Here is a 71,069-nt window from a genome sequence, read left to right as displayed (position 1 = left end):
TCCTAAACCTTCCCAGTTTAATAGCTTGAATACTTCTTCCAAGCACGCAGTGAATAGCACTGCAGAGATTGTGTCTACTTGTCTGACTCCTTTCTTCATAGGTATCTTCCTACTGTTGTAATAAAGTTTATTTACAAAAGCAAAACAAAGCACTTTCAAGACTGTGGATACTAACTGTAGCTCTAACATGTCTGGCTGAGTTTGTGAATGCCATAAATTAGACACTACCAACGTGATTTCAATAAAGCTACTTTCTGGGTTAGTTTGTGCATACTTGATTTGAAAATTATAACAACAATAATGCATCCATCCACAAAGGAACAAGGACAAGACACAAGCAACATGACTACAAACATGACTAGGGTTTATTTTACACTCCACTATCTAAAGAATAAGCAAGCAACTTTAGCCACATTTAAACAAACACATAAGAGCAAAAACACAGACTGAAGTACCAACTTCACTATGCCCAATTGTGCTCACAGATGCTGCATAGAACACCAGGTCTAATTGGCATATGCTTTTATAATATTACAACTTCATATGAAACTATTTTCTCTAGACTATGCATTTTTGCATTCATCCCAAAAGTGTCGTGATATGTGACAGAACACAAGTGAGCTTGTGCAAAAAGAACAAACTGGCATGGCACACTGACAGGAAGCAAGGAAACAGGACGAGCATCGCTATTGGTACAAGATATACAGCAATATATCAGAACATGACAATACAGCAATATTATTTAAGCAAAAGTGAGTACAGATCTGAGAACTTATTCAAGTAAGAACATGGATTTACCATTTTTAAAACCACATAATCATGAACAAAAACAGCTAAACATCAATGCACATATTGCAAAATCAGAAGACACAATTCTTCACTGGGTGCTAGTTCAACCACCGCACGTCGAAATGTGTAAAAGTGGTTTAACCTGTGTAGCCTTCAGCATGCGAAAGCAAAGAAGACTATCAGAACAGGCTTCATATATAGTGTTTGGAGTCTTTGATTCACCGTAATACACTGTTCAAATGAAATTTCAGAGTTTGCTTGTTTCATTCAGAAAAAAGATAGTGTCTTAGTAATGCTGCCGCAGTTAATGGATAAACTTGCACCAGCTACATTGAGTCAAATGAGTAAATAAAGTGAGGCAGACAGATGCATGGTGTGAAAATGATGCTGTTGTATCAAGTAGCATAACTGCTCACTTAACATTCAGCTGCTTTCCATGCCTCTGCATACAGACTGAGAAGCTTTACCTCTTCACCGTCTGCTAGTGAAGCACTGTTTGTTCACTGTGATCATCCACTCAAGGCAGTCACGTGGTTTAGTAGGGCCCTTCGCTACATGTAAGGACACCGACCCGTAACTGTGCATAAGTCCTGTAAAATATTGTCATTTTTTGGCTACTGCAGCTGTTCATCAGCAGCTGCATCACCACTGCCAACATGCAGACCATGCAATTCCCCAAGCATTTAATCAACAAGAGAACAATAATGAAGAGTGGCAAATTGGGCTAGCTGGTTCATTAGGAAAACAAGAAGCTAACGCAAGAAAAAATAAACACTCTAGAATTTTGATGGCTCTGGCTAGGTTAATATATTCAAACATCAAAAAGCTGATTATTACAGAATTCCATAAAGTGTGGTGCACTGTTACCAACTGTTTTCTTTAAAGCTATAACCTGTTATTACCAGACATTCATGTACCATGGCTGAAGACATACTGTTCATCATTGCCATGTCTTGAGCATGGGAATTAGTCTCTTTCATAAAGGTTTCGTATTGTCCATTCAAAAATATTGTTGTCTATTTCTATAAACACATAAAGGCGCATAACTTCGCTGGGTGTTACGTAAACTAGTGGCTCCTCTCTTCTGACGCAGACTGAAAGGTGCTTTGCATGGAGAATTTCAACAGGAAATAGTTTCTTGCATTTCAGAATTATACAAGAATTCGCTCCAGTAAGAATTCTACAAATGAGAGAAAATGCACCTGAGAAGCTGACAAATGCACTGTATTTAGTCTTAATAGTTCAAGTGTACTGGAGAGAGTGGAATGTTTGTTGGTTGATGATCATTCACTAATATTCAGTGACACTTAATTGTTGAGTCACAGCCACGGTTGTGGACTACAGCCTGTTTTTCACTTTCATCCAAGTTCAGGCACAGCTTTCCAGTGCCTAACAAAGCTGTCTTCTGACCAGCTCTCCTCTCCTGTACACCAAAAAAACTCACTGCTTCTGGTGAAAGATTTAAACTAGCTTTAGCTGCCTGTAACTTTCGAGCAAGTACATAACATTCCAATATTTGTAAAGGAACATCATTAGCTCTGCTGACCAATTTCACAAGAAGTTCATTTCCGCCTTCAAATACAAATGAAGAATGCGACCAATGAGGTCCTAGTTTAGCCGCACTTTTAGTAAGATGCAGGATTTGGTGTACATTGTATATGATCATTGCACCCAATCCAAACAAAGACTGTGCTCTCACAACAAACTCCGAGAGAAGATCAGATGATCTCATTATGGTCATCTGAAGTGACGGTGTCTAGTAGAAGTATATAGACACCCTCCACAAGCAAACTGGAATGCCTGACTTACTTATCTGGCAAAAAGCCATGAAGGCATGGTAATGAATAATGAAGAACCCACCACTTCCATTCACTAGCTTTCCAGATTGTGAAGTCTAATAATCTTTGTGGTGTACGTGTGAACCAATTCGGTGGCTTGATTGCCAATAACCTCCTGTTTAAAGAGGCTAAACTTTGTTGTGAACCAATCTAAACATCTTTTCTCTTTTAAATGTGATCACATTTTTATTCTTTTTAAGCTGTTGTATGGTGTATATTTGTTCCAACAATCTTTCCTTTCTGAATCCTGGGCTTCATATTTGATTTATATGTATTGTCTTTTCTGATAATATAAATGCATTATTTCTGACTCATGTTTTGGGCAAATGAGGAAGCTTGCTTCTCCTTGAGGCACATTACACCTATACAACACACATAGATACTGATAGACTATAGATCTGGCAAAGTAATATGAATACACTATTACACTAATAAAAAGAATACACTAGTAGACTTTTACAAGCAGAATAGCACAGATACGTCCAGGATAGAACTAAAAGTAATTTTATCAGTGCATCAGTTGTATCGTTTCATGATGCAATAGAAACAAACTGATATAATTTTTATTAGGTTGCCCTATCAGATTTTTCGCTAGTGATCTTTCAGTCTAAATGCATATCAACTTTTTGACTAATGCTAATAATTGAACACATGGCTTTTTTGCTGCAAGTTTTCTTGGACTCCTGCTTCCCTTAAACTTATGCCGTATAATATGCTTGCAAGATCAAAACTGGAGTATGCTTCATCAATCCGGGATACACCAACAAAACACACAACTCTCATATTTAGTTGAAGCCATACAAAACCAACCTGTACATTTTATTGTAGCTGCTTATTCCCATACCGCAAGCATATCAACAATTACAACTTGCCTTGATTGGCCAGGCTTGTCAACAAAAAAAACCTACCCATTTATTTTACAAATTCTCTATTGAAACATATGTTATTACCTCCTTGTATCTCATTGAGACTGAACTACAACCTCAAGGTACAGGTGCCAACTTGCCAAACCAATCTTTACTATTCCTGTAAAAGGCAGCCTCAGAACACATACACGCGCACACATATATATCAATGAGCTACAAGGAGGTAATAAAAACATGTTTCAATTGAGAATTTGTGAAATAAACAGGCAAGTTTGCTTTGTTGCCTAGCCAATCAAGGCAACTTTTAATTGTTGATATGCTTGCGGCATGGGAATAAGCAGCTACAATAAAATGTACAGGTTGGTTTTGTATGGCTTCAACTAAATATGAGAGTTGTGTTTTTTGTAGGTATATCCCGGATTGATGAAGCATACTCCAGTTTTGATCTTACAAGCATATTATACAGTATAAGTTTAAGGGAAGCAGGAGTCCCAAGAAAACTTGCAGCACAAAAAGGAATGTGTTCAGTTATTAGCATTACTTAGAAAGTTGATATGCATTTGCATTGAAAGATTATTAGTAATATGATTACCTATGTACAAGTTGCTTAATAAGAACAGAGTGTTTAATTTTGTAGGTAAATGTGGTAAAAGGACCAGTCATGATGTGAAAATCTTTTCATTTTACTTTTACCACCCCACCTTACCACCATTTTACCTTTACACACACACACACACACACACACACACACACACACACACACACACACACACACACACACACACACACACACATATATATATATACCATGGCACCCATTCCGTAACTCTAATGCTCGATACAATAGAAAATACGATAAAAAATTGGGCAAGTTGTTGAAGCTTCATGGCAGCTACTGCATGACAGATGCCGACAAAAGTAATAAAATGGGACAGGATACAGCACTATCAAATGAAGTTTACTGAAAGAAAACAACCAATATATAACACACATCACGTGACCAACACCCGGCCCCCTAGCATATGCAGATACATACCAAAACAACCTTCACATCACCGAATGCACATGTTTTGACGGCAACACACATGTCACAGCTGATTAATCAATGTAAAAAAACAATTACTAAGGCACAATGCAACTCAGTGGCTTTACTTAAGATCTAACACGGCAACCTCGCTATCTTACAGCGAGATGGATGGCTGGCTAACACATAGTGAGCCTTTCTTTCTAATGTGATAAGCCTCCATTAATTCACGTGAGAGCTTTTCACAGTGTGTGAACAGCAGAATAGTACTTTCAAAAACTGGATGACGCCCAATGCTGCAACAATGCACAGAAAGGTGTGGATGCGCAAAAACCCTTCAAAAAACTATGGTACTTCCTTAGTCGAATGTTTAAGCACCTTCCAGTCTGACTGATATATATTTTGTAGGCTTCAAGAAAAAGGAATCGAATAAACATTATTTCGTGTGCAAGAGACAAACTGTATGTTATATTTCACTTTGCAGTCCTCCCTGCTCAGACACCCGTTGTGAAGAATGTGCTTGTTTATTGCTTCACATATTCCCTTCAGCTTATCTTTAATTGAAAACCCAATCCTCTCCTGGAACTTAGAAGCCACCTTTTTCTGCCTGTGCGACAATTAATAGAGGGGATAATGGCAACTTTGTTCCGCTCTTGCTCCTTAAGCTTCTACCATCCTGGTCGCACCTTAAGTTCCTTAATTAACGTGCTTCAAGATAAAAAACCACTGAAACTGAATAACCTGCCTCATTAAGCCTTGTCACCAGATTTCTTACACTTTCAAGGATAAGGTGAGGATAGCTCTTGGTTAAGGCATCTCCAATTGCGTGAGTGGCAATACCGTACTTAATAAGTTTTGAATGGCTAGACCTATAATCAAGAAGGAGCTTAGAAGTTCTCAACTGATATCTCCAGCATACGTGATCTCACATAAAAGTAAGCCTGACATAAGAAGTTGCAGCACATTTTTTTTTCTGGAACTTCTAAAGTGAAGTTGAAACCTTGCTATTGTTCTCTAAATAGCTTCAGTACTTCGATGACAGCTCTGTGAAAGTTATCATTTGCTCATGAAAAACAAATAATCATCCACGTATCTGAAAATTTTAAGAGCAAGCCCACTCAGGTTTTGATTATCTTCTGGTCAACATAACTTCAAATATTACTGAGCACTGGTGCAACACCGGAACCTATGCAGATGCCAGCATTCTGGACACATATTTTACTTTCCCACCAGACCAAAATTGACCTTAAATAGAAATCAAGAAGCTCCAGAAAGTTTGCAACAAGAATTTTACACCTTTCAGCAAATTCCAGCTAACCTGTTTGCTTGTGTATGCAGTCCTTAACAAACTGCAAGAGACGCGCCTGCGGTAAAGAATTGTATAAATCTTCTGCATCTATACTAAAGCCTGTCCATTTTCCCAGATTATGCTCCTGCAGGAAGTGTAGAACAGTCTGAGAGCTGGCAGCAAGGAATTGGTCGTTGATTCCCAGCCTGTCAAGGTGTGTCTGCAGAAATTCTGAAACATGAAGCCATGATATATATTCCGACACAATGGTTCTGAAATGGATTCCCTAAGCTTGTGTGTTTTGCACTGAAGAAGGCGCATAAAAGAAAACCTTTTTCCACCTTAACATCATTTGAGACTGTTGTCAAACCAAACTGATTCAACTTCGTGACAGCTCAACATTTTATGTCAGCTATATTGGTATAAATTTCATTAAAATTGATGTCAGTGGCTGACACACCCTCCTCCGGAAAAGTGCTTTCCAACATGACAACACAATGCCCTTTTTTGTCTCCAAGAAACCTCCAAGTTTCTGCCCCATACGTTAGCTCAGATAGAAGGCAATGATTCTATGCTTGATTGTACAAAATTATATATATATATATATATATATATATATATATATACATTTGTATTCACCATCCAGGGCCAGGGAACAAGAGAAGCCAGACACCACTGACCAATTTCTGACTAAAAGAATTAATTTTTGACCTTATACATCTTGTTTTTACTGTACATGTCCCTCACCTCCATCCAGGTTCCCAACATTTATATCTAAAAAGCTTGTCTATCACCACATACAGGGTCTGTCCTGGAAGTAATGTCAGTAAATTTATTGTGATGTGACTGTTTGTCAGAACGGTCTAACTGGTTGAAACTAGTAGTGACGGAATCTAGCTAAGCAGCGGTCCGTCAGTCAGTGTGCTCCGAACATCGGAGAGTGTCGGACGGGCCCGTCCGTGAGCTGTTTTTTATTCTTGCGCAAGTGAAAATGCAGCGCTCATTAGAACAAAGATTTGCGATCAAGTTTTCTGTGAAACTTGGCAATACCGCTGCGGAAACTGTTACTATGCTCAAGACTGCTTATAAAGAACATGCCTGGTCAGATCGGCAAGTGTTTCGGTGGCACAAGGCCTTTCGGAAGGCCGGAAAGAGGGCGACGACAAGGACTGCGCTGGATGGCCATCCACGACCACTACGACTGACAATGTAACACGAGCGAGAGAACTGTTGAACTCAGACCAACAATTAAGTGTTCGTTTAATGGCCGACATGTTAAACGTTTCGAAAACTCAAGTTCACGAAATTCTTACAAACAATATCGGCATGCGGAAGGCGTGCACAAAAATGGTTCAAAAAATGCTCACTGACAACGAAAAGTCATGCCGCGTTGAAACATGCCAAGAAAATCTCAACATGTGCAAACATGAGCGAAAATTTTTTGACAACGTCATTACAGAAGATGAGACTTGGGTATCTGAATATGACCTGGAGACCAAAAGGCAATCATCTGAGTGGCACACACACTCGTCCCCTCCCCAGAAGAAAGCCAGGATGAGCAAATCAAAGATCAAGATTATGCTCATTGTTTTTTTTTTACATCCACGGACTGGTTCATCATGAGTTTGAAGAACCTAAAACCACTGTGAACTCCAAATTTTATGTAATAATAATATTTGGGGTTTTACGTGCCAAAACCACTTTCTGATTATGAGGCACGCCGTAGTGGAGGACTCCGGAAATTTTGACCACCTGGGGTTCTTTAACGTGCACCTAAATCTAAGCACACGGGTGTTTTCGCATTTCGCCCCCATCGAAATGCGGCCGCCGTGGCCAGGATTCGATCCCGCGACCTCGTGCTCAGCAGCCCAACACCATAGCCACTGAGCAACCACGACGGGTCCCAAATTTTATGTGGATGTCCTTGAAAGACTGAAACGCAGGGTTCAACATATCCAGCCGGACATTGCACACAACTGGAAGTTGCACCACAATAATGTGCTGGCCCACAGTGCCTTCATCGTCACCGACTACCTGGTTAATGCAGTGGGGCCAACGATTCCCCAGCTCCCGTACAGCTCGGGCTTGGCTCCCCCCTGACATTCTTTTGTTTCCGTGCCTCAAAACACCCCTGAAAGGCAATCATTTTGGGACAGCGGACGTGATTAAAGCAGCTAGCACCACAGCATTAAAGGCCATTCCGGAGGAGGACTACCGCAACGCATTCGAGAGCTGGAAGTCTCGCTGGAGCCGATGTATTGACGCAAAAGGAGAGTATTTTGAAGAGTTTTAAATTTTTTGTAACAACAAATTTAATAAATGATTTTTAATCGCCTTACTGACATTACTCTCAGGACAGACCCTGTACATGCACTTTGAAGGTATGTATGTGGAAAGCATTTCAACCTCTGCTTGCTTTTCTGGCATGGAATAAAACGACCTTTTGTCCCTAAACCACTTACTTTTAAACTATTCCGTTTGGTTCATTTTTCCAACTTCTGCAGAGTTGCATTCACAACTTTCATAGTTAACCGGCTCCGTTTTCATTCTTGCTTCCTAAAATATGCCCTCCTATCATGCATAATTTGGAAGGCCTTCTGTATTGTATTTCAAGACTATCAGTGCAATGTTGCATGAAGAAACCTATTCTTGGAGTGAATTATTGTTCAACTTGATATCATGATACTGCTGCATGGTTGTTATTTAACTCTGCAAGAGAATGGTCCTGCCATCCTACCAAGAGTGCATTTCATGGGTATTACTCTCTTTCTTTTGACATTAGTTTATGAGGCTCACAGATACGTATCTGTGTCAACAATAACAATTGACAACTAATTTTGTGCAACATGCACTACATTTAATCAGATAAAAGTTGCATGTTTTGTCTCTTGGACCAGTCTGCTCAGTGGTAGGAGGTCGAGACCACAAATGAGAGTGGCTGGCCAAGATCTGTGGTGTATGTCCCGTGTTATGCATCTGACAAGATTTCATGGTGGCAAGAAGACATGTCGGACCTGATGTGATCTTTCTAATTATTGTGCACAGAGTTATCAGCATGATAATATCCTTAATGCTATAAAGAGTACCTCCAGCAAGCAGTCTATATGCTTATGCATTTTAGTCGCTTAGGGCAACAAAATCCAACATCCTTTGAAACATGCTCACTTGCTGTCTGATGCACAAAATGAAGATCGCTGCCTTCTCTAAATTTATTAGCAACAAGAAAGCCACTCTGGAAGCAATTATATACATACACAGCAACACACACTAAAACCTACAAAAGGGAGAAAAAACACAAACTAGGCTAACAATAAAAGAAACCTGACACCCAACAAGTGTTACATGCATGTTACTCAAGTATGCACATTCAACCTGAGTTAGAGAGATACATGGTCGACTCCCGCACTCCTGTGCATGCATGTGGATATGTTAAGCCTCAGCTACTCTTTCTATATCATAACTGTCCCCATGTTTGTGAAATCTGGTGTACAACTGCAAGAACAATGATGGCTTGACAGGTGGTTTACCTTTCAGTGAGTTCTATAAGGAGGATGCATCAACTCTTCCAGCCAATGTACACATTACCACATGAAAGCAGCAGCTTATAAACAGCACAACACCATACAGCACAAATTATATATTCGCCACGTATTAAACTTACATCATTAAAGTACATTAGAATTGGTGCGCTAAGGCTGGTGCACAATATATGCATATACTTTAAACAATCATAAATAATGCAGGAGCTTGGAATATGATTGGCTATTCTCGGAACTGCTTTGATAATACAAAAGTCAAGGCTTTGTTTTTGGCATCACCCACTCCAATTCGTTTTCTTTCTTTTTCCAATTGAAGCATTGGCAAGGTTTGTGCCATGCGCTTCGACCGTGATTTTTTCTTGTTCGCGCACGGCCATGACCATAATACAAGAAAATCGGCCCAGTAACGCAGTGGTCCCTGCCTACTTTTTCATATACTTTACCGCAATACATTACGTATGCTTCACCGCATAACATGACTGTATTGCGGCAAAGCTGATTTTATGGAACTGACATTATGTAACGGACTTTTTGTTCTGCTGCTCGCATAAGCATAAGCTCGAAAAACCACAAAATAAAGACTTGGCTTGCTGCTGGTTGATTTCTAGCTAACATTTCGAGACGTCCACGTTGTTAACAAAAGCATCGGTGAAGTTTCTCGCGCTCGGACGCGCTTCAAAAGGCAGCGTGTGACCACCTATAATTAAGGCAGTCATAAGCGGCAACGAAATCCACACAAGGTACATCAACTTCCGCAAAGCTACTGGGCAACGCCATCAATAACTGGCACACGGGCCACCCAGGAGCTGGCAAACGCTGCGATGACATCCACACAAACCACGTCGGTTTTTCACAAAGCTATTGGGCAACACGATCAGTCACAGGCACAGGTGAAGTCCGCAAAAGACTACATGAGCAGTACTACGGCCATACTCAATCACTTCGCCACAAGCTCTCACATATAACGACATCAAACAGCTACAATCACTTCTCCACAGCCACTGACCCAGGCGAAGACCGCACGGACAGAACGGAAGCACCGATTCTGGGCTCGATCGTCGCGTTCCACAAAGCTAGTAAAGCACACGAGCAGCCAGGAGCACGGCCGAAGTCCGCACGGGCAGAATGGAGCTCACGTCGCGTCCATCACTTTAGCGACACCCATTTAAAAATAATATACGGAGCCAAGCCAAATCATTATTTAGCGGCTATTTGGGTGAACCTAACGCTTTCGGGCCCCTAACCGTTCGTACGACCAGGGCACTATAACGGTTACCCCCCCTTTCCACTCCTACGACCGGGTCGCAGGAGTGGCGGCCATGATTTTATCGGTTTGCACAGTTGCCTAACCAAGATGGAGTGAAGGTCGGCAGATTGAGCATGGTACTAACGTAATATTTTGAATGTGGAATTTTCTTTATTTTCGTTTATTGAAGTTCCTAGAGCTCTAAACCCTGGAAAAAATAGACACGCCTTAGAGCGCCGTAAATAATTTAATACTTTTTCCACAAAGATACTTTGTTGTGACGTCACGACACCATTTGTGGCGTGATTTGTGGTCACTTAGGAACAGGACGTTGCGACGTTTTGACAGTCGCTCCGAATCCGTTAGCATACGAGGCGACAGAGTGAGCAGGAGCGAGTGTCGAAACGCAGGAATGTCCTGCCCCCACATACTGTATCGTTACGTCGCGGCTCAGAATCCACCTAAAAACGAAACCAAAACCAGGTGCAAAAATTTATTATGATAAATTATTCACGGCGCTCGGAGGCTTTTCACTAGTTTTTCTAGGATACAGAGCTTCAAAAACGTCATTCAATATGAACGAAAAAATGCACTGCACTTCTTGAGAAAAAGTGCTGGAGTCGCATTATTCGAATTGTCCCGCGCATACAACGTTCGCGCATACCAGTGTAGCCATGCCCAAACAGTTGCATATGAACGGCAAGCGTCAAGAGAACGTACAGTACGAGCTGTATCAAATACATAAGTACGGAAAGGATAGCTGCTAAATGTTTAACGTTTACTGTAAAGCACGAGTTATGTAACATTGGCTGCGCGAGTCAACGGTGCGCGAATGACTCAAGTTGACAAGTACTATCATCATCAACGCCCGTCAAATGCAAAACCATAACAAAGACAGTTCGACAAAGCGAATGCGTGTGTCTACTGGGTGGCCCACAGCGAAGGGCTGCCCAATGGTGTGGGTGCGCAAGACAAAGCGAAGAAGCGTCGTTGTTTGGCCCGTGTGGTTGTCGCGCGGGCTGATGCCGCCGCACCGATGCCATGCAGTGTAGCGCCGCTGCCGAGGCGCCGGATGAGGAGAAGTTGCTTCGCACCCACGGATTATTAGGATTCCGAGATTTCTGCGCCAAGAAGGGCTCGGCCAGCCTGCGACAGCTCGACAAGCTCGCACTGGCCGGCTTGGCCCGGGAGTACGTCGATTCATCTCGTGCCAGGCAGGGCCCGCTGCATAGCGCACGCTCACTGCGACGATTTCAGGTTGGCCTCAACAATTACTTACGGTCACTGTACGGTGGTGATTTCGATCTGGGCCGCGACCCAGCGTTCGCGCCACTGGCGGCTCCTTCTGCATCGGGGGCAGCGAACGCGGGAGGAGCGAGCAGAATGGGCCAGGCAGCGGACGCCGTGGTTATCACAGCCGAAGACTTGACGAAGATTGGACAGTATTTTTGGCGCGTGATAAACACCCCGCGCGGACTACAACAGAAGGTCTGGTTCGATCTCATGATCCACCTTGGCTCGGATGGCATCGAGAACCAGCACGCTATGCGCAAGGACTCTTTCGCGCTACTCAAGTCGCCGGCCGACGGGCGCCGACGGCTGCAGTGGAAAATAGCAGGTGGAGCTTCGGTGCCTGACGACCCAGAGAATCCGCTGTGCCCAGTGCGGACGTTTCAACTTTACCTGAGCAAGTTGAACGTGGCCTGTCCCGCGCTTTTCCAGCGGCCGCACGACGGCATCACCAAAACGTCGCGCTTCTGGTTCCACATGTTTCCCCTCAACAATACCATGCTGGCGCTCATGATGTATGACATCTCCAAGGACGCCGGCCTCAGTCGCGTCTACCCCAACTTCTGCACACAGGTAAGACTTCACGGACGTAGCATTCGAATCGGCCGCGAACTTCTCTACTGCCTTCCAGGTGCTACCGGAGAAGGGGCGCTTCTACGAACTGGCGCGGCGCAGCCGCCCGTCCCTGGAGAGCGCCCGCAAGGAGCCCGGCTGCGCATACAAGCTATGTGCACAGTGCCTCACGGTATGTTTCTGCGCAGCAGATACATCTCACTAACGCTATCCCGAATCGGAGCGTACCCTACTAAAAGGTGACTGACTGTCACATAAGTGTGCATTGTAGTGTGGATGGAGTAGGGTTGGACCGACGTGTAAATATTTATCGCTGCTATTGAACATTAAAATAGTCTATTGTGATGTACATCTTATGGTCAGTGCATCTTTAGTCAGTCAGTAAGAAGTTTGTAAACACAAGGAGTTCAGTGGCAACTCATTCTCGATTTTTATTTTTGCACTTACACTGCTCTTTTGTGAAGAGCTTATGACAGGGGTCACTGAACCTATAGGCATTGGACACATGCAGTTTTCAGCTTCCAAAACTTTAAAACTGCATTGGTCGTGTGAGATTCGGCACAAAGGGAGGGGAAAATGACCAAGAAAAGGCCATAAGACGGGTGATTGCTTTTTTTGTTTGTTTGTTCTAGTCTCCCTTTGCTCAGTGTTTCACAAGATCAATTTACACCAGCTCGCTTCAACTTTCCCTACTGATGTTGGTTTGCAGCCCGTGCAGGTGGCAAGTGCTGGTCCCAAGGGAATCCTTTGTTCAGTGCCCTGCTTGGAAGCCTTCATGCGAGCAAAGGAGGCACGTCAGAATGTGCGTGTCTCCTTCCGGGATGGCACTCGTGTGCCTGCCTACACTCTGCCTAGTGGCCAGCCCCTCCAGGCACAGCCGCAGCCACAGCCCCGAGACGAGCTGGGCAAAAACCTCCCAGAAGATGTCTACAGCTTCATACAGGAAGTTGCGCGCATCCAGGCCTTGGGTCACACAGTACGGACAGGTGTGAAGTTGTGTTTACATATCGTCCCACAATAATTTCCACCAAAATCATGCTAGTGTTTATTGTGCAGTTGTTCAATAATTATGTAGAGCCCCGAGTCATCATCATCATCAGCCTGGTTACGCCCACTGCAGGGCAAAGGCTTCTCCCATACTTCTCCAACAACCCCGGTCATGTACTAATTGTGGCCATGCCGTCCCTGCAAACTTCTTAATCTCATCCGCCCACCTAACTTTCTGCCGCCCCCTGCTACGCTTCCCTTCCCTTGGGATCCAGTCCGTAACCTTTAATGACCATCGGTTATCTTCCCTCCTCATTACATGTCCTGCCCATGCCCATTTCTTTTTCTTGATTTCAACTAAGATGTCATTAACTCGCGTTTGTTCCCTCACCCAATCTGCTCTTTTCTTATCCCTTAATGTTACACCTATCATTCTTCTTTCCATAGCTCGTTGTGTCGCCCTTAATTTGAGTAGTACCCTTTTCGTAAGCCTCCAGGTTTCTCCCAGGTTTCCAGGCCCCGAGTACTTCTGTCTAAAACTAGGGAGTGGTGTACACAAGAGCAAATGCGGCCCATTTGTGGCAGGCTCTTGTGCTGGTACAAAATGGCTTGCTTTTGAAAATGTGTTTCCAGGTAGGCTAGTCTCTGCTACTTGTACCTCTTGCTGTGATGTAAGCTTTCCCTGCATCTATTAGCCATACCACTCCCTTCCAGACTTGGCTTAGCAACGTTAGATGCAAAACCGAGGTGTGCGATTGCCCACTGTATTGTTTACTACAGCAGCTGTTTTTACTGCATAACGTGCAACGATACTAGCAGCGGCCTCTGACTGTTGGATCTTCCTTGGACGAAGGTTCATCCCTAGCGCTGCCACCAGTTGTTGGATCTGGAGGAATATCCCAATTGCTGTCCCCCAGATTTTTGGACCTTGCCATTGGGTGCGGGAGTTGGCTGAGTTTGAGGAGGACTTTGAGATGAAAACTAGAGGTTTATTTACAGTGAGAGGACCAAGAAATTAAGTCAGAGTCATTACGGGCCGGCAGCAACTCGGACGCTGCAGCCCGTGGCAAGAAGCTCGAAAGAGATGAAATGAAGGAATGCGCTCTTGCTGCTCCCAGTCTGTGGCTTTTAAGCCCTTCGGTGTCTCGAAGTCATGTCAAGTTCGGCCAATTGGCGAGCCCGTTCAGGTGACACGATTTTTGGCCAATCGGCGAGCCCGCTCAGGTGTCGTCATTTTTGGCCAATGGTAGGCGCCCGTGCGATTGTGTCACACCCGGCGCTGAGGGTCGTTCCTTGGGCCCCAATTGTCCGAGGGCTTACTTCTCTCTGCGGTATTGCCTTCCCGGCTTGCAAGCGCCATCACAATAGGTGAATGGGGGCGACGTTTCAGTGCTGCAAAGCAGCTTTGTTCGGGACCTGCCTTACCTGGAACCGTGTCAGGCTCCCGCTACACTTTCGGGAAGAATCAAGCAGTGAATAGCTCCACCTGCGGCGCACGAAGTGGGGAACGCCAACTCGTTTGCATGTGCTGCGCCTTGGGAACGGTGTAGGTGTGCTTCTGCGCTCCTCAATTAGCTGTGGCACGATTTGATGTGGTCTGGTGAACTCGAAGGAAGCGCAGGAAAAGGTCCCGTATCTAACAGGGCCAATAAGATGCTGGTTGTTCAGAAAGAAAGTGTATTGATCTTGCGTATTCCACCAGACAGCATTAATGCACATTGTTGCATACCACTCTTAAAAGTTTTGGCAACTGTTCTGGGGGCTGTACAGCTCTAAGCACTAGCACAATCTTGTTCAACCATGCCAATTCTGACACTCCACTTAGAAAAACAAGCATCCCCAGCTAGCTATGTATGGGAGGATTTGCTAATATACCACCAGTCAAGGACAACATTAAACTTCACTTTGCTGCATTATTGCCTTCTATCTTGTCACAAAGATGAGTGAAAATTTGTGAGTGAAACTTAAAGGCTGCCGTACGAATGGCATGAAGACTCAGATTGTAGCTGGCTTTCTCTGTATGGAAACATTTTTGCAAATGTAGCCTGCTGCTATAGTAAGCATTCTGTAGTACTTTCGTCTATGACAGCTTCACAACTGAACGTCCTGCTTACTGCCTTGCAAATGGTTCAGGCGGCGACAAAAAAATGTCACCACGGTTTCAAGTTTCCCTTAAACCACAGGTGTTAGTGGCATTCCTTGTTCGACTAAGCGTTTTCAGGCAAAGAAGCACGAGCCTCTGTAAACATTTTATTATGCAAGAGAGAGATGGCCAGTCCTACTCAAAATTAATGTTGCAACCTAGCTTATCGTCTATATTGAGATGTGAAAGAGAATGTGCAGTTACATTTGACAGTACTTGCTATGGTGACTGGCACATGCACTCTTCAGTGTGCATTACAGTGTAATTTTCATGTTGAAAAGTGGATCTTCCTGCATGTCAGTGAGTGCAACGACAGAACAGCAGTGGCAAGTGTAAATGATTTTGTATGCATGCAAATTTGCACTGGCCTCCCTGTATGCTTTTGACCGCATCAATTCGCCATGCTGCGAAGGATCATTGGTACTGCCAGAAGAGGAACCTGTGCAGAAGCACATGTCGAAGTGCAAGTTAGTTTTTGAAGACTTGTATAGTAAAAGGATGAGAGTTTATCTTTGAGAGGATGAGAGAAAAGTGTGTATATGTTGCAGAAATAATTCAGTTGTTCTGAAGGCATGGGCCACATGATTATTACGCTAAAGGGATACTAAAGAGAAACATCAAATCATTTTAGCGTGATGAAGTATTCCTTGAAAACTATTTTTGCGATAACAGGTTGATTATTACAAGAGAAAGTGAAGGCCAGTTTCCCTTTATTGAATTTCATGCCGAAACCTCAGCACAATTAAGTCAGTGTGATGTCATGCATTTCGAAGTACAATTATTGTATTTGGGCATCGCTGGCTCTGTTAAAGCTTCCTGAACTTGCCTTGTTCAAGCATTGGCTCTTTTAGAACATAATGGAGTCTGGTTTTCCCAAAAAACTTTAAACTAGGCCCTATCAGTCGCCATCAAAATTCATGATGTCATGGCGAGGTGGTGCGGGAACTTCAACAAGGCACTGCCACTCTTCCCTTTTTGCTCATTTTCTCGCTTAAAAAACCACTTCTTGCGGTTAGAGTGGCATTCTTGGTGTTGTGGAAAGGTAACTTACCTACAGGTGAAATTATTTTTCTATTCAGTGTCCCTTTAATGAAGAATATATTAAAAGACTAGAGCTGCACTTCATTGTCCCATCTTTCTTATGCTAGCATACTATCGCTATAGCACTGTGTTATCACTGTTTCCAGCCTATGACAACATCAACGTGATCGCCGACTGAAATTTCTTCCCAAAATTTTATCTGGTGTGTTCCATATAACTACTAGGTCTATTCGATTCAGCCAAGTTTCTCTGCATCTTCTGCACCTATTCACGGTGCGCTGCACCTAGGCCTTCGATTCCCCGAGGTGCATCGGTGCACCCTGCACCCCCGTGCACGATTGAACGTGGTGCAAGGCAAGGTGCCGCCGCGGTGCAGTGCACCCTTGAACCTTGCATCGAGTGGGTGCAGCCCGGCACACCATAACTGGCACCCCCTGCACCTTTTCATTTGTGGTGCCATGCACCTTCTCTGAATCAAACAAACCTACTGTGTTTGTGAGCACTGTGGCTGATGAGCTTCCTGTCAACAGAAAAGGGGAGGGGAGGTTGTACCTTAAAAGTTGGTTGTTGGTTTCCTTATAAGAAATTTACTGTGCAGAAAAGGAAATGTTCGCATATCAAGCTGTGAATGTAATGTAATGAATTTTAAAAGGAGATTCAGAATTTTTTTAGTTTAGAAACACGCCGGCACTGTAGCACTACATATTTTCCTTTGTTTACACCAGTTCCCTTCCACTGTAGATGTTAGTCTCCAGTGATTCAAATTTGCAGGGGACCTTATGAGCCGTAAACGCAGGATTATTACCTAGTTTGCAGCAAGCTTATCTTAAATTGGTAGATTTTATTGCAGGTTTATTTAAAAAAAAATTTTTTTCTAGCACATCTATATCAACTCTGCACTTGCCATTCAGCACTTTTCGCATTGCCTTTTCTCTTGTGCTGTTGCAGATGGGCTGCCCATGGTATTCAAACAGGACGGCTCCAACACACAGGCTCGGTCGCTGCCCATAGAGGTAAGCAGCGTTACTGTGTTTACTAGAGCGGACGATTTGCAGTCTTCGTCAAAAGCTTCAAAGCCACTCAGTAACTTTGAGACTTCAGTTGTGTGACTGACCCAAACAGTCGCTTTTTGACCAAAGCGACCACTTGTGACTGGTTTGCTGCCAACTTTGTCGCCTGATCTATGCAAGTCACTGGTGTGAATGAGCCTTAAGCATTGTGTTAGTAGAAGAAAAGAAAAAGACATGGCCAAGTGAAAAGAAACAGATCTAGCATGTGTCCTGTTGTCCTCCATTTATTTGTCTGGGTCTTTATCATCTAACATTACATTTATTGAGCTGGGCCGACTAGCTAATCGTTTCACTATTGCAGTTTAACCTACAGTTTCTTTAAAACTAAGCAACAGTCTTCTACGTAAATGCAGAAGTTTCCGAAGAGTAAAATGTGCCTGTCCACTCTGATTTAGTACTATTTCTTGGTATGTGTACTGCTATATGGTGTATACAGTGTGTAGTATGGTGCTGACAGGAGAGCTTCCATATGATAGGAAGTGAGAGAAGCTTGAGAAAGCACTGCACTGAGAAAGCACTCTTGCAGCAGGCTTGTATTGATGTACAGTATGTTACACTTTTGAAGGGAACACCCAGTTTGTATTTGGCTACTAACAACAGCTGAAAATATGGCATGGAGCCATGCCGATGGCATATTTTAATGCATAGATGTCAACTAAATGCGTGTTTTAGCTATGTTGGCTTTATTAACATCTAGACGTTTCTTTTAACTGTGGACCATGCTGTTATTAAAATGCAAGTTAATGGTATTTGCATTGCATAGGAGGCAGAGAGGTTGTTGTCCTGTTGTAGCAGTTTTGTGTAAGTTCTTCCTACAGTTTGTAGGCTTGTATCATTTTCATGAGACGATGAAAAATTGTAGCATGTGTGCAGATTTCACGCAAAGTTAAAATGAAGTTGATGCACGTAACAAAATAAAGGTATGCTAATGCAACAGACACTTGTTAAAATTGTTTCCTTCTCCATTTGTCATGCAGATTCGAGTGAAACAGTAATCTTATCTATACTGTACCACTAACTTTTATCTAATACAGTAAAACCTCATTAAATTGTACCCGCTTAAACAAAAGTTTCGTTTTAAAAGTAAGAAAGTCAAATCCCCTACTCAGTGGCCATTGAACATAATGTTGTTAACAGCGCAAAATGTAGACGAGAGACGAGACAAAGCGACGACACCACAAACATCTCTTGTCTACATTTTGCGCTGTTAACACCAGGATGGAAAACCAACAAGCCCAAGCTGCTATTCTAGCGAAAGAACATAATGTGTTTTGTATCAGCATAAACCGTACCAGCTTATTGCGTAAGTATCGGTTAGCACATAGTGTTTCTACTTTTCGTCGTGCAAACACTGCGGTGCGTCATCTCCATCTGGCAGCCCAGCAGAACAACAAGCCTCAGAGATCAGAACAACGGCCTCCAAGCGCCCTCTGCAATTGCACGTGAAGCCAAATCAACATCATTTCGGCGCCGTGCCAGAGAGCATTGGGTTGTCGTGCAAGCAAGGACTCGCGTCATGCCGAAGCTCGGATAAAAAAGACGCTGGGTGCTCAGCGTAGAAGAAAAATTAGACATCGTTCGTGCTATTGAATGTGACACGAAGGCGACGGGGATCTACTGTTGACTACAGTGTGTGGCATTTAAAATGTGAAGAAGTTGCTCGGCAGCGCTGCAGCGACCGCGAAGAGATGCCAGCTAAGAGGTTCGACTTTTTGCCATTGTTGCCTCTGTTGTTGCTGAAGTGTCGCCTAGCGACAGTGATGAGGATGACACAGAAAGCGACAGCAGGGGCGACTCAGGCCCAACAGTGGCAGAAGCTGTGCATTACGTCAACCTCGTGAATGCAATCCTCGTGACGAGAACAGCACCCCGTAATGAAAAAGGCACCTCGCGACTTATGCAGCGCTACCGCGCGCATGCACGGAGGATATGCAATGCCAACGAGGAATCTGCCATAGTGTTTGCCGAAAAAGAGGGCTGGCTGAAAAGCTGGCTCGCGGCTTCAGTAAGTTTGAAGCCGCTGTCGTTGCTGCTAGGCTACCGCGGCATCAAACAAAAATAACACTTTTGTCGCGCGAAGTGAATAAATACTGCATGTTTTTTCCCCTTTCATCGCACTCTCTCTGAGTTATGTTTTCGACAGGCAGGTGGGCGATCTCATGCTATTTCGGTTAAGCAGTACTACTGTTTAATACATCCTTTTTCCGTGCTCCGGCCAACTATGGTTTAACGAGGCTTCACTATACCAAGTATTGCTCCATTAGGCTTGTTACCACCTATCAGCAAGTCTTATGCGCGGAAACTATTGCTTGTGAATTACGTGCAGTAGAATCAACATTTTAACCTGAGTACAGAGACCAGAAGCTGCCTGAAATTTTTCTGTGACAGCAGATGAAAGCTCGAAACTGGGTTTGCTCTGTTCATCTGTCGGGCCGATGATGAAGAGCTGTCAGGTCATCATTACCATGTCATCATGAGGCCACCTTCTCATTCTCAGCTTCACCTTAACCATAGGGAAAAGAACTGAACTTCGTCACCGTCACTGGCATTTGAACTTGCATCCCTGTGCCACTGTGCACTTGGGAGCTGGGTGTATTTACCACTCTGCTATTGCATAGGTCTGGTGCTCGGTAATTTGTGCGGTGTTCTGCTTACCACACAGATTCTGAGAGTGGTGTTGCCTGTGCATGTATTTTCGAGGTCACAGTAGGTGATGCTGCAGCAGTTGAGGACAACAGCAATGTGTGCATAACAGAGAAGTTGTTCTTGAAGAGATGGTAGCGTCTGTTGCGAGAGTCTGTTGCCATTGCAGTAAATGTGTAAAACTGCTGATTTTGACTGTGTGGTCATGCTAGATGTAAACGTGTGTATACTAGATTTAGCGGCTCCTTATTGTTTGAAGAAATTGCTGAAGTTAAGCTTGGAGAGATTGTCCAAGTGTTCACATAATGATTGCAGGGCTCTCACTGCCATTTGTGGCTTGTTTGTTTCAGCTGCTACGGATTGCCATGGACGTGGGAAAGCCAACTAAACCTGGTGAGTCGGCAGCTGTAATTCCATGTGGCTTCCTTTGTTAATTTATGAGAGGCTGTACTGGGCTTCAACAAAATGTGAATGACCGTCCTAATGTTGGTTACTCTGGCTGAGTGCCTTCCATTCAGAGACACTACCTCGTAGTAGTAGATGAAACTGAAATGGAAAGCACAGTTTTCAGTTTTACACTTTACACAGTAAGACCTTGTTAATTTGACCCTCGTTAATTTAGAAAATTGAATAATTCGGACTCAACCTTTGCTCACGGCAGGCATATGCATTATTTAATTGCATCAAACCCTCATTAATTTGGGTGTATTTGGCCACACGCCGGTTAATTCGAACAACCCTCTATTCGAGGCGAGCGTACTGCGCTGCAAATGGGCAACGCAAAACGCGTATTTCCGTTTTATTAAGGGCTGGCAAATGAGAGAGCTACACCGTGTTTTCCTGACCCTTGCGCGCCGCGTGTATGAGCTGTGAGACGAAAATCTGGGGACTACGCCTAGGTACTATGGAAGACGACACACATTGCTCTGTTGGTCTCTAGCCGAGCTACAGTATGCGACTGCGGATGAGGGCTCTGGAATAAGCTTTCTCCCTACTTGCATATTTTTATGTAGGGGCCACAGCACTGTGTTTGTGATTGGAAGACCCACATTTCAAATTGAGAGTCCAACTTTTTTTTTTTAATCTGCATTATTATATTGCTTTCCCCTCTGACTTAGGTAGATGCCACTTTAGTGACTGCAGACCATTGAATAATGACATGTGGTTACTGTGAATTTGTTATATATTATGCTTCCCTATTATGGACTCCATACAGGCCACTCTGATGGCATTTGATTGGAAGCTGAGTATTGGTTACTGTGTAATGCGCACTTCCGTTGGCTAGGTTTGAACGGAGCAATGCGTGGCCTCCTCTAGGCACATTCTCCAGATTTTTCTCTCGCAACTCACACATGCGCACAAGTGTTGGGCAAAAGGGCACAGCTCTCATGTGTCTGCACCCTTGACAACATGAAAATGCATACGCAAAAGAGAGAAATCATTGCTAAAGGCCAATTGAAATGAAGCGGCCGAGTTCGCATTGCCATAGTCATCAGCGGAAACCTTATGGAAACGACAGAAACGCCAAACACTTTGTGCCTTTTTTCTGCGTTCACGCATTTACCACGGCAGATGACACCGCATTGCCACACATGCCATCAGAACCGTGTAGTTGCCATCCCTGATCGTGTCGAAAACAGCCGTGGTTTCGTCCTCAGCGGTTGTGGTATACAATAGTTAATGTTCAACTGAGTGTGTGTGTTGGCCACATGCCCCAAGAACTGCATGGTTGCCATTATTGATTGTATTGATAATGACTGCGGTTTTGTCCACCACAGTCGCTGCGAGCATTACTTTCGTTTTGACTCAAAGCGCGTTGGCTGCGTGCTTTCAGAACTGCGCAACAGTTTTTTCCACAGGAGTTACCACGGGCAGCAGTTTCGTTTCGACTCAGTGCATTTAATGCTTGTGCAATGTCAAGAACGTAGCGGAAGCTTTCGAGGATGAAGACAGATTCTGTCGTGGGCTGCATTCTGCTATCAAGCCCACGGCTACATCAGGACTGACGAACAATCTATTGCCAACCAGCTTACTGGCGAAAAAATAATCGGGATGTCTACTCGAATGAAGATGTGGGTCTTGGGCCACAGCCAAACGGGCCACGCTGTGATGGAAGTAACAAAGCCCTCATAGCTGCGAGCTCTAACGCATCGAGAAGTGCCATTTATGCACTGATTTTGTGCAATATAGAAGCATGGGTTGTGAATTTATTAAGTACAGTAAAACCTCGTAAAACCATACCCGCTTAAACAGTAGTTTCGTTTTGAGGTAGTAAAGTCACATCCACGACTTAGCGGCCACTGAACATAATGTTTTGTACCTGCATAAACCGTACCAGGTTATTGCATACATATCGGTTAATGCAGTGTGTTTCCACTTTTTGTCGCACCATCACGGTGGTACGTCGGCCCAGCAGAACAATGAGCCTTGGAGATCGGTACAGCCTCCAAGTGCAAATGCAGAGGACGCTTGGAAGGGTGAACTGAGGGAAGCTCAGAGTAAAATTGATTATGAAGAATGTCTGAGGAATATGGAAGAAAGTAAATGGGCTGGGAGAGTGTTCACATATTTGTAGATGAAAAACATTGATTCACAGTGGAGAAAAGGAACTAAGAAGCTTACCAGCAAGTATGCGACCAATGTGGTGAGCAGCATGACAGCAAAGAATGTCAAGCAGATAGACAGAGAGGCTGAGGTAATCTCATGGGTGGTGGCAATGGAAAACAAACCTGCTGTGAGCAGGTTTCTCTTCAGGAGCAGGAAAAAATGAAATCGGGAATGAAACAATTTATGATAACTCAAAGGGAAGCGCATTACTTTCCGAAGCGAGATCAGGATAGAACACGCACTTATAAAGCGAGATACAACAAGGAAGAAGAAGCACGTGCTTTCTGAGGTAAAGCTAGCGAAACGACGGAGCATGTTCCATTATAATCTGAAGATATCTGCCCAGCAGTTGGTTTAGGCACCTCTGGCCTCCTTGAAGCCCTTGGATTCAGCGAGAGCAGAAGGAAAGTAAACATGTCAGTAACAGAGATTAGTAAGAGGTGATTGGAAGTTTGGCAGAAGTAGGGAAACAACAAACAACGAAGGCATCCAAAAACCAAGTTCCCAATAGAGGTTAAGAAAGTTTGGTGGTGGGAATTCTTTTTTTATTTTTTGCCCTTTTTCATTTTAACATTGGTAAGACATTAGGCTATATAATAACAAGAGCTTAATGGTGCAACCCACTGCCCTGCTCCAAAGGGGATGCTCATAGCATCAATCCATCCAGCCACATCAACATTATTTATTTCAGTGCTGTGCCAGAGAGCTTTGTGGTACTATGGTTGTGGCCTGTGTTGTGGCATCGTGCAAGCTAGGGCTCGCGTCATGCTGAAGCTAAATTGGGCATCATTAGCGCTATTGAACGTTACATAAAGAAGTCCACACTGGCACACGAGAGGAATCTACCATTGACTACGGTGTGTGGCATTTAGAATGCAAAGAAGTTGCTCGGCAAAGCTGCTGCAACCGTGAAAAGATGTCGGCTAAGAGGTCAGACTTTTTGCCATCGTTGCCTCTGTTATTGCCAAAGTGTCGGCTGACGACAGTGATGAGGACAACATGGAAAGCAACAGCATGGGTGATTCAGGCCCAACAGTGGCAGAAGCTACGCATTACGTCAGTGATGACGACGACACAGAAAGTGACAGCATAGCCATTTCAGGCCCGACAGTGGCAGAAGCTGTACGCAACGTGAGCTTCACACGGGCGTTTGCCAAGAAAAGGGGGCTGGCGAAAAAACTGGCTCGCAGCTTAAAGGGCCTCTCACTAGGCCACATAGCATATTTCGGTTATACGCTGGAAGTTGTTACGTGCCCGCTAGGGAGCGTTCTGCAGCAATAATTTTTCAAATTGGTTCATTAATAGCCGAGATATAAATATTTCAGTGCAGCGAACCCACGATATCGGGAGGCGATGGCCACTGCCAAGAGAGACAAATATAAAATTACAATTTTTACTTAAATTTCGAACAGCATGCTTGATTCTATCACTATAAATGATGGTCTTTTCATTTCCACCATCATCTCACAGTGCGTTCTGGCCAGATGTCTGTCACTTTAATGAGGTCCTGAACCATGCCTTGGGCTTGTTAAACAAATAATGTCTGTGGATAATGCGAGCTGCTGTGAACATCTCAACCAAATTTTGCAGTCGTGCGCACCATGTGGAGCTCATAAGCAGAGTGCGTAGTCATTTTTTCTTACACTCTCTTTTCAGCAGAAGCCTTCTCCTCAATCTTTTCTGGGTGCTATATTTCGTAATATAACTGATTCCCATACGCACCTGCTCTTAGTGAATAGCTGAAATAAGGAATGGTGTTTGTATCACTACGCTTCTTCCTACTGTTGCTGTGCATATTTATTGATGCAGTTCAATAAAAAAAAGTTGAAGTAAGCTAAAATTTACATGTAGAATTTCAAAAGGAATTACCGTATTTACTAAGCATCTCCTCTTCTTTTATGATCGCGATGCCCAAACTGAGGGTGGGGTGGGGGTGTGCTTAGATTCGAACTATACTTACCTCCCCCTCCCTCCCACTCTTTTCACAGTGATATCTCGATGAGACGGGTGTGAGAAATAATAGTTTATTTGGCAAATATTCAAAAGAACGATACCTAGGTGCAGACAGTGACCCACCGTTGTGCGAGTTCACAAAGCAGCACATGCCCACGAAACTTGCCGAGCGCCACTGATACCAGGCCCACGTGATAACACACTGATAGAGTTATCAGGGTTGCTTTCAGCCAGTTTTGGGGAGGGGCTTAGTTTTTGGCATTCTGTGCCACCATCTGTCGGGTAGTGTTGGAACGCAGCAACACAAGACACAGCCGTCTGGCTCAGCTTGCGGTGGCAGGGAAACCGTGCTGCTGCTTTGGCTGCCCTGCTTATTGGTATTGTGTCGTCGGGTGTTGCTCATTTCAACTAGCTTTGAACACCAAACTAGCCTTGAAACGAGGAAACTTAAGGTTGGACAACATGCACGCTTCTCAGAACCGTGAGATAGCCTCTGAGTTTGGTGCATCGTAGGCGCCAAAATTGGAGCCAGTGGCGTCGATGTAAACATATGAAACCAAATTATTACTGCTCACAATGATGACATCCAGTAGGTGGAGCATTACGGCATCACTCTTATCCGCCATAGCCTTCGCAGTGCAAGGAATTGGTGAAGGACTGGGAGCACTGCGAAGGGGATGGCATGCACGCTTTGATTGCCAATAACTATGCTTCTGCTGAACATATTGAAGTACTTTTTGCTGCAAAGTATTCTGAAATAGTCTGCTTTGATGTCAAATACATTTCTCGACTTCGATAAAAAGTGGTTCAGGACCCCTTTAAGAATTTCCTGCGTGCAAGCCAGCATGTTGAGACGTTCGGCGTGTTTTTCGTATGCTGACAGTTTCCCGTCAGTCCCACCTCGTGCGCCATTGAGGTGCGATGCAAGAGCATTGGTGGTGCTCTTCATCATGGCAGCATTGTGCAATGTTTCATAGCTGCCAGGGCGCTGTTCCTTCTACCCAGCAGGAGCTGCCTTGCATGCTGCATCGTGCCAAGATGTCACACCCGTGTTTACCTTTAGCATTGCTCAAGGACTCCAAGCGCAATGCTGATCCTTGTTGTCGCTGTCAATACTTTGCACATCTAATGAAACTGCCCGTTTTCTGCTGCTGCTTCTTTATTTAGGACCTAAGATGAATGCAGATACCATATTGTATGCACTTCTGCTTTCCCAATTTCCCTTTCAACTTCTTGATTCCTCTTAACTGGGGTAGTGCCGATACCTGTGGCCTGCCTATCACACCTTTCTTTACTTCTTTTTTCGGAGCTCTTTCGGCAACCATTCAAGGCTGGTGCTTGACAGAGGTGCCCGGATAAAGGAGGGGTGACAAGATAGACAAGGCGCTTTAACAACTGCCGCTTCCCTGTTTCCTTTAAGATATGGAATGCTGTGTGTGTGTGTGTGTGTGCGTGCGCGTGCGTGCGTGCATAATGACCAGCATCAATAGGTGGTTGTGCCCCATGTAATGTCATTGATGAAGTATAGGCCAGGAAAGAAAAGAACAGGGTTCACGGGAGGGAGAGAGCAATTTATTACATGAGATTGTAGGTTCCTGCTGCTTGTAATGGAATATAGTATGTTGCTCACATGTTCACAGCAACATTGTCTTACGTTCAAAAAGTGTTTCAGTGCCCCTTCTGGTGGGAAAAATTTACATGTCAAAACCACTTGATCATTTAGATGATGCCTCAATAACATCGCTGTTCCTGTTGCTAAAATTTGTTCATGAAAAGTTGCTGTGGTGGTTGTTGGAACAATTAGTTTCTTCACTTCGAAGAAGTTGAGGTCCTTGTCTTGATAGGCTGGGTGCTTTGTCCTGAGGTAGTGAGCTTGCTCACGAGGAAGCTTTGTGAACGCACTTCACCGTACACAATGCATTGTGGTTTGCCATAATTGTGGGTTGTTGCTGATTTCCACAAACTGAGAACTTCAGGAAACTATCTTTGTATGCTCATAACTTCGACATTTCGATAGCAAGCAGCATGTGTCATACCAGATGCTAGCTTAAAGAGATTGTCAACACGGACCTTGTCAACACTACCAAGAAGAAGGGTTCTTGGTATGCGCCGTATGGCTGGTTGGTTTGACGCTGTAGTAGCAGCAGCAGCGATAGTGGATGATAGTGGCTTTCTCCTTTGGTTAGCGTCGTGGCAAGTGCCACCTTGCATAGCACTGTGAAGGGTGCGATGCGCCGCACGCACTACTCTTGAATTAAACGTAGGTGCAATTTGCAGTAAGTGCGTCAGGGCCTTGTGGACCCCAGGCATGCTATCGCAGCCCTTTATTTGAGAACCACTGCCCCTAGAAATTCGAGCTATAATGGTAGGATCGCAACCATCGACACATACAACAGGACAAGGGCTGGAAAGTCTTCTGGTGTTTGGGAACACCACCACCCTTGCCAGACTATTGCAGGACCCTGTTCTCCATGAATGTTGTAATGAATCAAATCACAACAGCTACACACATTATATTAAAGCGCAAAGAAAAGAAATGCACATATTAAAAATTCTGCAATGTTAAGACACAACAAAGGGTGGAAAAAAAGCTTTAGGACAGGGAAGAGTGCTCTTTAATTATTAGTTACTAATTAATAAGTTAGTTCATTAATAGCAGAGATAGAAATATGACGTCCTCTCCTATCCTAAAGCTTGTTTTCCGCTCTGGTTGCATCTTAACTTTGCGAAATAAGATTAACCAAATAGCCCAGCAACAAGTATTGATAAATTAGAAATTATGGGGTTTAACGTCCTGAAACTGCACCCTGAGTTATGAGGGATGCCGTAGTTGAGGGCACTAGATTAATTTTTACCATCAGAGCCCCTTACGACGTATGGTCATTTCAAACAAACAATCGCAGTGTGTCGATCATGTGGTGCCCGCTAAGTATCGAATTGCTGTGCAATTCTAAAACAGCTGAAATTCCAAATGAAAGCCTATGCACACTTCCTTTCGAGGGAGCCGCACTTCCTGGCAGAGAATAAAGATCATTTTTATAACGGCTCTACGCAAGACGCTTCGTGTGCAACATCACTAATAATGGCATGTGACTTCAGTCACATGTCGTAATCAGTGATGTTCCATGCAGCTATAAAAAAAAGCACGTAGAAAAAAAATAAGAAGGGGGGTCGACCTTCTTGCAGCATGGCTATGTAATCTTTCAATTTCTCTCCCATTCCCTTCTAATAATGAGCCCAATTTGAAAAATAATTTCGATAAACAACTTCATAGACGGCACTTTACAACTTTCTTTGTGTAACCGAGATCTCTGGTTGGGCCTAGTGAGTGGCCTTTTAACGTGCACCCGAAGCATGGTGTGCATGAGTGTTTTTTGTAGTCTGCTCTTATTGGAATGTGGCTGCAACTGCTGGGAATCGCACCCGTGACTTTGTGCTCAGCAGCACAATGCCAATGCCATTGAGCAACCACAGCAGTAGTGCACAAATTAATAAATCAACTGGCGGCTAGCAGATGGCAAGGTGCCAGATGGCAAGGTGCCAGGACAGTGCCACATTTCAACACTCGCTGCAGCTCGCTCAGTCATCTGCTATGTTGCTATATAGGATCTAACAACGACTAGCAGCATATGAGTTGACCGAGTGAATTGGAGCAAGTGCAAAACACTGCAATGTCCTGTTCTCACATTACCACCTTCTGCATCATGACGTAACAACACAGTAGAAACGAAACCAAACTGGCTCTACAAAATTTATTATTCTTATTCCCCGGTCTTAGTTAACTTGTGTGTCTGTGGCTCCCTAACGCCTCACAGGCCAATACCCAGCATATCTCAGACCCAAAGATAGCTCTAGGACATAATCATTTTTAAAGTAATTTTTTATCACTGACTGGTATGTTATGAATAGAGACCGAAACTCTAGGTACAATGGTCGTTTTTTTGCTTATGTCCTTATCATGCTTATTTCACATAATAGAACAAACCACAGGTCTAGAAACATTTTAGTGGCACCTTTATTGGGCCTGTAGACGCCCATTTCAATGTTAATGCCTATATAGCATTTTATGAGCCTAAAAATGCCTTTTTTCATATTTTGTCTTAGCCTCCTTTTGTTTATACACAATGTGATAACCAGCTAGGGAAATTGGCTGAAAACAGCCAGTTATTACCACAACACTTTGGCATAAAGGCTGTTATTAACAGCTTTGCAGAAGAGTAGAGCATGATTGTGAGAAGGGCTAAAGCCGTTCCACACCACAATACATTTCAATGTGACTTAGCATAAATAATTCATTGCTCTTTTCTCATTTTTAGCCAACATCATCAAGAAACTTTAATGTTCGGGCGCAACTCTGACCTGAAATGCTGGACAAATTTTGGACATTCAGGAAAGGTTCACCACTATTTTAAGTAGATCTCGTGCTGATAGGGTTAGTTCTATACAATAATCTCTGTCGGACAAAATCCCATGTTTTTCATACTAAAAGAACTGTCAACAATTCTGACCGGCGAACATTCTGCAATTCCAGAGGGCTCATCGAGATCATCGAACATTTTGAAGTTCAAGTATGCCGCACTAACTTTGGTGGATGTCGAGTTACTACTACTCAGTGAAAAAAGGCACAACTTGAAACCCGAAAATCGTGAGGTGGTGCTTCTCAACTGCTGTCATAATTTTTCCCATATTGTCTAGACACACTAGAATTCATATAAGTCTTACCTTCACATCTTGCCTCATTCTGTTTTATCAAGAAAATTAAGTTAATTTAATTAATTTAATTAAGTTAAGTGGTCTATGTTCCTTAAAAAATCTTAATTTATCCTCAGATGGACAGCGAATGTTCTTAATTACTGAGCCTATAGTATATGCCTTCACTGACAGCTCTAAGGCCTGCTATAGGCACCTCAAACTGCATCCTTTGATGCCTAAACGTCTGGTCTATAGTTATGAATGTGACAAAACAATTTTTTGTTTAGATGCAATGGTTACGTGCATAAGACAGCATCTCCATCCATGTGGAAAAAGTAACCACCTCTTCGTGCTTGTGAAAACTGCTTTTCTTTGCCTAAACAGTGTGACATTGTGTAATAGGTTGGTATGTTGATACAGTGTCCTGAATTTTCATGCAAGTTCGCAGTATTTGAAACACACTTCATGGGTGCTTTTTGTCGTTCCGGAATGCGCAGTGGCCTAAATCAAATTAATGTTTATTTTCTGAAGAGCTGTTGGAAAGAATATGCTTAAACGACTTCCATACAGTTTAGCATGCACCAGACTATATATGCAGTATTAATATGTTAAGTAATCACTTTGGAGTTTTTGAAAGGATTGATTTGAAGGCAGTTCCAATAAAAAAATATCTAGTGGATCCAATTGGAAACTTCTTAACTACCACAAACTTGCATTGAACCACTTGGGAACACCATTTCAAAGTAATTAGCCTCCCGGATGTGTTCAAATGATAGCCAATTTGAAAAAAAATTGATGGTCAATTGGTCAGCCATTTAGATCTGATTGGAGCAGAACTAAATGTAATTGGTTGCCTATCTAGATTTCCATGGCAGGTCACCTGGGTCTAGTGCCACCCAATTGGAACTTTGTAGTCGTCCAATTGAAGATAACTGGTGATCCAATTGAACCTGGGTGAATGGAGAGCTTTGTGAACGCAGCTCTTAAATATGGGTGATGTGTGTTGAAGTTAAAGAAACCAGGGTGTCTGGTTATGTGCGCTCAAGTCAAGAAACCTACTAGGCAGAAAATTGCTTCATCAATGTACTGTCCGTTTCACTTAATGTAATCTTGCCCACATTATATCTGTACTAGTAAATTCTGCCCCAGCAAATAGCACCAGTTTAGCACAGCAAAGAAGTAGATTTTTATGGCAGATTCTCTAACTCGAAATAGATCCTGCTGTTCATTAATCATGCCAAAGTACAAAGATTTCTTATTTCTAGACTTGCACTTCAATTGGGCAATTATTGTTAATAACTATTTTATTTTTTTCACAGCATTGCTCATCTGTGTGGCTTTCAAACAAAACCAATTGGCATATCAATTAAGTTCCGTTGAAACGAATTGTATCAAGTCTCAATAAAGCAGTTAGAATTTAGGGTCTTTAAGACCAGTTGATAATTGTAGATTACATCATATAAAATCCGTGAAAAACCACTTGATCAATGTGACAAGTGAAATATCTGTCCCAATGGGACATACAACGAGGACCAATTGAAAATGTTTGTGCCAATTGAACAGGTAACAAGGCCCACTTGAACTGTCTGAATAGCAGCTGGTTCCATAGTAATTTCCACTTGTAATGCCTAACACCAGCAATGCCGAAACTATGTTCCAAATAGTCTACCTTAACTGTAATTGTACAACCGATTGGAATACCAAACATCAAAATTGGACTAATAAGTTCGAACTAAAATAGCTGTTGTAGTGGGTCCCCATTTAAACTAAAAAGCATTCAAATTGGGAGTCTAATTGGTGCGCCAATTGGCATGATCATTTAGAACTGTCAAGTCTAATTGGACTACCCATTTAAGTGTAATGTTCCATGTGGTTTCCACTTCATTCAGTTTGGGTATTGCTAACAATTGGTCTGTGCATTTCTACCCATTGACTTATTTTGACTGGGGTTCGCATTATGTACAAGGGGCACGTAAGGTTTGCATCATGGCTGAAGGGAAAATGAAGACAGCTAAATATTTCACTCTGCCACACAAGTCGAGACTAATGTATGTGTAGGCGTGCGTGTGCGGTTGTGCAAAGAGTCCAGTGGTGACCAGTTTAATTATTATGAAAACGTGCATGCTATGCGGACCTCTTTTCTGGACAATTTTTTAACCATCTCGTAAACTGCCTACACAGCAAGGCCTTTTGCTTCGTCGACCGCCTGTCACTGCCAAGTGGTCCACTACATATTAGACACCTTTAGCAGAGCATTTATGGTCCACTCCGCTCACACTGGTGTATATAATACCGGTGCCACACGTTCATATCTGATCCCGAACGGATTTCTCGATCACGATCAACATTGGTCACTGCTACACTGTCCAACAACCCGGATCGCTGCTGATCGTCAGGAAATCTCAGAACTGCATAATCGATTAGCTACGAATTCAGATTGCAAAATATGGTTAAATTTGGACAATTCAATTTTACAGCTTATTATTGCAGGTAAGATTTCTAAACAGTTGTTATTGAGCTGGCATCACTTCTTGCTTTTAGCGTTTTCAGAATACTGCGCTAGAGGGCGCAGACGTCAGCCTGCTATCGCGATTGCAATCAATCAATCAATCAATATTTATTTTTGACAAAAGAAATACAAGATGGGTATAAGTACACATTCGGAGGTCCCGAAGTAACAACTGCCGGGGGGACCTTCTAACAAAACATGAAAAGGGGGATGGTAGGGTCGTGGCAAACAGTGAGTCATGTCATATATTATACAGTTTCTACATCGGAAATAAACGATAAGATAGAAAAAAAAATCTGTTAACAATATCTCAGGTATATTCACAGAGTTAAAAAGAAAAATAATTGAAGAAATCTTAAAAATAACATGCAACAATTAAAACGAGGATAAATGGCACGTAAAGCTAACAATGAGGAGAAGTATCAACTAAGGCAAAATTTAGTAACTCGGTAATTGAAAAGTACATTGCGTAATGGTAAAGTGAACAACATGCTAATTCTAGGTTTGTTAAATTATGCTACGCATCAGATAAAGTGTTCATGAAATGCGCCTTCGTTCTACGTTTGAATGATAATAATGTAGATGTCTTCATGTCAGACGGTATAGAATTCCAAACAGAAATGCCTGAAAACGCGACGGTAAATTTCCCATAGCTAGTTCTTCCTTTTGGAAGAAGAAGATTGAGTTGAGCTGAAAATCTTATGTTGTTATAATTGATGAGGCTAGAGCGACTAAAACCTGGAATATTAAACTCGGTATTTATAAGACGAAACATAAGTAGCGACAGCTTATGATTGAATAACATGCGTAAAGGGAAAACATTTACGTTCAGCTAAGAACCCGATTTAGCGAAACCGTCCATAAATTTTATGCGAAGCATACTAGCTGCACAACCGCGCTCTTCCTTGCTGCGCCGCGCGCGGCCACGTATCTACCATATGACGTCATAACAGCTGCAAAAGTGGAGGCTCAACTCGTGCGCTCGCCTGCATGAGTTGTTTCTTCGTCTAGCCGAACCAAATATAGCCAAGTAACAGCAGTTCACCAGGCTAAACAGTGGTTCAACAACTAAAATAAAGGCTAGTATGCTTCGCATCCTGAGCTTAACCTTAGCTAAGCCACAGCCATATTTTGTAGGAAACTCTATGGGAGCGCCAGGGTGCGGCTATTAGGCGCCTTCTTTGTCGTTACGTCACTGGCGACTCTGGGAGACGCGCTTGTTAGTTAAACGAAATCAATGCATTCTACGCAGCCACGCGCGCGTGAAATCTGTGCGGAGCGGAGCGTTTTGGCAACGCTCTGCTAAAAAGCTGTCTATTGTCCAGGGACTGCGCGCGAGCGAGCGAAGATCGCTTGCGCATGGTGTGCGTGTGTCGGCATCAGCAGGCTGTCGTGTTCGCGATAAACCGTGTACCTCTCGCGACTTGAGCGGGTAGCGCGACCCGTACGACGACCGTCCGTGACTTATCGCGGTTGTCGCGACTGATAATTCACCGCCTTTGCGCGTCAAGTATTCGACGTCGCGCGCTGGCAGACTTCAACTACGCGTTTTTTTACAGACGGACTACGCGTTTTTTACAGACGGTCGGCGAAATACTCGCGAAGCTCAGCCTGCACTATTACAGTTAGTTAGTTTTTTTTTTCTTTTTCTTTTTTAATGAGGAAGCATTATATGCCCCCTTACGCGGAAATCCGTCCGTGTGACTGAAATACGGTACCAAAAGTGGCCGACAGCTTAAAAACACGTTAAAAATGCTCGGATTGACGTCAAATCTCAGAGGGAGGTTCCTGTAAACAAAGTAAATTAATTGCTTTGAAAAGAAAGCTTAGTACATTTCGGTCTTGGTGGGAATCGAACCCGGGCCTCCGGGGTGCGAGGCGAGTCGGTTTTGGCTGACTGCTTAGTGCTTGCGTTCATGAGCGTGTTCATGACGTTACGTGGTCTACAAACGGTGTAATGCTTGCGCATTCCCACACGTGCGGTCTTAAGCGTTTCTGCTGTCTTTCGTTTTTTTTTTTTTTCTACTCTCTCACTCACTCTTCTTCCCCGCCTTCCTGTCTTGCGTGCCGACGATTCCCGCTTGCGTCCAGCGTGTCGTCTGCTGGTGCCATAACCGTGCAGAAAATAGACTTATATGTGCTCCAAAAATAGCCTTCGCCTTGCAGGAGTTCCGCACACATGCACACGCCTGTTCCGTTTTTCTCCTTCTTTCGCTACGTGTGACAGTTCAAGTGTGTAACCTCCGGGGCGAAGCAGGGCCGAACCCTTTTTCGCTGTAAATGGCGGAAAAGAACCGCGTGCCGGTGGCGTAGGGCGCGGATGTTTATCGGCGCACTTTCTTGCGTTTTCATTGTTTCGGTCTTCTGCGAATGGAAGATAGTGGCTGCGGGAGGACGAGAAGTCCGGGAGGTGCAAGACCTCCGCGTGTATCGCGTGAGCGCACATCACGATGGTTGTTAAGCTGACGTCGTGGTCCTATCAGTCTCCCTCATGTTTTCGCGCCGTTCTCGATCAGGAGCCGGTGACGTTAGTCATTTTGCAGCCTAAGAACAAGCTTTCCATAAGAATATATATATATATATATATATATATATATATATATATATATATATATATATATATATATATATATATAATTGAAGAAACGAAGGAGCAACCTACGAATATTGTATTTTTAATGGTTTTAACCATTAAAATTTTAACCATCAGAAATGCAATTTTCGTAAGAAGTGTGCTCCTTCGTTTCAACTACCTATGCACCGGACCTACAGAACATTTCCTTGTATTATATATATATATATATATATATATATATATATATATATATATATATATATATATATATATATATAGTCATGTCATAAGAAGCCAACAAACACTGACATGAAGGACAACATAGGTACTTGTGCTTAATAAATGAAATAACGAAATGACAAATTAATGGAAATAAAAGTGGGTGAAAAAACAAGTTGCCGCAGGTGGGGAACGATCCCACAACCTTCGCATTTCGCGAGTGATGTTCTACCAATTAAGCCCCCGCGGCGCCGTTTTCCCATCCACTTTCTTGGGTATTCATGTTTTGTACTAGAACCCTGGGAGTGTTTAGCCAGCGCCACCACTCACAGACCTTCGCGGCGGATGGGTGGGGCACGTAATGACCAACCGTATTCTACTTGGCTGCTGGTGTAAAATGTTCGCACCAACTTTTAATTGTCAGCATGCAGTCCCTTTCTCTTCCACTGATAGGAACACCCACGTAACACAAAAATATTTGAAATGTGGTGTAGTTGGACAAAGCGTCACGGGCTCGTGCTGCCAGAAGGAATACGGTAGGGTGCCTCCGGTCTTCAGCTTTTTATTATTATTATTATTTATTTATTGTGCCAGGTAAGTACGCATGTACGCATGATGAATTTCAAGAATCTGGCTCGCTTATCCATCTTGTTACTACTGCCGTCAACGTCTACAGTAACCCAGTACATCGCGGAGTGTAGTGCGCCTGCAGACAAGCTAAAGCTTTCTATTTTCATGCAGGTAACGTTCAGCAGCAGCAGCCACAGCAACAACCACAACGAGTCGAAATCATCAAGCGTGTTCCAGCGACTACAGGGGAGCGGGTTTCTGCAAGGCCGGTGATGCTGAGTGGTGGCCGCAAGGTGCTGCTGGTCCAGCGCAGGGATCCTCCGCCCCCTGCACCGCAGCGCGGCTCGGCTGCGTGGCGTTGAAGGCAGCTTTCTCTTGTGAGCTACCAGCATAAAATGTGTCGTCGTGGGAGTGTGCAGCCCGCTGCCCTTTAGACACTGTCAATCATTTAATGCAGAAGATAGGACATACGCAAATGCGCGTCTCTCATGTTTTATTTTTAAAGAATATTTTTTCTTATTTTAGAATCAGAGATGCAACATCAACTAGCCTGATCTTGCAAGTTCTTGAAGTATCATGCTGCACTGATTTGCAGAAATGTGCAGTGCTTCTCAAGATAGTGGTAAAGTAGTTTAGTTTGTATTCGGGACGTAAAAAATCATCAGTGTTTTACAAGTAGCAGTGCTCGGCAAGCTAAAGCTACCCTGGCAAAGCTTCAAAAACGTAACTGGCAGAAGACCTATGTGGCTTGATTAGCCACTTACAAAACATTAAAGCACAAATGAGACATTTTGTACAGAAAAGGCTGCAGGCTACGCACTCCTGTCCTCAGATATCCTTTTGTGCTGATGGTACTTGGTCTATAACAATGTCTAGTGAGCTGACGGAGGAAATTTTCCAAAGGACATTCCAGGCGTTACATTGCAATATTGAAAGGGCCGGCATTACTGGAACACTGTCTGAATGTGCCTGCGCCAGTGCTTGGGACGCGGCATGTTTGTGCCTACCGAGAATTGAAGTGAGTAATCTCCGCATCATTAACGAGGTCATGAGCATTGTTGAGCAGTTGTGACCCTACATTATCTAAGAATCTCCTAGGTCATTTGTAGCACTATAAACAACTTTTCCACCAGCTGCAAGTTGGCTTCTGGTTGGAGTGTCCATTGGACAAGTGGCAGACATTGACGAGATTAGTTGATTGGCTGTGCGGCTAGTCTTGGCAGCCTAACTCGTGTTATGAAAAACTGCTCTTTGTTGTGGAAGTTCAGCTAGGGGAACACAGCCGGCCCTTTTTTCCTCTCATAGCACACTAGCTAGTGTTGTAGATCATGCAGTGTGTTCATGGAATTTGGTCCTGCAAGACTATGGCCGCTGCTTGAGCCACTACATACCCGCATTCTGAGAGAAAAAAAACAAACATTGTCATTACATTCACTGGTGATCATTTAGCAGTGCTTGCAGAACCCAGTTCCGTACTAGCAAGGATCTCAAAACTTTTCTCTGCAGAGCCATTGTAAATAAGCATCTTGTGCCGCACGTGCTAATGGCAGCAGCTGTGTGTTGCACCCGCAAAACTCATCTCCCCTTACTCACTGTGCCATGGTCACACATTCACGGAGTGGAAAATAAAAAAAAAAAGCCACATGTCAATGGTCTGTGTTTTGTTTGAATGGACTGCCTGCGTTCGCACAAGCCACTGTGTGATGGCTGTGATGTCTGGGAAGTGAAGTTCAAGGTGGGTAAAAACTCCACATTTGAAACACGGATAAACAGTTTAATGGTGAAAAATGCATTTGGCAACCATGATGTGTGACCTCGCAGCAAATGAGGCACCGGTGAGTTAGACTGCCGTCTCGGGGTCTGAACGATAGCAAGGTCGCCGGCCCCAGCTCCATACGCTCACCAGAGCATCGTCTGCAAAAGGCAAAATACAAGATGTCACCCAAGAGTACATGAAGAGTAGAGACATGCTCACAGACTTAACCACGCTGCAACCAGACACTACATAATGGACAGCTAAATAATATGCTCAAAAGCGGTGATGGCATTTTTTCAGTGCATTTAACCACTTCTGCGATTGCAAGATGCTTACTGCGGAAAGGGGGGAAGTAGGAAAAAAAAAACGATCAGGTAGTCGGATGCAGAACCAATGTGCTCGATTGACATTTCCAGGAAACCCCACTTCAATGCTTAACATTTTTGTAGAATCTCAAGGTAATTACAAGTCTAACAACTGCTGTGATGCAGCAATGTTTCATTAGAGCCAAGATAATGTAACAATTAGATTCCTTTTCGTGTTTCTTTGTTCGTTTCGGCAGTGCTCCACCCACATCATGAGCAGAATCAGCCGGTTGTGAATGGTGAATAATAAAACTAACCAAAAGGAATTCTTATGTTACACCAGCCTAGGGCTTCAACAGGAAGTTTGCAGAAGTTATATAAAAGAGCTGCAAAGGTCTACACAATAAAATTTGTTATAAAAATGCTATCAAGATAAAGGCAGGCGACAGCTTTTATGTGACCATTACTGCTTTGAACCTAGAAGACTGCGCCGTGTTCAGCGGTAAATAACAATGGCACCAGCTATGTGAAGTCGCACCCAATTTTCAGGTCCTCTCTACTAAAGTCAGGACACACGACATGTAATTTAAGTGTCAAATCATTGCAGTGTGTTTACATTACGCTAGGCAGCCCTTTTCATTAGTTTTCTTTACCTTCTTTCAGCGTGCACAGCTCTTCCTCTTCAGTAGGTGCATAGTATACTATACCTGTAAGTGACAGAGGCTCTGAGAACATGTAGCATTTGAAGTAAAACATTCCACATTTGCATGAATACAACTTAAGGCAAACTTTTGAGACCAGAAAAACAATTGTAACTTTCCATTATCCACGTCATCACAGCCAAGAAGTGGCATGAAGAAACATACCCTTAAACATGTTTCTGTTGTTTTAACAATTTTTTAAAAAATCACATGGAGCATATAGTGAAATTTTGCCCATCTTGTACGACCTAACTTGTGCAAGAGATTGCAGCGTCGAGGTGGCTAATCAAGAATACCCCCCCTACTGAATTGACCATTTAATTATTCACTTTAGGGCAATCGTTCAAGTGGTAAAATCAAAATGAAGTAGCAGAGAAGCCAGCTGTCTGCTTAGCAGAAATAGTAAGACTAGCACCATTTTTGAGATATTAATGATCATACCAAACTGCTTGATGCATGCTTTTGGAAAACTGCCAACCGTGGAATGCCAATGTATTTCACGGCACTTCTTGAGGCCAGATATCTTGAAAGTGCTGCTACAATTACGATTTCTACTAAGCAAACTCAACTTCACTCATGCTCGACTTCCATTTTGCAATTGCACCATATGCCCTAATATGAATTATTAGATATGTTCTTATTCGGCCACATGGGCACTGCGATTTGACATGCAAGTAATGTTTTCTACTTCCATAATGTACTGGAAAAGGTGAAAAAACACTTATCACAGGCAATATGTTAAAAATCTTTTCAAACTAAGTTCCAGTTGGCTCTCTTCCATAGCTGAGCACTTAGTGGTTAAGCCCCGTGGTCGTAGGATAAATTTAACATTTAAGTATTTCAATGACACCGAACTAGCTCCCAAACGCAGTGCAGCATAAATACAGCAATAAATAAATGTGGAAGCGGGCAGCAGGAATTGCGTGTTAATCACAAACAAGCTCATCTAGAATTCGCCAACTACTTTGCAATTTTATAAAGACTTCAGTACACAGGCTTCTGTGATAGAACACTGTCATTGCTCAAGATGTCTGCACTTAGGAAAAATTCCGATACTAGCGCCAGTTCAGAAGGACCTATTCCAAATTATGCCATAAAGTACGTGTCATTTGATTGATGGTCCTGCAGTGTGTAGGAGCAATTTGCAGGAAAATACGTGGAACAGCAGAGTATTTGCACCATAGGTGCGTTATGCACATCTCAGAATTAATAACGAATGGTCGTGCCCCAAGCACTATGGTATTCTATATTCAATTAACACACCAAAGGCAACAACTCAGCCGAGATCACCGTTTGGCTGGTTGGCTTCTTGTATATTGCTAAAGGCTACTTGCTCACAAACGCATCCTCATCTTGCTAATGAAAGCAGACACCTGTCATTTGAGAGAAATGGCACAAGGTGGCATTGCTAAAAAGCAGCAGCGAAAAAGGAATCGGTGCCAATCCTTAACTGCTAAGAAAGATGGAAAATGTTCGAGGGGAGGTAGAAATTAATGTGCACCTATACCATGCAATACAATACCTTCCCACCAAGCCTTCCTTGTACACAAGCTTTCCGCAAATTGTGCGAGCCTGCTGTTAACGGAGCCATTATTTTGCTGCACACAGAAGCTTTCGTACTCTGCAATGGCTCGGCAGGTCGTCGTCGTGACAAGGCACCGTTAGCATAGAGACCAATATCCCCCAACTGCTCGCTCAATCAGTAAGCAAAGTCAAGGGCTGTCATTTGAACTGTCATTTGTAACGTGCGCAGAACGCCCGTGGACCAGAAATTCTTGATATGATAGGGCGACGGTGTGATGATTGCGCAGTGGACTACTACGCGCAGTCTCACCCTTCTCTCCGCGAGACGCCGCGCGAACAGCGTTCTCCTTCATCTGGATGAGCAGCTTGGTCGTCTCGGACGCATTCTCGACGTGCGGGTTGTTCTGCGTCGATTCGGTGACGAAGAGCAGTTTGCGCACCACGTCCTTTCCGACCACGTTGTCGAACACGGCCTGGAGGAAGGTGTCGCCGCTGATGGTGAGCTTGAGCTTGTCGCGGTTCCACACCACCACGCGGCAGCGTTCCATCGCCGTCATGGTCACCTGGAAGTTGTCGCCGCCGCTGCTGCACACGCCGAACCACTCGGGCGAGTCCAGGAACTCGAGCCGATCGACGATCTGCAGCGGCCGGCCCTTGTGCGAGACGAGGAATCTGCCGCTCAGCACGAGCGTCAGGCGATCGGCGCGCGTGACGCGTTCCACGGCGTACGTCTCCTGCGGTTCCACATCCATAACCGTCTTGACGCAGGATGCCGCCGCCTGAAACTGCTGGCGCGACACTTTGAGCGGCTGGAAGAGCTCCTGGTACACGACCTCCATGTGGGGCGCCAGTCGCACCGGCCGCAGTATATACATTAGCACGCACACATGCACTAGGTTGATGGCAGTGAAGAATGAGTTCCACACCATAGTGTCGAAGGCGCACAAAATAACGTAGCCCCAGAGGGCGAAGAAAAAGCTGCCGATTGTCAGACATACGCGCAGATACAGGAGCCCATAGAGGCCCGCGGGCGCCATGTACGAGAGAAAGAGGAATATGTTGGCCAACTGGAAGAGTATGTGGTTGGTAGGAAGCCACGTCGGGCACACGGACGTCGAGAAGTAGGAACCCACGGTGTACGTCTGCAGCGTGTCGGCCGCCGTCGCGTTGCCCGCCGACATCGCGTCGCCCGCCGACATCGCGTCAGGACGACCGCGCACCGACGCACTGGAGAGGGCTTCGGTTCCGCGGCAGCATATCCTCGCGATCAGCAGATAACAAACGCGCTCGAGATACCGACAACGCCAGACATGCCACACTCATCCTTACGCTGAACGACGCAATCCAGCACGACCCGGCAGGCTCCGCTGCCTCTGCGGCAGCCTCTACAACAACGCCCGCATGCAGCGATTACTGAAGCCAATGAAAATGAAGCCAAAACGCGCGGCCGCACGTGTCGCTAGAGGAAGCTACAGCGAACACAAAGAAACGAACAAGAAAAAGCAAAACAGGTCTCGTTCTGTGGTTTAGAGCGCAGCGCATTTTTCTGGTCAGAGTGACAAAGAACCGCCGTGATGCAGAGAACATAGTACGGTAGTATGCGCGGTTATATTAAAATAAACAGTAAAAAAGAAAAAATAGCTAACCTCGTAAATGACTTATGCATGAAATGACTGGTTAAAACAGGCAAGGTAATCAACGAGGACCGCAAGAGATCTAGAAACAGCAAGAAACTTTTGTGTTCCCCGACATATGAAAACACTTAATGTGCTTTAAACAGCTTCAAGTGCTACTTTCAAAGATTATTTAGCACATCCGCGAATGACTTTTTCAGGTTTAGTTTTTCTTCCGTTTCCTCTGCCATTGGCTAGATAATGGGTGCGAAAAACTCGAAGTCAAATCCAGTTCCAATAAAATCCAAGCTCGGTCAGCGTAGGTGCTATCTGAGCCTAACGCACGTACAGACAGAAATAGTGGTACTGTCATCTGGTGAAACCTGGTGAAAGAACGACACAAAAGGAAAATAAAATGAGAAGCAGTCGGCGACGTCAACGGCGCCTTGACAGGCACGGTGATCAGGGCAGTCTCCCACCGAAAGGCGACAGTGGACAGGACGATGCGTTTCATTTACCGGGCTTCTATTACGACGCCTCTCAGAAACGTTACTTTCGGCTGACGCCAGGCCAGAACAGGCACAACCCGCTAACAATGGCGTCCATCGAGGCCAAGTTGACCGACAGGAAGTGTCGGGAAGTCGTCGACGCGAGTCTGCAGCGCAGTGGCAACACCGCACTGCCTCGGAGTCTGACTCGCGTGCAGACGGGGCAACTGCTGTGCGGTAGCCTGGCTGCTTCGGTCCAACGTGCGCGCATGGCATCGCTCAGAGGCACCTTGCAGGCGCAGGTTGACGACGGAGGGGAGTGCACCTTCCTATCGGGTCAGAGGGAGTCGGGTCCTGTAGTCGTCAGCGCTTGGGCTACCGAAACTGAAGACGGCCGTCGCGGTACCATCCTCCGCAGTGTCGATGTCGGCAAGTGTACGACTGCTAGCTTGCAGACTATCGCCGCACACCCGAGACATAAGGTATTCGTCTACTTGTGCTTGGCAAAATCCCAGAATTTAGCTGTCCGCGGTGTATAACTACGGGCGGCGGGGGGGGGGGGGGGGGCGTACATATAAAGAATTAAGACAGAAAGAAAGGGAACCGAAAGATGCAAGCAGAAATCACTGAAACGTTTTTGTTTTCAAAGTTCAGTGCAGAAGTGGATTCCAGTAACAAATTTGACTGTTGAGGCAAGTATGCACAGACTGTTAACATGCTTAAACAGCTGACTTTCATAAAAGTTTTCAGAACATGCAGCGATAGACATGCAGTCAAGGAAGTGCACTCTGCACCTGAAGCACAACATGCTGCACACACAGCTTGCAGCACACATCTCAGATCTGTGCTACATGTCTAGGCTGCAGGGAAGCACATACAGTTCTTGTGTTTATTTTCTGGAAATTTCTGCTAACAGGCATGCACAACTCTCAGTAATCACATATATCAGTGCTAATCTGGTATGCTTGGTACACACTTAGGCAAAGAAACGGCGCTTTATCAAAGGATAAAAGGAGTTGACACACAGAAGTGATGTGTGCATTGTCTCCTCTTGTCCTGTACTAAAGCATTGTTTCTTTGGTCAAGATGTAACAGCAGCCATAAATACAAATTTCATAGCAATGCATGTATGTAAACTGTATGTGGAAAAGCGATTTGGCTCTTGTATACGTTTCAGCCTCATGGTGTTTACATTCACTTTTTTATTTCAGGTGGTGGACATCAGTGTTTACTGCCGACCAGATGGAACAATGTACACTGTGTGCGCATACGTAGCCTCAGACTGCATGCCAGGTGCAAGCAGTTTTGCGGAGTCGCGTCCTGTAAATGGCGAAGGTTCGGTCACATCATGGCCTTTCACTCGTGATGCTTTACGTAGCTGTGCATCCGCACCTGGAGGGCAGGTCCACGCTGTTGGCTTGGAACGGAATGTACAACTTCTGCGACTTCGGGAGACTGGATCGGTGGCATCTGACGTGTCGACTTGTTGCGAAGACCCACTTGGTCTGGAGTTTAGTGAGGACAGCAACCTGCTGTTTGTGGGAACGCATCGTGGTAATGTGATGTGCGCTGACTTACGCCATCAACCACAGTCGAATCATGTGTACGTGATTCCGCTCAATCGGGGTGTGGTGTCCCTCAGGGTAATGGATTCTGGCTGCACGCTGCTTGCGAGTGCCTATGATGGAAAACTGGTTTTGGTGAGTTTGCAGTGCATTTGGCTGTGTGCTGTCTTGCTTGTGGCCATTCTTAGAGTGGGCATAGCAGGGAAGTGCACCTGCGTTTGTGCAGCCAATTGTATGACATGGGACTGCATTTCTCTTGACTGCGGACATTTGTTTACGACGTCTTAAATTAATTTTTTTTTTTGCAGAGGTTAAGTAGAGTTGACAGAATAGAGTCAAATTTCGATATAACAAATATATATTGGTTATCAGATATAGCTAAATAAATCTAAAACGTTTCTTGTTGACAACAACATGTAACAAATACAGGGTGTTCTTGTTTTAGCTGCACTAAATTTTTTTTGGAGATTGCTTATGGCAGATAGCACAATTGTTACCCTTGATCTAAATTACTCAATGATATGGCCATTACTTCTAGAGAATTCAAAATGTTCAATTGGATAATTAACATAATTACATTGATTAGCTTTTTTAAAATAATTACTTTATGCCACATATTTCAATCTACGAAATACAGCTGCTGAGTTTGCACGGTGTATCCATTTGGAATGAGTTAGATTTTATATTAATATTAATAAAAATATTAATTTTCAAAGTGTCCGATGAAATGCATAGGTGTTCCAGTTACTTCACCAAGAAACTGCTGTTTTATGCATTGAAGCAAAAGTAACTGGAACACCAATGCCATAGGCAATCTTTAAAAAATTTGTGCAGCTAAAAAAAAAAAAGAAAAACGCCCTGTGTATGCTTATAATGAATATTGAATATAATGAAGGCATTGTTGTGTGTGATGCAATTTTCATCATAAGGAGGTTGCATTATACTGCCGTTATGTTTAGCAGTAACATCATCAGATGCAGATTGTTATTTCTAAAAAGTAATACTTTTCCTGTGCTAAATAATTTTTATGTACTGTTTGCCATGAATCCTTATGATGTGCCGGCGAAAATGTTGCATATGTGGACCCCTGGCGACAAAATATTGCAGGGCACGAAATCTGAGAAAAAGCTGAATATCTCCACAACCTCACAACGCAGTCTGGTATTTGCATATTGGGCTTCGACTAGAATATGCCAACAACATCGTGGTATACAGCTTTACAGGCTATTGCAACAGGCTGCTTGGGAATTGAACATTTTCGGTGACCTCATGGTCGCCAGGTGTACATATGTTCTTCCCGCTATTGGAAGGCCTTCAGCATTTTCTCTCTACTTATCCATGTGCCTGTGTCTAAGGACAGATGTGCACCAGTGACCATTCAAGCTGTCAGTGTAAGAATGAGAAAACACCTGAATCAACAGATTGCATTATTCTTTTTCAGAGTTCTTCTTTGTGACACTAAAGTTATGCAAGTCATAAAGAATGTGTTGTTCACATAGCTTATTACACTCGAATTTCAGCTCTCTTGGCCTGGAGCAGATAATATCACATTCAAGTTATCTTGTAGCATACCACATAAATCTTCAGCTTTTTAAACTTGGCTTGTTTTAAGTTTGAAGCACATGAGCCATTTTACTGGTAGGCAGGCTGGATGGTAAGCATGCAAAAACTGGGATGTAGTGTGGTCACTCACATGTTGTACCATGATTTTACCATGTAGTGCCATGACACCCGAGCACAGAGTGTTTTGGAAGTTGGAGGGAAATGTTTTGACAGCATACGTCACACCAAATGCTGTGTAGTTTCACTTGCGCTCCACCTAAAATTACAGATGGCATTAAAGTGAGATATTGTGTCAGTTAATATTTTATAATCTTCTAGAAGTTGCTGAATAATGTCTAATGAAGATATTTATAAACAAACATTAAAGGGACACTAAAGGGAAAAATAAGCTCAGCTATATTACCAATATCTATTCTACAATTTACAAAAAGCCACTGTTACCAAGAGAGGAGACAAAAAGGACTCTTAAGACAATATGTGGGTGGCAATTCAACCTTGCAGTTTGTGCACCAGCTCATGCAAGCAGTTTAATGGTGTCTGCTCTGGCCTCGTTACGTTTTGTATCAGCTGAGATAAAATACAGTGTATTTTAATGGGATCTAAGACTGAACTTTGGACATTTCAAGAACAATTCTGCGCTACAACATCCCAACTACAAGAATATACCTTGAAATCTGTAATTTCACTCTGGTGTAGCAGTGCTGGGGCTCTGGCATGAAATTTAATGCTTGAAAGTTTTACCTTCCTTTCCTAATTTAATAATCTATTCTGCATATTTAAGGAAAATATAATTTTGAAAAATACCATTCATAGTTCTAAACTGACTTCGTGTTTCTCTTTAATGCGCCTTTATGGTGTTAACGAAAGTATGGCTTGATTAGGGCAGAAGAATCTTGCCAAAGAAGACGTATACTAATCGTGTGGGCATTAAGTCATTTGCTTGTCATTCAGGTGGACCTTCGGAACCAGCAAGTTGTGCAGGAATTCACTGGCCACTGCAACAACGGGCTGAAAATGCCACTCAGCTACAACGCATCTGATCGAACTGTGTGCTCAGCAGGACATGACAAAGTAGTGCGGTTGTGGAAAGTGGGTGAGCGGGAGCCGCTGACTGCATTGAAGCCTGGCAGCGGACAACACCAACCGTGGCCCTGGTACTCGACCGCACTGTTTTGTGCTGTTGGTGACCAGTGCCTCACTTTTTCCTGATAAGAACGATCAAGAGCTACAAGAATCTTCAATTAAAGCCAATTTTACACTCGCAATGTTTCAAAAGTGTTAAGTAAGGCAACATCTGGGATGTCTGAAGTAATCACATGCTGAAACACAAACTAGACGAAATAGTTGGAGAGCTGAATTGATTAACAGCCAACAAACTAGGAAAGCCCCAACCTCAAGTCACTGTTTCAACAGTGGGAGTTGTCTCCATCACAGGGCTTTTTACGAAGACAACGCCCGTTGTCATAATGTTGGTTTGAGCTCAAATTGCTTCCCTTGTTCCTACACTTCTGATCAATTCCTATGCTGAAGTATGACATAACCAGCAAAATTATTTGTTCATGGATCCACAAAGTCATGGCATGAGAGGGCAACATGGCATCTACCACTATTTCACACCACTGTTACTGAATGACAGAAATGCTTACAAATCTTTGTGATCACCATGTACTTGTGGCAACAAGCCACATGGGACATACGTCCAGGAGTGTGTCAATGTTAATGTGTGCATGACCGCAGTAATTCACACCAAAATGGGTTCCATTTAATGGTGAAGCAGATATTCATGGGGCACATTTTGTCCATTATAATAGCTTGGTTTAATGTAGATACACCATTAGGCAATCTGCTATTTGCTGCACATAGTGGTGCCATAGTTGCAGCGTCAATTAAGTAGCTTTGGCCTGTTCACTTTTATTTAGTTATCATTGAACATTTTTCATGTAGCTGAGGCGATTTGTACGGGGCAGTAAAAGAATTAATAGTACATGTCTATGCATCTAAGATTGGCTGATGCGATATAATCCTGACCAAAATTCTAATTTATAGACTCAAACATTTCCTTTGTGGAACATTTTCCATTAGATTTTCTTAGGTGGTCACAAATAATCTTGCAAGTGAGAGACCATATCAACAAGGTTACGACGCCATGCAAAGCGGCATGTATAGCTAAACCCAGTTGATTTCAGAAGCCGCGGGAGGAGACAACCTGGCCTAAAACGACGGAAAACAGACATAGGAGCATCTGTGCACTGTGGCCTCGTATGCTTATGGTAGCACAACATACAAGGTGTTTCGTGTAACTTGAGCCAAACTTTAAAATATTCAAATGCCATGTAGCTGGTCCAAACCAAGATAATGCGGTTTTTCGTCGGTTGGAGATACTCAGATTAGTTTTTGCAAGTAACTTCTCAATTATATGAAAAATGTCAAAGAGAAAATTGTAGAGCAACATGAAAAACTCCTAATACAGCTTTCTGCTGCTCAATATGTGCTACATAAGTATTTTTCTAAGCATGAAAGAAGCCTGCGAATACAGAAAAAACAGTGTTTCCAAGTGACAACGAATTCATTACCTTGGTTCTGACCAGCTATGTACCATTTTGTATGTTTTTAAAGGTTACCTCAAGTTAAGTGAAACACCCTGTATAAATAAGTGATGTACAGTAACAGACATATTGTTCATCTCGCCAACTTGGGATCACGGAGTTGTGCTACTGCGTACAAAATTGCTCACATAGAATTGCGCGACTGTGGGGCCAGGGAATGACGTCATGGCCACCCGCCGTGGTTGCTCAGTGGCTATGGTGTTGGGCTGCTGAGCACGAGGTCGCGGGATCGAATCCCGGCCACGGCGGCCGCATATCGATGGGGGCGAAATGCGAAAACACCCGTGTGCTTAGATTTAGGTGCACGTTAAAGAACCCCAGGTGGTCAAAATTTCCGGAGTCCTCCACTACGGCGTGCCTCATAATCAGAAAGTGGTTTTGGCACGTAAAACCCCAAATATTATTATTAATGACGTCATGGCCATCATCTCTTGAAGATTGCAATCGATAATGCGTCGCAAAAACAGCATTTATTCTGCTGCATCAGAACTATGGCTAGTCAGGAGCAAATGCAAAAATGTCCCTTGCCATTTGCACAAAGTAACGTCCCACTCCGGCAAGACGTTGCCACAACGAAAGCTTAAAGTTCATGCACACCTTAACTCTTCACACTGTACAGTGTACTGTACTCGTACATCTTACAGCTTTTACCATTCCAATTCATAACTGGCGCGTACAGCCATGCACTCTAAAAAAAGTTTCCACCCTTTGGGTTGTATTTCGTCCCCAAACAATAATCGTCATTTCTCTTGCCCGCATTTATTTTCTTTGACGCTGCGAGCTTGGTACTTCCTAGTCACGAACAGCTTGCGCGTTATCAGCTTGACACTGTATTCTCCACAGGAAAGTAGTGAGCGCCGAGTTTTCAAGAGAGGGAACGCGAGGAAGGCAGATGATTATTGTTTGGGGTCAAGATAAGCCCCAAAGGGTATAAACATTTTTCAGAGCGTAGTTTTTCTCCCTCAAAAATTGAACGGTAGAATGATTTGCCCGGAAAAGTTCGCTCTTTGCCCCCCGCCAGTTGTGTTATCGCCACGCCTGCTTTAAACCCATATGGGCTGCAGTACGTAAAAATAAATACACGCAAGCAGGTGCCATGAAAATTTTTGACTTGTTTGACGTCGTCAGTGAACGCTTCAACGCTAGCGATGACAGCGCCAAGAATTTGCGGTGTCGAACGAAGAAAGTACACAAAAGAGTCGCTGTCGGATAAGACAAGACAAGTCGAGTTCTTTTTCCGTTCGGCACCATGGCGGCGAAGGTACGCTGAATATTTTTCACATTTTCAATCAAAATTAATCGGAAAAGTGCATACTCAAAACCGTTTTTGTTTATATCGACCTCATACAGAAGGGCTCCTGCTCCGAAGTTACATAGTTAGTGAAAGTGTAATAAGCTGTTACAGTACTTTACGGCGACTTCTACGCTTGTCTCTGCACTGTCGGTGTTTGCATGTCCGTGAGTACGCTAAGCGCAACGTGTATGCTAGCGAAGTGTTAGCGGGTCTACAGCTTGCAAGTCAGTTTTATGGCTACTTTGGGACGTTTCCATTGGCACTGGCTGCAACGAGGGATTCCGGGCCAAGGCTTGCGGGGTCACAATGGTTTCATGTCTGGGCATGTCTAGTCTTGTCCATCCGGGAGTTACTGTGCGTGGTTCTATGAAGTCATTCTTGAGTTTCGATCCTGCTAGTATGAATCAAGATGCGTGTGCTGGTGTAACTGCAAAATGAGTACCGTGCGTGGAAAGCCTTTCGAGAGTTGCATGCACATAGATAAAATCGCAAACCTGCCGTTTATAAAGCCGTTATGAGCAACTGTTTGCTGAATAAGTTTACAAACGTGATTGGGTGGAGGAGCGCCCTCACAACGCCTGCCCATTGTGTTGCCATTCTGGAAAAGTTCCCTGTTCCTTCCAACGTGGTAGCCCTGTGTGAATAATATGACTCTTTCAAGAGTACTAAATTGGCTATTGCGCATCACTGTCCTACCCGATACATGACATCGAAATAATTCTGTCATCATCAAAATATAACTCGTTCTTAGAGCATAGCATCGGCGCACTGCACATGCAAAAGAAACATCTCGCGTGTTTTGATTAAACAATCGATGACAGCAAGCTTGCCATTTCATGAAAGGACTTTACAGTCAACAATGCCTGTACTCCTGAAGAATGGTGAAAGTAGGTTGTGGGGTACATCGCGAAGCAGGGACAAGGGACGCAAGAAAAACGAGGACAAGCGCTTTTCTTGCGTCCCATGTCCCTGCTTCGCGCTGTATCACACAATCTAAAATGGAAAACCAACTAGCCCAAACTGTCACCCTTCTAAGATGAAAGTAGGCCTGCAGAAATGTCACTGCGGTTGCTGTGGACTTACGGAGACATGCTTTGTGAACGCATTGACATGAGCTTCATGCGCAGCTTCCTTTACAGACGAAACTGCCGAGAAAGGACAAGAAAGACAAGGATAAGAACCCCATGCGGGAGGTTCGGATCCGAAAGCTGTGCCTAAACATTTGTGTTGGTGAATCGGGAGACAGGCTGACACGGGCTGCCAAGGTGAGCCTTTTGTACAGAACTTGGTTATACTTCGGGCATGTGCTCCCCCATTCACGTTTCATTTGACACTAATGGTATGGCCTGTGGGTATGGCCTGTATGGTATGGCCATTGTTGCAACTTAAATGAGAAGCTCATTGGGTTGTGTGTACACTAGAGACAATAGCTTTTACCACAATTGAGTTATCTTCGCAGGCAAAATTTTTAATTTTCGCAATTGGAAAACGCCTACTTAGAATGTTGGTTATGGCAGCTGGCGTAGCACATAAAGACCTCCAAACATTTTCAGTTTTGCTTTGCAGGGATGGTGTTCTCCCTATCTTATGTCCTATGTAATCGGGACAAAAGGTACAAATGCCTAAGTCTTAAAAAAGAAAAAAAGGCTTAGAACCGGAAAGCTCAATTTTCACTTGCGCCTTTTTGTTTGCTATAAAGAAACGTGCGCCAAGAGCTGTGTTGCAGAAATAGGATCAGTATGACCTAACACATGCTGCGGTTGCCCCTTTGCGGGGAACTGAAGCAACCGTTGATGATGTGTTGGTGCTGACCATAATGATCCATGATAGTGAGACACGTGATGGTATAAGAGCATTAATGTAGCGTTGACAAGAAGCCTACATGATAACACATTTTTTTGTTTGTAAGCTTCCACTAGTGTAGCTGATTGGTGCATGTTGCAAGTGTGAGCAGAGCGCACTCTCATAACTTAGCAGTCACGCATTTTTCGCGGACCTGTCAGGCAGCGTGCTCACCACCGCAATACCGTACGTAGATCATGAGGCGTATGGTACTTTGCTCCCCGCGAGAGACCCTTGAGTAAACACGAGGATAGACTCATCGCACGGATGCGAGCGAGGCGAGAGAGAAGAGCCGGAGGTCAGCCGAGCCAGAGAAACGGCACGGGAGACGCACGAGAGACGCGGCCGAGGAAGGCAGCAATACGCTTCACGCCGGCGCTCTGCAGATAATAAACAGTTTTCATTTGAGAAAGAATCCAGCCTTTTTCATTTGCTGTCACAAGTAGAAACCCTTACGCATCTGGAAAACTTTTTTTTTTTCATGTGAATCCACGTCACAGACTATCACTTTTTCCTCAATTTAAGGCACACATGAGCCACAATTGCCAAAGCACTCATCGGCAGGCACTGAATGCGTGTAGTGCACTCAGCCCTGTGTTGTATGTCAACAAGTGCGAGAGTGAATCCTCCTCTGCAACGTGAGGCCCGAGTACAAATTCAGGCTTTGCTACTAAATTGGAGGTACAACTTGCACCACATCTGTACATTAATGTTTCTTTAATGTGTTTGCCCGTATATAACGTATCTGCAAGGTGGACGGTAGAAGTTTCAGCATCTACAGTCGCCGACCGTTTATTCGGACCTCACGGGGACTGCAAAAATGTCCAAATAAACAGGTGTCCGAAAAAGCAGATTAAGGGGAAAAAAATGAAATCCTTTATTTCCACGCACTTATTCGGGCTCGGCAGTACGCTTGAAGAAATCATGAATGCGCCGTTGCACGCTGTTCCGTTTACACGCAATCTGATAAGCCTGAATCTCGGTAAGGGTCGTAGGTCACTATAGGCGGCTGAAAGCACAGTCACTGCTTGTACACGCTCCGCATGCGACGGCAGCGTAGCACATGGTGCGTCATCTTCCGACTCAGAATCATCGTCTGGCGGTGCAGCAGAAACCTGACGAATGATCTCACCGTCGTCGAGTTCTGCGCATCTTGGTACAGCAGTGTCAGCACCTGTGAAACTGTCAAATGAGACGGTGTCCGGAATCGCAGTGCAACCACTGCGCAGGTCTCAGCAGAACATTTTCCGTGTCAGTAGGGAGCACATCGGAAGGCAACAAATCTTAGGCCTCCCGGCACCCGCTTGCCGGCATTCCCCAGCGCAGTCTGCGCGAGCACTGTCGGCGCCATTAGACACTTGGCGCGATGTTTCCGTATGCCGCGTTGGATCACCGAAACCTCGACACAGCGCACAAAGCAAACACCACCGTGCCGACACCAGTCGCACAAATGAAAAATGCGTTCTACTCGCAGCATCGTGCGTAAAGAAACGAAGCAGCTGCGGATAGTCTTGACATGGCTTATGAAACCGGAACTGCTGTAGAGCCACTCTTATCGAACCAGTAGAAACGATGATGATGAGCGGGGATTTCCAGTAGCGCCACTTCATGGGGCTGCAAGGAGGCTCTGTTCAAAACAAAAATGGCGTTCAGCAAATCGAACCATGCTCCGGTCAGAGTCGGTGCATGGTGCTCTCGATCGAGTTGGCTCAAGGAGTGTCTGAACTTTAGGCAGTTGTTATACATTATGGTCTATGGGGAGAATGGCGGTGCCGCAAAGCTGACCGAATAATCAGGCATGTCCAAATTTTTGGAGTCCGGAAAATCGGTCGGCGACTGTATGCACATTGCCAATGAAGCACTTTACTGTTCTGTTCGTTGAATGTTGACTTGATTTCTGCAACAGATGAGAGTAGATGAGCACTAATGAGACAATCTTTAATATGGAAAGACATATTCCAGCAAAATGATTATTTGCTAACTTCTGCAATTCTATTGTAATAAGCCCTGTTTCCAGAGCTCTATTGTAATTGTTGTATTGGCACCAATGATCTTGACATTTTTTGTTTGTCAATCATAACCCTTGCAAAAGTCTATATAGAACTGTTATGTTTCAATTGACATTTTTTGGCTTAGACTTTCTGCCGAGATAGTTAAATGCATTCATGTCTTGTTTTTAAAGGGAAGGCAGAACTGATTTCAAAAGGATATATGTACAGTCGCTGACCAACTTTTCAGACCTGTCGGTTATTTGTACCTACTTGCATCGGTGACATTTATAGAACTTATACACTTATGAGCTTGTATAAACAGCGTATAATCGCAACTGAAGTCTTGGCTGCTATCATTGTATTATTTCATGAATCAACTTAACGAGCTTTTTGTCACGCAGATCATTCTTACTGCGACTATTTAGAGCAGAGCGCCTGTCTGCAGTGTTTCTACAGAGGTCAGCAAATCTTTAATGAATAATCTTTGGCGCATTAAATGCCATGACGCAAACAATCAACTTGATGAGTCATCAAAATATTGAGTGTGTCTTGTATTTTTTGCTTTTTGCTGTAGTCTTTCTCATGTTGTAAGGTTCGCCAAAAAATGTCATTCGTGGACTTGGGCCTTAACTACTGAATGCCATTTTCTGTGCCCGTGTGGCATGGGTATATGATACAATATGCATAACTGAGGTTCAGCCAAGCCACTAATAGCACTGCATAATCCGCACGACAAATCGCAGATACCGAAGTTAAGTGCCGGTGCTAGTAAGCACAGGGTGTATCGCCTGTCTGGCAGAGCATCTCGCCAATCTGCATTTGCTTGTAGCCAGAACACTAACTCGCCGTGGTTGCTCTTTGGTGTTGCTCTGCTAAGTACGAAGTCGTGGGTCCAAATCCTGGCTACAGCAGCCACATCTTGGTGGCAGTGAAATGCAAAAACACCTAAATCCAAGTAGATTTAGATGCGCATTAAAGATCCCTAGGTGATCAAAATTAATCTGGAGCCTACCACTATGGCGCGCCTCAGAATCAGGCCATGTTTTTGGCACATAAAACCCCATTATTAAATTAACTAAAGCATACAGCAGGAGCACATGCTCCAGCCTTGATTGCTAACTTGGGCATTTGGCACAGGGGAAATACTCACGTGTCTGCTGCAGGTTTCAATATATTCAATTGTTTGTTGACTCTCATCAGGTGCTCGAACAGCTGACAGGCCAGCAGCCTGTTTTCTCCAAGGCCCGCTACACCGTGCGATCGTTTGGCATCAGGAGAAATGAAAAAATTGCTGTGCACTGCACCGTCCGGGGCCCCAAGGCAGAGGAGATCCTCGAGAAAGGCCTCAAGGTGTGTGTGATTGTTGTGTGTGATCTGCAGGTGGCATGTTTCATGCGTCCTTTGTTGCCAGGTGAGGCTGTCGAGAAATTGGTGCCTGATACTTTGATTTTTAAACAGTTCTTGTGCTGAGAATGTGAACAGTAATGAGCCATCTGACACATTTTAGCTACCTGCTTCCAATATGATAAGCAAATACAAGGCTACTGTACTTCTGACAAGAAGCCTACATGATCACAATTTTGTTTGGTTGGTCTGCTTCCACCAGCGTAGCTGATCAATGGGTCTTGAAATCTGGCAACTTTCCTAGGTTTAAGGGGGGACACCCCTCTTTGAAAAAAATTTTTTATTTGTGGATTGATTTCAATGAAACTTCTATGTTTCATTAAGTTTTATGCACTGATTCTAAATCTGCATTTATTTTTTCCATACAATAAATAGTTTTCAAAATATTTACAATATTATGTTTTTCATTTGGAGTTTGATAATTTCCCAAACAATTGATGCAATGATAAAATTTAGCATACCAAATTAATGTTTAACATCTAAGGAATGTAGTGAAACAAGAATGAGTCTCCTAGGCCAATTAGGTCTAAATCTAGGGGTTGCTAAACCCATTGCAGTAAAAGTTCCCTCACCTGCTTTATACACAGTATCTTTTTAAAAAATGTTACTGACCAATATGCGCAGTGAAATTAGCCTTACTACATAGAGTAAGAGTTTCTGTTTTCAGGGAAAAAAAAATTACTGTGCTAGCACAAATACAAACAGAAATATGTTCACTCCAAAACTGCTTGTGTGTCAAAATTGTAGTTTTGAGAAAACGAAGAAAAACGCTTTCAAGCACCTTTATGAGAACGAAAGCACCTCAAATTACGAAAATGCACCTGGGGAATAATCTGGGTGCATCCCAGATTGGTGCTTCTTTTTTGCCATCGTCTGGAGGCCCAGTGATAATGCCCGTTTTTTCCTGGAAGCAGTGGTGCGACGCAAGTCTTTTTCTTTGGCTCTTTTTGAGCCGGAGTCTGTCACATTCATATTCATTTCTTGAAGAATGGCTGTTGCTGCATATTCATTTCCAGTATTGAAGCGTAGCACTGCTTCTGCAACGGCTGCCTCCACAGCAAAAAGGGAGAAATGCTGCTCTTTGGAAATCATACTCCAGATGACTGAGTGGAATGATTCATTGGAGTTTTGGGTTCTCCCTCGCTTGCACCTATCCAGCAGCTTTACATCTGCCAAGCGCTCATACACAGGCAAAAGGGCCTTTGCCACGTCCGCTGGCAAGTTATACTTGTGCCTTGGTTGTGGCTCACCTTTTGCTGTTGCCGCATTATGACGGCACCAAGAATCCTTGCCACTTGGACACAGGCTGTGGTTAGAGCAGCTGTCGGTTGACGTGACATGGTGGTACGTTGCCATTACCGCTCTCTGCATGGCGTCAACATCACCACAGTGAGACTTGAGTGCTCGACCATAATAGGCACTCAGCCTGTTGATGAGGTCTGCTGTGAGCCTCCCCTTGCCACCAAGTCCCCGCATGCCTTCACTTTTGTGCTTCTGGAGCAGGTTTCGAAGCGCTGCACCCATACGTTTTTGTACATGATTGATGCAGTCTTCTTTCTGAACATCTACAAAGCCGTACACCTTTGCATCCTTGATAGCATTAAAAGTGCGGCTGTCACCGTCGCACAGCATGGTTGAGTACTTTACTTTGTTGCGTTCTAAAGAACGCTGGAACAAGATTAATCCAGCCTCAACTTCCATTTGGCCAGATTTACAATCAGTGTTCTTCTGGCACTGATGGGATTTCCTCCACCCAGCATACTCATCAGAGTCAGGTCTGGGCCCAATTTCACAGCCCAAACAAAAGTTTGAAAGCACGACGTAGTCCAGGATGTAGCCGGTAAATAGCTCCGCTACTGCGCCTGCTCCTATATGCGAAGAATGGCCCCGCATCATCCAGGTGCCATCAAAGCACACAGCAATGTTGCCTTTGTGTCCAAAACACAAGTTTTCGTAAAGTGTAACCGCTTTTTCTGCACACTGCACCATAACAGCCTCAGCTGCGCGCGTCGCACCGGGGTTCAGAGTTTTTTTCAAATGCCGCTGAAACGTCTTGTTGTGGAGACCTCGGCCAGACAGGCCCATCGCTGCGAAAATGTCATTCATGGCTGTCTGGCCGTTACCTGTTGCGAGCATCGCACGCCCGGCAAGGATATTAATTTCAAACGGGTTGCATTTCTTTTCACTCTGTACCCGTCGCGAACTCCACTCAGTCGCTATCTCACCGCACCTCTCGCAGATGAGCATCAGTTTCACTGCGAGGCCGTACTCGCGATCTCCTGTCACCATCTCCGCGCGTCCTTGACAAGTCTGGCAGCGCATAAAGCCAAGGAGGGAGTTTATCGCACGCATGTCGACGGCAGTAAACGCTGTCTTACGTTCGTCTGTTACCGACGTTGCCGCGCCGCCGAGTTCCGTGAACTGCTGCATCTTTCGCGTCGTTGCTGCCGTCGACGCAAGCCGCTCGAGCATAGCCTTTTCACAAGCGCTTGCCTCCCTTACGTCGCTGTCGGTCACAGTTTTCGAGTCAATTCTCACTCGGGCGGACACTTCAGACGCGTCGGGTGCGCTGTCCACCGATGCAACTTCCAGCGAGGCATTGTTTGGTTCTCCGCGGCAGGGCGGTTGCCCGTCCGTGCGTTGGTCGGCGAGTCTGGCGTCCGCAGGCGTGTTGGCTGCACTGTCCAGCGAAGCATCGTCCAGCGAAGCATTTTCTGCTTCTCCGCGACAATCGGGCGGCTGACGATCCGCAGAAGTGATGGGAGCACTGTTCAGCGATGCGTCGTCCAGCGATGCCTTGTTTGCTTCTCCGCGGCTATCATGCGGCTGCTCGTCTGCACTTGCTCCTCGTCGGTCGCTTACTTCAGACGGAAAAGAAGACGATTCCCCTACTTTCTTTTTCGTTTTCCTTCGTCTCCGGCCGAACATATACACGGAATGGTGCTTCTTCGGTCCCCCTGGCATAGTTCCGTGCAGTAGCGAGGACCCGCTCAAAATGGCGGCATGTGCAGCGCTCATGCCAGGGCAACCGGCCTAAGCCTATCAGATGGTGCCATTCGGGTCACATGCTTTTACCGACCAATAAGAACGCGCGTTGAAGAAAACATTGCGCTTGTTTTATTTTACTGTGGCTGGCACATGGTGACTGGCCGAGAGAGGGTGGGAAGCCGGACGCGCGAGCTTTCAAACAAGACCAAGATGTCATAGGTGCGGCTTTTCGTTTTTGCGCGGCGCGCGGTCGTAACTAGCGCTGTTTGTCCTCAATTTAAAGGGCGCTTTCAGAAACTACATTATTTTAAATCGACATTACGGCACAATTACGCATCAGATTTAAATGGAAATTCGCTCAAAGGTGCAGAATTATGCCATGAATCCAAAAATGAAAAGATTGAAAATCGGGCTTTTTGACCGATTTTTGGTCCCAAAGAGCCGTGTCCCCCCTTAAAGGGACCCTGAAACGATTTTGGCGATTTTCTACAAACGTACTGAGTCGTTAGAGTAGGTTCTTCTGATCATTAATTGATGCATCTAAGTGCTCTGCGTAAAGCGTGTAATTTATTATAAGGTTTTAAAAATGCACATCGCTGCCGATCGCAGCGCACTACTCGGCGGAATTTTAAGCCGCCCCTACCCATATGATGCAAATAACCCATATTACGTCACATGGGCGAGCTATCTGATTGGCTGACCAGGGCGCGTGGTCGATAATTTTTCCAACTTTATGGTGAACAAATGATGCTTGTAATAGTTGGAATGTTAGTTACTTTGTTTTTGTAAAAAGAAAATAACTTAAAGAGAATACACAAGAATAGTTTTTTAGTACACTTCAGCACTTCCGGCACACAGCAAGTGTCGTCTGCTTGTGTTACAACGTACTCCATTTTGACGAGAGCTCCGCGGTCAGAGTCGGTCTCAGTCTTTTCGCGAGCACTATGATTCGACTTTGTTGCCTTGTGGACTGCAAACCTGGCGACCTGCAAACCGCGAGTCCAGTATTAGGGCAAACGCAAGCGCAAGGGGACAGGGTCTGGCCGCTTGACTGTGCCGGGATGAGCCACGAGATGAGCAGAAGGGCAAATGTGAATGGTCTGCACGGTGCAGCCACCTGGTGGCACAGAGCTCAACCATACACAGTAGCAGCAACGAAGTGTATTCTTTGCTGCTGGTGTGTATTTTTCGCAGGAGTGTAATCATCAACACGTTGATTTATAAATGTTTAAAATGCTTTACACTTGGTTAGAGCAATATTAGCGCTTTGTTTGACTGGTTAAGCGCTGCGCCAGCAAGTGTCTGGACCGTGCAGACCGATCAGGCTGCTCACGTACGTCTACGCTAAAGTTCCTTCATCAGCTTGAGTTTATGCCTCCAGTCATTTGCCGAAATGACCAGCTTGCCTGTTTTTAGCGGAGTACCGGACACGTTCGGCGCTACGACAGAATGCTCGCAACGCACGCTGCTTCGATAGCTCTCGGTCGACGGCCAAGCGGCTAGCGGAGAGGTCTCGCGTGGGAGGGGGCGTGCTCCTAAACAACCGGAAGTGAGCGAAGTGACGTCGCATCGTGACGCTGAACCAGTGAAGGCGGAGCTTAGCGCCGCTCGCTCGGCGAGCGAGTTGAGGAGGAAAAGCATAGCTAGGGAGGAGGGTAACTTCTAATCGCTTGTAACTCCATTAATACGTAACGCTTCACTTAAATTGTGGTGCGAATGTTCTACTTAAGCTGTACCCTACGCGCCTCCAAAATTTGTCCGAACCGTTTCAGGGGCCCTTTAAGGCGTCCAATATGTGGAGCAATTGCAAAAGCACTCATCGGCAGGTACTGAATGCGTGTTGTGCACTCAGCCCTGTGTTGTATGTCAACAAGTGCGAGAGTGAATCCTCCTCTGCAACGTAAGGCCTGAGTACAAATTCAGGCTTTGCTACTAAATTGGAGGTACAGTCTTTGTCAAAAGTATATGGACTGCATTGCTTGTGACTGCCAGGTGACTACAGGCTCTTTCAGGGAGTTCCATTGGTTATCATTAGTTTCATTGCCCTCAGGAACCAAAGAACTTGTACTTGCCATCCAGATGCCTGGATTGTCGGGAGCATCAGAGAACCGTTTTAGTTGCCTGCTTCCAATATGATAGGCATATGCAAAAATAGTGTACTTATGTCTACCTCTTTTTTTAAATATATGGATTCAAAAATTTTGTGCACATTATAATTGAATACGAAAGAAACCATGCTTACGGCATTGGTAGCAGCCAAACTCAGCAGCGTCATCACCATTTGTGTACAAGATGTCAACAGAAGCTATTGTGTAGGTTGACAACATTGATACACCGCTTTCATTGAGAAACTCATTCAAAAGAAGAGTAATTTTATATGATAAGCCAATGGCAATGAGCTGCATCACACGATTTTGGTGTTCACAAAACTTGGATGCATCGCGAGACAAACTGGTGTTTACTAATAAAGGCTTGGTCCACCGGCGTATTCACAATCCTTGCAAAGCCATTCGGGAGAGCAGAACCTCAAACACATTGTGGTCTGTAAACAGCAATAAAGGTGTTCGGAACGTGAACATGAATGAGTAACCATTCTGTTCAGGCAAATTGTGCAAGTTGCACCTTTTCTCATTGTAAAAATGAGTTGTTTGCTGCATTTTTTTTTTTATAACAAGACAGTGATCCTGGCACTGAACTCAGAATACCGTTGCTCAGACGCCTATGTGTCTAATGCTAGTTAAGTGAAATCTTTGAAACAACAAGGTATCTTCGAAAGTGATGATCTGAGGATCCAACGCACCTTTTCCTGCCACTTTTAGAAGATATCTCTCATTCCCTGTTTATTCGGACCTCATGGGTACTGCGGAAATGTCCGAATAAACAGGTGTCTGAAAAAGCAGTTTAAGAAAAAAAAAAGAAATCCTTTATTTCCATGCACTTATTCGGGCTCGGCAGTAGGCTTGAAGAAATCGTGAATGCGTTGTTGCATGCTGTTCAGTTTAGGCGCAATCAGATAAGTCTGAATCTCGGAGAGGGTTGTACGGTCATTATAGGCGGCTAAAAGCACAGTCACTGCTTGTACATGCGACGGCAGCGTAGCACATGGTGCGTCATCTTCCGACTCGGAGTCATCGTCCGGTGGCACAGCAGAAACCTGACGAATGATCTTGCCATCGAGTTCTGCGCATGTTAGTGCGCATGTTAGTGTGCCCAAGGAGTTTCCGAAAAATCAGACGAGAGGTTGCAAGGTGTCCGAACTTCCAGCAGTTGTTATACATTATAGTCTATGGGGAGAATGGCAGTGCCGCGAAGCAGACCGAATAATCGAGCATGTCCGAATTTTTGGAGTCCGAAAATACAGTCGGTGACTAATTCTTTTTTTAGATCCTGAGCTGTGCATTGTGTCATTGTTTTAATATTCAACAGGATGTTTGCATGATTCATTTTTCTGGCATGCAGGTTTTTTTTTTTCTTTTTTTTTTCCGTGATTTCGTGGAAAACATATTTGATGGGTTCCGTTGTACTGATTCTTGAAAGCCCTCCAATAAACTAGTTCATACAAAATTGCTGTGTGGTATGCCTTCCCTTCTTTCATGCAGGTGCGAGAATACGAGCTCCGCAAGGACAACTTCTCGGACACAGGCAACTTTGGCTTCGGTATCCAGGAGCACATTGACTTGGGTATCAAGTATGACCCCACCATTGGCATCTACGGTCTCGACTTTTACGTAGTGCTGGGCCGCCCAGGCTTCAACGTTGCACACAGACGCCACAAGAAGGGCACCATTGGGTGCAATCACCGGCTTTCAAAGGAAGAGGCCATCAAATGGTTCCAACAGAAGGTCAGCATCCCAATAGGGGCACATGGTTGTTTTTACTTCCTCTCCTCTGGAGCTTTCATTCAATAACCTTTGTGAAAGCTAGCTGTATGCTTGGTTCTGAGATGTAGGCTGTGAGACTGTTTCATAACGGCATGCAACGCTGCGAAAACTGGATGAAATTCTCTCACTGTTAGCAATTGTGACCAAGAAATGGTGCATTACATATAAAAAGTAGAGGTATGTGACATATTGTTCAAGCAACAGTAAGTCGTGTATGTTGTAAACCATGTCACTGATCTGTTTACCACTAAACAATTGAAGTTGCTTCTTTTGAGTAGTGGCCACAGTGGACGGCCTACATGTGTGACCAAAACAGTATTTCATACTGGAAGTTCAAAGGTGCACAATTGTATAACTTGGCATAGCCTTACCACCACAAAACTTCACTTCAAAACTTGTGGAGCGGCACTTCTATGACCACACTACTCGTGCAGATTCCACGTGACGAAGTGGAGTACAGTATTTGTGTCAGCGTTTCAAAGTAGCAAAGAATTGTGAATCATTTTACAGCTAAGCTGTAGGTGGCTAGGGTTTCATGTATTTTTCTTTTGCTTGTGCGTCAACAATAAAAAAAAAAGGTGAGCGTGGGCCGATCCTGAAGATAGTGCAATACTGGGCTGACCCGCGGCAGAAGGAAAGCAGGCTTGAAGCACTCTGCCCCTAATAATAATTAATGAAATAAGCAAATCAAGATGCATTGTTTCAAATCCATGGGTATACTGGAATCGTTTGTAAACAGCGCACGAACCCACGAGCAGGAGGTTTTGCCATATGCAAAAAGGACAATATGTATGTACACCTTTACACCCTTGACTCGCAAGAGGACAATGCCACTGACTGTGGGGATGTCCATGCAGTACAAACGAAGAACGGAATTCTGATATCTGCTGTGTATCTCCAGGTACACCAAAGTGTGATATCAAGAAGTTCATGATGCCGCAGTTAGCATGGGCTAGCCGTGATGACACTACCCCTGTGGTATCATCGTTGGAGACTTTAGTGCGGACATTTCAAAACGAGACAAGAAATGGTTCATGCCGTTCGTGCTAGAAGAGTTCGAGGTGCCATACCAATTCAGTCCAGCGGTCATATATAGGTTTTCTTTGGCCAAGAACCTGTCTAAGGTTGTAACCAAGCCAATCGGTGTATATCACAGTACTCGCAATGCTAACGTCGCTACCATTATAAAATGGTAGGAAATACATGTACCGTTGTCTAGCCGTGTGTGATGTGCTACAGCTTCTCAGGTCATCCACACATGACTACTAAATTTTCTCTCTGTAGTGCATCACCCTGTTTACTAGGTTTCAGAACCGACAGCAGACATGGTCAGCTTTGATTAATGTAGTGTGAAGATTTATGTTGGATGTGTTGGAAATGAGTTCACTTTGAATATACAAAGTGTTGTTCGAAAACTGTCTTAGATTACAGTGAAACCTGATTAAATCGTAGTTGGCCAGAGCTTGGAAAAAGTACATACTAAACGGTAGTACTGATGAAACGGAACTCGGAGAGAGTGCGATGAAAGGGCAAAAACATGGCAGTATTTATTCACTTCGCACAACAAAAATCTGTTACAGTGCAGTCCACTTATAAAAATATGTAAAATCAAAAATACGATAGTTATAACCTATCATTGCTATATCTGGACTGCTGTAAAAAATGAGAAAGCTGCCAAACATACCTTCGCAGCTTCCAAACCAAATTTGCCACTTAGGATGGAAAATTGGGAGTTGTAGAAAGTAGGGTGTGAAAAATGAAATGTTTATTTATACCTCTAAGGAGCGTGTCAAGCTTTAGGTGCGCTGAAATGGTCAGTTTGCACTTGCTTTTGTGGAAGTTTCCGGTTCACAACCGTGGTGTGCGTCGCGTCCAGCAGCTGCGCGAACACTGGCAGCTGTAATGTAGCGTGCGTGAAACCAGTGAGCGACTCTATCGACAACGGTACACTTTGTGTGAACATTAGGGTCGGTGTCAAAGACGGGCCACTTCATCTCGTCGTCACCTCCGTCGGAGATTCTTCACAGAATGAGGCAGTGCTATCTGTACTCAGAAACTCCTCCATCTAAGCACCATCTCTTTTGCTGGCAGTAGCGACATGCTCCCAGCTATAGGTAATGTCAGCGGCTGCCACTGTGTTGGTTTCACACATGCGGGGTTTCGCCCTGGCGCACAAAGCACGCCGTTTCCGTCAATCGGCACAGTCGCTCGTTCTAGCCTTCATGATCGTGACGCTCGCGGTTTTCAGAATTGTCGGTGTTGTCGACTGCGCGAGCTCGTACTTTGAGTTTTGCAAAATTGGCAGCTTTGTCTCGGGCGACACAGCTTTGGGCTTTGTTGACGCACCTACCGCGGCTTCTGCGGCACATTTCCTCACTCGCTGAGGAAGAGAGGGAGATTATTGTAGAAAGGGAGCACGGGTGGGGTTTGCTTCTCGCTTTTCTTTTTTCTTTGGACGCTCGCTGGAGATGCGAATGCAGAACAGCTGGCGCCATCTTGTGGCACGTTGCGCTAACTTGTGGTGCTCTTCGTGGCTTTCGCGATTGGTGCGCTGGCGGGATGCGCCGTGCAGTAATGGCAGCAGATATGAACTTGCATAGGCAAACTTATCGCCCTGTCTCGGTTTAGGGGAACTTAGCAACACTAATTTCACGATTATTCTGCGTGGAAAACGCTGCCCAAAAGGCAGAATTTCTATGTTATATCCGATATATGCTGAATACCATATCGTTATGTATGTGGTTTTTTCCTCTTAGCCCTAATGTATAAATTGAATGTGTCCTTGCTTGCACAACGCCGAAATGTTGATGCGGCTTCACGTGCAAACACACGGGCATTTGGAGGCCGTTCTGAAATTTGAGGCTAGTTGTCCTAACGGGCTGCCCAACGAGGACGACGCACCACCGTCATAGCGGGACTAAAAGTGGAAACACTACATGTTAGCCGATATGTGCGTAATAAGCTGGTACGGTTTATGTGGATACAAAACACATTATTTTCAATGGCTGCTAAGTCAGAGATTTGACTTTACTTCTTTTAAAACGAAACTACTGTTTAAGTGGGTACGGTTTAATGAGATTTTACCGTACTAAATGTGACGGATTGGTGGCTCCATTGTAATTACTGATCAAGTTTTGTAGCAGGCACCAGAATCGGCACAATAGCTTCAGTGATTTCAACAATTTTTTGCCAGTTCTCTATAGGCTGGCATGTTTTAATTGCGGAATTGATCTTCCAGTATTCAAAGCATTGCTAGAAACTTTGTGGCTAGTGCGAGTTGTGAGAAATTAACACAGAAAATGTGCCATGGAATGCAATGGCTTTTCAGTCAGGTTTCTTCCACAGTAAAGACACATCTAATGCAGGGCTTGCCAGAGAGGCATATGCAAAGAACCATAAAAAATAATCTTAGTCTAGAACTGAAAAAAAAAAAGTCAAGACGAAATTTATTGCTTGTCTAAGAAAGCTGGTGGTCACAGTGAATGCCACTCATGCTGCGATTGCTCATTGTGCCTCTGCATTGTGCTTCCCCATTCGTGAAGCAAGCACATTCAAGTTTGGCAGCCATTGTGTGTGCGTCTCTTGGAAATGAAGAAAGCTGGTCTTTATAGTCAATAATATGGGGGGGTACAGATCCCAGAGTCTTGAGCTGCAGTTTGGACACCCCTGATATAGTGTGTAGGGCAGGCAACCATTTGTCTATTGGCGCAACAGAATGAGTGCCAGGGAAAGGTAGATGCATTCGAGACCTACCACGGTGGCTCATGGTGGTCTGCTGCTGCTTGAGCAAGACGTCGTGGGTAGTGACCGCATTTTGATAAGGGTAAAAAGCAAAAGCACTCGGTTTTGGTGTGGTACGATAAAAAAAAGTGTTCAAAAGAATTCCGAGTCCTCTACAATGACATCTTTCATAGCCCCAGTGTTGCTTTGGAACTATACACCCCACGAATCGGTCAAGGATGGTAGAGGGGTAGGCGACGTGATTAAAAAATTGCCAGGCATACGATAGTCCAAACTAGGCAGGGTTAATCAGATCGCTGAGAGAAACCTTCGTCTCCAGCAGACATAAAATGGGCTGATGTTTACAATCTTCATACATAATCTGGGGGTATAGAGCTTTAAAATGTGATCATCTTTATTGTTGATTGACGTTCCGATGATTGCCAAAATTAGTTAGCTTAGGGGACAAATTAGTCATAAGCCGCGTTTACATGAATGCGACAGTGTCGCATCGCATCACATTTCTAGCGCATCGCATTAATGCGCCAGGCGAGGGTAGATTTACGGGCCCGAGTCGACTCTCGCGGAGCATGTAAACGCAGGATTGTCGCATTAGGAATGATGGGAAGGAATTCGCCATCAACATGGTGGCGTTCCCTGCTGCCCGCTTCGAATTGAATTTGGCGTTGCTTTTGTAAAATGCACTTCGTTCGCAGCAAATGATTGTATAAAACGGCTATCGCTTAGTCTCAGGCCGCTTTGACGACATAGTATTATGGATACCCTTGTGGTGTTTTCGAGATCGCTTCTCATTTCGAACGAGTCGAAGCCTAACGAAAGAAACATTCGAGATGTCAGCGCTACCTATCGCTAGAGTCGGAAAATAGCCGCAACATCGGCATATGGCCTCTGAGATCCAAAGACCTCGCTGGCCAATTAAAGCTGCAAAAGACATGCGCTGCTTTGCGTACGCTTAACTAAAACTGTCTATTTCTCGGCATTCAACCACCAACGTGCACTCGGCCTACTACCGGAAACCAGTTACACCGGAAGTCGGTTGCACTTCCCTTCTACGACACCATGTGGCGCTACGTTCTCGCGAGAGTTAAGGCGCTACATGTAAACGGCGTCGCATCGCCTTTCCCAAATGCGCTTGGAAATGCGATGCGCCACTGTCGCATTCATGTAAACGAGGCTATAAAAGTGAAGCTGCCCCATGTGAAAAATGCGCCGTCTAGGGCTGGCAAAAATGCTCTCATTTTCTGGTAGGAGGGCCAAGAAAAATATTTGCGAGTATATGCCATATTTTTCAAACCTGGGCTGTTTTTTTTTTTCATATAATCATATACCAAACTCTAGGGCCGGCTTCGATTCGAGGATTTGAAAAATGCGCCAGTTTTTGTCTGAAAATGGTAAATATTGTGCCTTGCTAGTGCCATCTAGAAAAGTCAGTATCGCAGCTGCCACTAGATGCGCCAGTAGCCAACTGAAGTACAGAAACTAACAATGTCACCATTTTGAACTGCGTCATATTGGCATGCAGCATGGCTTTGTCGTAATGGCACCAAACAGGTGATGCCACTATATTGTCGATTTCAAATGAAAATTTGCGCCAGCCGCAGAGGTATCCTCAAATGTTCAAACCGGGCGAGACGTCACCATCAATGAAAAATATGTTGGTCGTTAAAGGGGGCAACGGGACACGCTTTTTGCGTGTCCCGCAACGAGATGACAGTGATACGGAATACAAGGCGCAGTTATTGTCCAACGTTATCGGTGCGGGGGTGCACATTGCTTGATGCTGGGCGTGTCGGAGTGCAGTGGCAGTGTTTGGTTATGTGGACTGTGCCATTGCTTCCAATAATCGGACGAACTATGGACGCTGTTGTTCTCGCCAACGTGACGTAACGTGTGCGAGCGCTCGCACTATGTCTGCCTATATTTAGCCCTTTTATAGCAATGAGGCTATACTCGTGGACAACTTCCTGTGGCCATGAAGGGAAAGCTACGGAGGCAAAGCGCGCGCAAGTGAGAGCGCTTCTGAAGAGTCCCGCGTTCATTTAAGCTGGGGAAGAGAAAACATAAACACCTTATTGGCAACAGTTAAGGGGGGATGAGGGTCTTGAAAACTTTTTTTTTATTTCGTAACATATCTTCCTGAAAATTGGCATGCAGATATATCTTTGAATGCTGATCCCAAATATATATTCAGATTTTATATATCTCATCTATAAATGAAGATATTGCAAAATAATTCATCCCACATAGGTCTTTTCTTACGGGCCATTATGATAATTTCTTAATTAAAAAAACTAGTTTCAAAGAATGGCTGTCATTTCCAAGGGCCCACTGCACATCCTAAAGCTAAAGAAATTTTTAAAAAGTGATCATATAGGTCATGAATGAATAACAAAGTAGGAAGAAAAAAACAATGCGGGAGTAATTAGCTTACATCTGACCTAATTGCTAGTCTAATGGGTTTAATGAAAAATGGAAAGCTTTAGGATGTAGTTGAGGTTTTACTGAAAAAAATGATACCTAATTCAATAAAATCAGTTGATGCAAACATTATGAAAAGTTCCGTAAGGCAAAGGCATTTGATCGAAAAAGCAAAGCTGAGAAAATTGCATTCAAAGTTTTGCTTACTCTGCCACTTTTGTTTACCTATCACATGGAAAAATTTAATGCTTTAGCATGCAGCCCAGTCATTACTGAACACAATAACACCAAACTCAAAGAAATCTGTTCATGTAAAGATTGTGAAAACCTCTGTATTGCATTGGTACTTGGCAAAAAAAAAAAAAAAGCTCAGAAAGTCGTCTTTACTTGCTGCGCCGACGTTCATTAGCTCGAACTTGCGGGAAGTCGCGGACTTCTTCGCCAATGAAGTTTTAATGTCTGCGTACTTTTCACGCCCCGCGCACTCCGCGCAAAACACCGCGTCGAAGCGTTGAGCACGCGAGCTCGGTTCAACCGCGTCCGTCGGCACCGAAGCGGCGTTCGGAAACGCCGAAGTCGACGTTAGGCTTAGGTCAGCCGGCTCGGCCGCTTCCGACAACACGGAATCCGAAGCGACTTGCAGCGTTTCAAAAGTTAGCATTTTCGACGGGCTTAGTCCAGGCGCATCCACCGGCACTGCAGAGACTTGCGGTAACACCGAAGTTGACACCGATCGGGACTGTCCGGCCGCGTCCACCGGCGAAGCTGTTGTTGGCGAGCTCACTCCAGCCGCATCCACCAAGGCCACAGCCATATCTCTATGCCACAGCAGCTTGCGGCATCACCGAAGCTGTAGTTCTCGACGATGTAGCGCTCTTATTCCATGCGCGCCTCTTTTTGCTGACTGCTTTTCGCGTGCTTGCTTTCAAGCGCGCGTCTCGCGCCATCGTGACACGCGGAACAAAGACACCAGGCACGCAAAAGCAAGAAATTCGTGGTTAAAAGAGGCGACTCAATAGCCAAAATATCTACAAGAACGATAAAGAAAAAGGCAGAACGAAAAATACAAGAGGAATGCGAAAAATGACGTGCGCGCCGGCGAATGCAGACGACGCGAAGGAGTCGAACAACGCGGCCGCGGGGCCGCGGCAGGCGAAGCATGCGTCACGGCCAATCAGAGGCCTGCGCTTCGGGGAGGCGCCCGCTTCACCCAATCAGCGGCTGTCTCGCGACGATTTCGCTCTTGAGAACGGGTGCTTGGGGTGCCGATCGCTCCTCTGCACGAGGGTCTACAGCGTGCCGAGGGGCGCCAGAATGGAGAGCGGGAAACCAGCTTTCAAACGAGACCAAGATGGCGCCGATCGGTTCGCGTCGCGCGGAGCTACGGCAGCTTGAAAATGAGGCAAATCTTCGCGCTTGGCGTTCAATTTCGGCTCACCGACGTTTCTAAATTGCCGTTTTTTTTATACTTCGAGTAGGAATTGAGCCATAATATTTTGTAGAGGCATAGTTGGGACATTAAAGACTTCAAAAACGCAATTTTTGAAAATTGCCATTTTTGACCATTTTTCGCGATTTCAAGACCCGCGTCCCCCCTTAAATAGGACAACACACGCCACTGAATCTAAAAGTTGACTTTGCGGCTTTTCACTTCCGCGCCTGGGCAAATGCGGAACCGTCGCACTTGGATGCTGCGTCGATTCATTGTCTGTTCTGAGCAACCAATAGCACTGTCAAACGCTGGCGAAATACTAGTAGCGGTTACACATGTGCATAAGCTCCGCCCCCATAGCTTTCCAGTCATAGCTGCAGAAAGTTGTCTGCGGGTAGAGTAGTATGATGTAGGGTGAGCGTGTCATGTTCACATTCGAGGCAAGTTTTTTCTTCGAACATTCGGGGGTTGGCTTAGGATCGGGGTCAGCCTAGATTCAAATAAATACGGTAGGTTAAATGGAAAGCTGTCAACTCCAGTGGCATGAGTTCACTGATATTCTCTGCTGTACTATCGCACTGCATCGGCAGGCACTGATGCTTGATCGGCATGCAGTCCTGTGTTGTATCTCAACGAGTGCAACAGCAAATCCTCCTTTGCAACGTTGGGCCTGACGCATATTCAGTCCTTACTACAAGATTGGAGGTACAGCTTACGTACTGTTAATGGGGCAGTATTCTGAAAAAATGCCCTTTGCATGCGACTCCTTGCCAGCAGCTGCTTTTGACTGACACACCTAGACACCGTCCAGAATAACTTTTTAAATTCTAGAATGTTGCAGCAAGAGGTAAATCTTGGTCTGGCAGGGTTGCTGTTGTCTTTTGCCCTATCATGCTCTCCTTGGGACGAAAGGTCTCTAACAGTGGACTCCAGCTGCAATCGGCCACATTAGGCAGAACTAAGAGCCACTCTACCTTTTCATTGATTCAGGGGGGAATACACCTTTTTGTTCAATTTGTTTTCTCAATTTATGTTTTTAAGGTTCAGTTGAACTTGAAAAGTGGTGACTAATGCTGTGAAATCTTCTCTTTGCAGTACGATGGCATCATCTTGCCTGGAAAGGGCGGCAAATGAACCTGCCGTCGGCTACATTTGATTCCTCACAAATAAAAAAAAAACATATGGTATATGTTCAAGGTGCTTTGTACACATTCAAATACAGTCGCCGACTGATACTTTGGACATGCTTGATTAATCGGAGAGCTCCGTGGCACTGCCATTAGCCTCAGATTTAATGTATACACCTGACAGATTTCTGTGTGCCAATTTGGCCACTGAGACAAGCAGAAATAGTGATACTTTCGTTTTGATAACTGCTGACACATCGAAACTGCAACCAGCGAAGCCTAGTCATCTAGTAGTCTCCAAGAGGAATTTGGTGCACGAATTCTCTACTTCCGTCTGCCTGTAGCGATGGCATGACTGGTAGAGATACAGGCCACGATATTGTAGCCAATGCCTTCTGCTCAGTTTTGCTGATCCCAATGATATGTGCAGAGTGGTGCTCCTATCACTGACATAGCACAAAAAGCGTGAAAAGGAATTGTATATAAGGCAGTGGTAGAAAATCACATCCGCGGAATGTGTTGGGTTGTACTTAAGGCGTATTCTTGGCGGACCACTTTTAAAGATACTTATTCGCGCTATTTCGCTTGTCTGGCACCGGGTGTGTCGGTGGGTGGAAGCTTTTTCGCACTAATAGCTTGCTCGGCGCTGTGCCAAGAATGCCTTTGCTCATAGACGCCCATGCGTCTCTTGCACTAGTCGCATGAAATTGAAGGTAGTAGCCGCAAAAGTGGCAATCTTAAAGTATGGCACACCGTTCTCTGCCAAATGTAAAATAAAACCACTCTGTTTTCAGGAAAATCCAGTATTTAGGACATTGGCTGTCCCCGTCGAGTCGGAAGCTGTAGGCATCCAGCGATGCTGCGCCGAACTGCGCAGAGATGCGAAGTCTGCTACAACCTGCTGCATTTCAGCGGAATATGGGAAATATGTGCCCACGTTGCGCCGAAAGCGATTCTTGCGCTTACGAATAAGGGTGCCATGCTCTCAAGCGCCATTTTGCCGCACCGTCTGATGTGGTAGAGCGTGGACCAGCGGCTTCATTAGCTGCGCGGTGGGCCGAGTCGAAACCGATGTTTGTACCGTAGGTTGCTGTTTGCATTCAGTAGCTCGCACCCCAACGTATGCGAGTGGTTTAGGCAAGGGGACAACCGCGATTTTCGGCAGCGAGCGAACGCGCTCCTGTATGACCGATGTAAAACGGGGACAAGTTTCGTACGCTGTGTGGTGTCTCACTCGATTTTTCAAACAACGCGTACGTTGGCGCAGGCATGGCGGCCGCGAATTACATTTACGCTATTGGCGATTTCGCGGCGTAAGAGTGGCGTACGGCCGCTACAAGGATTTTGGGTCTACTCGGCACCTAACGG

At 44.6% G+C, this 71,069-nt stretch overlaps 4 protein-coding genes across 7 annotated transcripts; 3 read left to right on the top strand and 1 right to left on the bottom strand.

Annotated features, from left to right (window-relative positions):
• The first annotated feature begins 11,336 nt into the window (after positions 1-11,336).
• On the top strand, positions 11,337-36,879 carry LOC135913928 (uncharacterized). The gene is made up of 6 exons (XM_065446619.2): positions 11,337-12,453; positions 12,512-12,625; positions 13,163-13,439; positions 17,573-17,637; positions 20,688-20,730; positions 35,634-36,879. Exons 1-6 carry the CDS (start codon positions 11,632-11,634, stop codon positions 35,822-35,824), a joined length of 1,512 nt encoding a protein of 503 aa, XP_065302691.2. The 5' UTR covers positions 11,337-11,631; the 3' UTR covers positions 35,825-36,879.
• Positions 36,880-37,215: 336 nt separating this feature from the next.
• Positions 37,216-41,501, bottom strand: LOC135913930 (blood vessel epicardial substance-like). 2 transcript variants are annotated; one of them, XM_065446621.2, is made up of 3 exons: positions 40,059-41,501; positions 38,177-38,230; positions 37,216-37,376 (listed from the first exon to the last, which is right to left on the bottom strand). In XM_065446621.2, exons 1-3 carry the CDS (start codon positions 40,945-40,947, stop codon positions 37,303-37,305), a joined length of 1,017 nt encoding a protein of 338 aa, XP_065302693.1. In that variant the 5' UTR covers positions 40,948-41,501; the 3' UTR covers positions 37,216-37,302. The 2 variants fall into 2 exon arrangements, with proteins under 2 accessions (XP_065302693.1, XP_065302694.1); XM_065446622.2 differs by lacking the exon at positions 38,177-38,230.
• Positions 41,502-41,645: 144 nt separating this feature from the next.
• LOC135913929 (DDB1- and CUL4-associated factor 4-like) lies at positions 41,646-46,242 on the top strand. Its single transcript, XM_065446620.2, has 3 exons — positions 41,646-42,331; positions 43,061-43,549; positions 45,929-46,242. The coding sequence occupies exons 1-3, from the start codon at positions 41,777-41,779 to the stop codon at positions 46,184-46,186; spliced, it is 1,302 nt and encodes a 433-aa protein (XP_065302692.1). The 5' UTR covers positions 41,646-41,776; the 3' UTR covers positions 46,187-46,242.
• A 2,466-nt stretch (positions 46,243-48,708) lies between these two features.
• RpL11 (ribosomal protein L11) lies at positions 48,709-69,761 on the top strand. 3 transcript variants are annotated; one of them, XM_065446625.2, is made up of 5 exons: positions 48,709-48,844; positions 50,017-50,142; positions 53,911-54,060; positions 60,702-60,944; positions 69,670-69,761. In XM_065446625.2, the coding sequence occupies exons 1-5, from the start codon at positions 48,833-48,835 to the stop codon at positions 69,706-69,708; spliced, it is 570 nt and encodes a 189-aa protein (XP_065302697.1). In that variant the 5' UTR covers positions 48,709-48,832; the 3' UTR covers positions 69,709-69,761. The 3 variants fall into 3 exon arrangements, with proteins under 3 accessions (XP_065302697.1, XP_065302698.1, XP_065302695.1); XM_065446626.1 differs by lacking the exon at positions 48,709-48,844 and adding an exon at positions 49,021-49,041; XM_065446623.1 differs by lacking the exon at positions 48,709-48,844 and adding an exon at positions 49,169-49,231.
• The last annotated feature ends 1,308 nt before the right edge of the window (positions 69,762-71,069 follow it).

This window comes from Dermacentor albipictus, chromosome 5, assembly GCF_038994185.2.
Source record: "Dermacentor albipictus isolate Rhodes 1998 colony chromosome 5, USDA_Dalb.pri_finalv2, whole genome shotgun sequence".
In the NCBI taxonomy this organism is placed as follows: Eukaryota; Metazoa; Arthropoda; class Arachnida; order Ixodida; family Ixodidae; genus Dermacentor; species Dermacentor albipictus.
The sequence above is the reverse complement of the archived record's forward strand: the minus strand, read 5'-3'. Positions and strand labels throughout refer to the sequence as shown.

Bases quoted from the DNA above. Each gene is read 5' to 3' on its own strand.
- LOC135913928 (XM_065446619.2), top strand. From the start codon at position 11,632: ATGCAGTGTAGCGCCGCTGCCGAGGCGCCGGATGAGGAGAAGTTGCTT. The intron at 12,454-12,511 runs GTAAGACTTCAC...ACTGCCTTCCAG, and splicing joins ACCCCAACTTCTGCACACAG to GTGCTACCGGAGAAGGGGCG. The intron at 20,731-35,633 runs GTGAGTCGGCAG...ATTTTCATGCAG, and splicing joins GGGAAAGCCAACTAAACCTG to GTAACGTTCAGCAGCAGCAG.
- LOC135913930 (XM_065446621.2), bottom strand. From the start codon at position 40,947: ATGTCGGCGGGCGACGCGATGTCGGCGGGCAACGCGACGGCGGCCGAC. The intron at 38,231-40,058 runs GTGAGACTGCGC...TGTCACTTACAG, and splicing joins GGCGTCTCGCGGAGAGAAGG to GTATAGTATACTATGCACCT. The intron at 37,377-38,176 runs GTAAAGAAAACT...TGCCTTTTGCAG, and splicing joins GCTGTGCACGCTGAAAGAAG to ACGATGCTCTGGTGAGCGTA.
- LOC135913929 (XM_065446620.2), top strand. From the start codon at position 41,777: ATGAGAAGCAGTCGGCGACGTCAACGGCGCCTTGACAGGCACGGTGAT. The intron at 42,332-43,060 runs GTATTCGTCTAC...TTTTTATTTCAG, and splicing joins CCGCACACCCGAGACATAAG to GTGGTGGACATCAGTGTTTA. The intron at 43,550-45,928 runs GTGAGTTTGCAG...CTTGTCATTCAG, and splicing joins ATGATGGAAAACTGGTTTTG to GTGGACCTTCGGAACCAGCA.
- RpL11 (XM_065446623.1), top strand. From the start codon at position 49,184: ATGGTTTCATGTCTGGGCATGTCTAGTCTTGTCCATCCGGGAGTTACT. The intron at 50,143-53,910 runs GTGAGCCTTTTG...GACTCTCATCAG, and splicing joins GGCTGACACGGGCTGCCAAG to GTGCTCGAACAGCTGACAGG. The intron at 54,061-60,701 runs GTGTGTGTGATT...TCTTTCATGCAG, and splicing joins TCCTCGAGAAAGGCCTCAAG to GTGCGAGAATACGAGCTCCG.